A 72,089-nucleotide genomic window follows, 5' to 3' on the forward strand; every position below is an offset into this window, starting at 1 on the left:
AGCTTTAATAAATCCAGTTTGGTCTTGTGATATTACCGAAGCCCTTTCTCAATCCTTCTAGCTAGGACTTTGGAGAGTATTTTAACATCATTACTTGGAAGTGAAATTGGTCTGTATGATGCACAGTGTAATAAGTTCTTATTTTGCTTTGGAAAGATGGTAATTAATGCTTGGCGAAAAGTTTGAGGTAGAATTTTATTGTCTCTAGCTTCTGTAAATGTTGCTAATAAAAAGGGAGCAAGCTTAATTGAGAATTTTTTTATAAAATACGGCATGGTAGCCATCAGTGCCTGCTGCTTTCCCATTCTGAAGTGAGTTTATAGCATCTAGTAATTCTGATAGTGCTAGAGCAGGGGTAGGCAATGTCGGTCCTGGAGTGCCACAGTATGTGCAGGTTTTTGTTCCAACCCAGTTCCTTAACGAGAACTCAATTATTGCTGATGAAGCACATATTGCTTAAGTGACATTTTAATGCTTCATTTTAGTGGTCTCGCTTGTTAAGGTTCTCCAACCTTAATTGCTTATTTCAATCTTAAACTGCTGCATTCAGTGTTTTAATTGCTCCTTATTAGCAATAAGATGTAAAACAGAGGTAGGCAATGTCGGTCCTGGTGAGCCGCAGTGGCTACAGGTTGTTATTCCAACCCAATTGCTTAATTAGAAACCAATCATTGCCAATCTCAGACCTTATTTAATTTTATGGCTTGTTAGTCTGTGCAATGTAAGGCTTTTATATCGTAGATTTTTTTCCTTTCCAAGGATATCATCCAAATGATTTGAAGCCTAAAACAGATCATTTTCAGTCTGTCACATTTTTCTATTAAGTGTTTTATTAAATCAAACCGTGCATGATGAACACACACAGATGTAATTGGAAAAAAGCTAGCTGGAGAACTGCTGGCTGCTTTGTCTTTTACATCTTATTGCTAATAAGGAGCAATTAAAACACTGAATGCAGCAGTTTAAGATTGAAATAAGCAATTAAGGTTGGAGAACCTTAACAAGCGAGACCACTAAAATGAAGCATTAAAATGTCACTTAAGCAATATGTGCTTCATCAGCAATAACTGAGTTCTCGTTAAGGAACTGGGTTGGAACAAATACCTGCACATACTGTGGCACTCCAGGACCGACATTGCCTACCCCTGTGCTAGAGGTTTATCCAATTCCTCTGCACTATGAATATCTATTTGTGGTGTCTGTAATGCATCCAGAAATGCATCAGATTGTGTCTTGTTGTCTTTAAAGTCAGTAGAATATAAGGACTTATAGTAGTCTCTAAATGTGTGCATTATATTTTTATGATAATTGATTTTGTCTGTCTGTGTTGGTGATTGCTGGGATTACATTGTGAACTTCCGGTTTGTGGATTTGTTGAGCTAAGATCTTAATAGCTTTCTCTCCATGTTCATAGTAATGATTTCTTGATTTAAAAATGAGTTGTTCTGTTTCTTTAGTTTTCAAGAGGTTGAGTTCTGAATTCAGAGCCTGTCTTTTCCTATGAAGTGCCTCATTGGGACACATGGCATGTTCTTGATCTATTCTAGTAATTTCACTAGTTAGCTAGTAAAGTTCTTACAAATAGAAAATCAAAATGTAAAAAAATATACAACATAATGACAATAGTAACAGTAATCACCAAATGCCCTCAAACAACAAAAACATAGACCTAACCAATAAATTAGGGTTTTTTTTATTTCAGTATGCATAAGCCAAGCAAATCCATACCTGTGAGGTAGTGACTAATGGTTTTAATGGTACACAACTTTTTGTAGTTGCTTAGTTTTCTCAGCAGAGAGACTGGCATACCAAACAGTGATGGATAAATTTAAATTACTTTGTGTAATGGACAAGGAGAAAATTGTTATTGTTTCCTGTTCTTTTTTTTAATATTTCCAAAGGGGAAAAAAAGTGTCTAAAGCATAAGAGGCCCAAAGTTACAAATGTTAGACAATCCACACATAATGAACGTAGACTTTTTTGCACATGACTTTTGATAATATACTGATTCCCCAGGTGTTAGAGTAGTGTTTTGACACATGGTAGATTTCACCTAAAATGAAAACTACAACACAAATTCTTTTTGCTTGCCTTCTCATCTTTGTAAATGAAATAAAATGTTTAGAAGCAATAATATCTACAACAAATATTTATATATATATATATATATATATATATATATATATATATATATATATATATATTTTAGCCATAAGTCCTTAATTTTCTTCAATTAGACAAATGGCTTACTCTTTCTTTTGATGAATCAGCATATAATATTGTTGTTTTGGGAATTCTGTCATGCAAAAACAGGTCTTTTTAACAAGGTATCCACAGCATGGTGCTGATCAAATTGTCCCAGTGCGTTGCATTGACGAGAAATGTATGAACGATGTCATTCATGTGTAGCCTGTTTTAGCACTTGCTGTGCCAGCACCAATCAGTACAAGAATCCCACTGTGTGAGAAAACATACTTCCCCTAAAAAAATCTAAACCAGTCAAAAGGGTAGTGTTTGCTCTGTTATTAGATCTTAATTAGCCATGTGTAATATTGTTGATGTTTCATATTACACTAATTTTAATCTCATGCAAGTATCTACCATAATAATGCAGCCACAGACATCTGTGTACAGATTTGGAAAATACTGCTTTGAATCACAAAATGAATTACTATATAATATTAAGCAGACTTTTTATACAGTGCTCAAAACTTGGAGTATATTATAAACCAGAGTAATTTTTGAAATCTCACTTTTGTAGCAGTGGTGTAAATACAGGTAAAACAATGTCGTAAATGAAAGCACATCAAAAGGAACAAAACATTTTTTTGCAAGCAAGTTGCTTGTATTTTGGGTGTGAATAGCAGATTTTGCAAACAATAGGAAAGAATAATAATTTAGGATTTAAACCATAAGATCTTATAGGCTGTAGCTTCCATAACACCTAACTGTATCAAGCAGGTTTGATAATGCATAGATGGAGGGTAGTAGATATTTTGTTTCTCTCTTGCGCTGAAGACTTAGCCTAATGCCAATACTGAAATGCTTTTGTGATTATGTGATATACTGTGTTTCCCCAAAAATAAGACCGGGTCTTATATTAATTTTTGCTCCAAAAGATGCACCAGGGCTTATTTTCAGGGGATATCTTATATTTATTCATGTACAACAATATACATTTATCCAAATACAGTCATGTCATCTTCTTCTGGTACATCGTCATAACTCTCCATATTCAAACCCTGAATTCCAGCCTGAATTTCCTGCTACTCCAGCTGCTTTTAGGATCTTCCAGGATCAATGTGCGTGCTTCGATGTTTCATGAATGGTTCGATGTGATGAAGCAAAATGCCAACATACAAATGTATTTATGTTGCTTTGTATTCAAACGTCGCATATTCCCCAAAGTAATGACATGATATATTTTAAAAGTCTCACATACCATCTTCTGTGCTGTCATTTTTTTTTTTTTTTTTTTTTTTGCACCTTGTACCATCAGACAGAATGTACGGCAATTTATTTGAGCCACAAAGAAAAAAAAAGGACATAATGAAAATGTCTATTTTGTGATTAAAGTGGAAATTTTGGCTTTAAACTCGAAATGTCCACTTTAACCTCGCAGTTTACTTTATCATTAAAGCAAACCGTCTTAAATGTCATCTTAAAATCGACCCAGTTGTTAAATCGCTACGTGCTTTTGGGGCTTCCTCCTGACCTGACAGCAGCGGCAAGCAGCATCACCACACACAACACGTTAAATTCATGATATTCCAGCTCTCCGCACATTAAATCTATTAAGAATTCTTAGATTTATACTTGATATCACTTTCATGATGAAATGCATTAAAATATGTATGTTACATTTTACAAATAAATCATTAACTTTGTTTAAATAATGAATACTATTAATAGATACATATAAGGGATGGCACGGTGGCAGAGCGGTAGCGCTACTGTCTCGCAGGGAGTCATGTCCCTTGTGATCCCTGCCTGGAGTTTGCATGTTTTCCTGGTGGGTTTCCACAGTATGCTCAGTTTTCCATCCAAAGACATGAAGGTTTGGGGATTTGGTGAAGCTACAATGACTCCAGTGTATGTGTGTGCTTGTGTTCACCTTGCAATGAGTTGATGCCCCATCCAGAGATCTTGTTTCTGTCTTGCGACGATGCTGCTGGAATAGGTGCATCCCCGAATTGATAGATGTAATCATTAAACATCCATTTCAGAGATATTGTGGCAAGGTATCCTCGGAATTTAATGGATGCACATGCGTCACATCGTGTGAAGTATAAACCTGGCCTTAGGCGCCTTACTTTTCAGCTGACAATCTTGACTAGGGCTTATTTTTGGGGTAGGGCTTATATTACAGAGCAGCCTGAAAATTATGCTAGGGCTTATTTTTGGAGTAGGTCTTATTTTCAGGGAAACACTGTATATATCTAATATATAACATTCTCAAGCAAAATAATCCAATTCAGGGCCGTGGTGATCCCCTCCAGCAGCAGCCTTGGATACAATACATTAAACTGTTCATGAGTTCAAATCAGTGGTCACTTACACACACACACACACACACGCACGCACACACACACACGCACACACACACACACACACAAAACAATGCATTCAGGAGTTAATTAACCCTAACCTGCATGTTTTGGGAAGGCGTGAGGATAGCTCAGGCAGACATGGAGAGAACATGTAAACTCCACTCTGACAATGACACAGGATTCTTGAAACAGGACTAAGCACCATACTACCATATGATATACATTAAACCTTGAATTTCTCTCAATCAACACTTGTTGCTGTGTTGTTTGCAATGCTATTAGAATAGACTCTATCTCTCCAGAGCCCTGTAATGGAATTGGATGGATGGACTTTATGTATATAATGCAAGTTTTGGTTTGTATAGTTTTGCAAAATAAATCAGAAACTGCACGGAATGGCATTGTAAATGCAAGCAAAGTGAAATATCAGAATATGTGATAAATATTTATTCCAATATACTGTATGAGATTAATTCATTTTCAAGTAAATGAAATGTCTACAACTAACCTAAATTAGCACTTCTCTAATGTAAATAACAGGTGTAGTGTATAAAATCTCATTCATTTCAAAGCCAACATTGGTTTTATGTTTAGGGTAAATGTAAAGAGAAAGCACAGAAAATAATTAATAAAACAATTTTGTTAAAAGCAGGGGTTTCAGTTTACAAAAATCAACACCAGTTTCAACATCATAATTTGGTTTTGTTTGTAAAACTGCATACAAGAATGTACTCATTGCAAGCTTGTTTCTCCAGCTCCCCTACATCACTGTCAAATTCCAAAATAAATTTATACTGCTGCCCACATATGCTTGTTTCGAGCAAAGTAGCCGGACTGAATCACATTAAGGAAGAAAACAAGTAACCTTAAAAATACAACTTTCAAATTTATCAAAGGAAAATATCCACTTTTAAATCTGTACGGATCAGTACACATATGACTTCAGCCTACAGTGTTAATTTAACACCCACACAAAAGGACTACCAGTACCAAGGGATGAAAGTCTGCATTATCCTGCATATCCCACACTCTGTGCACGTTAATTTAACACTGTACAGATTGGAGCCATATGTATGTTGACCTGTGTTGATTTAACACTGGACATTGTGACAGGATGACATTCGTGAAAGAGAGTCCACTGTAAAATCAACATTTTTTTTGACTCTGCACCATTTTCCCTGAAGTTCTTTTTGCTGTTTTACTGGAAATAGTGACCAGTAAAATATGTTAGCTGCCAAGCACTTCACACAAACCCTTGTAACAATCACCCATCCCTTAGTAGAGTTAATAGATTTACAATGGTATTTGCTGCTCATGTTAAAGGTTTACTTTTACTCAGGGCTGCAATTAAAATTTTTAATAAAAAGTTCTTTATAAATGTTATCTAATGTAAAAAATATCACAGAATTGATATAGCATCAAAACATAATTTAGTTACACAAAATACTCTGGTCTTCCATTTGACAATTTTTTTAAATAGCATCTTAACACTGAAATTAATTTTCGCCACAGCTTCTTAAAAATATTAAATTATTATAATTATTTTAAATAGTCCATGAAAATCAATACCAAAAAAGTATTCGTTTGTATTGTGGATGGCTCTATTTTCAAATTATTAAGAATGTTAATTGGAAAGAAGCACAAAGAAGTAAAGCACATGAATTTGTGTTAAACAACAAATCAAACTTGGAACGCATATTCTATAAATAAATAGTTAAAGCTATTTTGTTGAAAATACTTGCAAAAATTACTTTAATAAACAGCAAGAATCCTAAGGGAGATTTCCAATAAATATTTAATATGGTTTCAACTGCAATGTACAGTGACAACTCTGCCTGTTGGAATCATTTTTTCTTGTCTCGAGGCAGCTCATTTTAGGTTTTCATTTTCTTGTAGATGAGCTGGCTGCTTGAACCTCAGAAACCTCCACATTCTATAATCATGATTAGCTTTTTATGAGCTCTCCATCGCTTTATTTTCCCCTCACCCGTATGAGCGTTAATGATGCTTTTGCATTTTTAACATGAAGTAAGGGCATTTAGATCCTTAAAGAGCCTTTTCTGCTGGGCATAAAACTATAAAGAAAAGCATTAGTAGATTTCAGTACTTTCAATCCAAGAGTTCATTCTTTGAATTCAGGGGTCCGAATCCAGAGCATTAGTAACTTTTTACTGGTCCCTGCTTTGCATTTTCATACCTCAAGGGTATAATTCCTATAAAAAATTTACTCAATTAGTAGTAATTTACAGAGAAACTTTCCTATTCTTTACATTCCCAACTGCATTTTCATGGCAAGCATTCTGCCTTCTCTCAAATTAAGATTTTGGGCCATTAAAATAACATGTTACTAGGAAACTTATCACAAATTGGCACAATGTAAAAAATAAAGTAAAATATAATAAATGAGAGGCATTTTTATTGCGACACGTTTAATTGGCCATATCATTTTCTTTCGTTTTTCATTATGCATCATATACAGAATCCAGTTGTTAGTCAGTTCCATCCTGGTTTGCACATTTCTGACTTTTCAATAAAAATGAATTATTCATTTTTCATGTTGTGCCAGTCATGTTGAAGTGAAGGCATAAATCTATAAAGGCGATGTAATATTTTCCATGTTTTTAGGCATTAATGCTATTGTTTTACAGAGTCACAACTTGTTAAGGGCTTCAAACATCACCCACACTTGAATCTGACATTCCTCAGTCCAAACTCTCATTAAGCTATAATGTGTAAAAAGTCTGTTTTGTTTAAAAAAAAAAAAAAAAAAAGTTCAGTTTAAAGGCACATCTAAACTTTCCAGACTCCTTTAAAATGCTGATGGCATTCCCTATACACATTCCACTACTATAAAGGCAGCAGCCATGTCTAAAAATACTTAAAATCTAATGTTAGACAAGAGGGTATTGTAGAGGTCAGCAAATATTTATATTGGAAAATATATTGTTTACACAAAAATAATAGTCAATGTGTAAATACTTTGAAAGAGTTGTTTTAGAAAGCAGAATACACCATTTGAGTCAGCAGGCTTTACAAGACAAAATGTGCTAAGAAAAATACAGGTTTAATAATACACTAATTATTTAACAAATGAAGATCATTATCAAGTTTTGATAACAAAAAATACTCAATATAATAATCAAATGTTTTATAGTTTAATGTTATGACTTAAAAAAATACATTCACCTTTTTACTCTTCTCCTTGTTGGCAAACTTTTGTTTTACCCTGGAAATCTGAACACTCATTGCTTATACTTAGTGTCTCACTTAACAATTAGTGGGCAACAATCTTTTTCAGTTATCCAGTCAGGATTTCAACTCAATTCCAGTAGTAAGAGAGTTCTTGCATTGTGATGCTGATGTAGCATCTACTTCTGCACTGGTTAACCTTGGTTTACTATGACCTCTCTGGACACGTTATGTTTGGCAGTGAATCAAGCAGTCATCAGCCTCTCTACTCTGGTGTACCTCAAGGTTCAGTGCTAGAAAGTCATTTTTGTTCAATATTTGCATGCTACCACTTGGATACTTGACTCACAAGTGCAATACCATATTTTGCTTGCATATAAATGATACCTAAAGTTATGTGAACTTCTATTTGTATATCAGTTATTGGCAAACTCACTGCTGCTTAATTTCCTGCGGGAAAATACAAACACAACCAAACAACATCTAGTGGAACTTCTAAATGAACTCAAATGTTTGATTCCTAGTCATTAGGTCAAAGGTCTTATTGTTCTTTATCACAATTCTTTGAGTAATGCTCAATAGCAATTCCTTGCAGGAAATCTCAAAAACCACTTGTTGAATAAATATTGCTAGGGGCTATCCCTTCCATTCCAGTTTAAAATGAAATCACTGAAATGTATTTTAATTTTAATCCACTCAATTGACAGCATATCATCTAAAATTAAAGGTACTCTTTATTTGATTTTATTGTAAATAGTATTGTTCATAGCTTTCAAAAGAGCTAGCATTTGTGTCAGAAAATCTATTAAGTTGAGAAGTAATTTAGGAACCAGTTATTAATTTTAGTCATTATTTGGCAAACATTTTGCATAATCATCCTGGCTCAGGGTCGCATAGTGCATCAGAGGTGGCAATTTTAGGTTACAATAATATTTGCTATTTTCTTCTCAGCCCCTAAAGAAATGTTCGCCCCTTCATCCATTTTTAAATCCAATTTCATCTCAGGATTAGGAGGACTGAAGCCCGTGAATAATTCTGTTAATAAAAAGTACACTGCTTGAGGAATAATATGTGAATAATTATGTGAATTTCCCATTGGGATTAATAAAGTATCTATCTATCTATCTATCTATCTATCTATCTATCTATCTATCTATCTATCTATCTATCTATCTATCTATCTAATAAGAATTACAAAAAAATTAAATTTAAAATCACATTGGTCACTGTTGAATTAACACTTTAAACTCGGCTCCATTGTTTTGGACCTGCCAGTCGAACCAAACAATAATGCAATATTTTTAAACTGCATAAAATCATTCATTTACTCGCGGCTATAATTAAAATACATTGTTTTGCCATTAAAGTGCATTATTACATACCCCAATACCATGTTGCAATTTTTTTCTTTAATCCCTCAAAGAAGGTCAATTTGCTGCTTCACAGCAACAATTGCCCTTCACCCCATGGCTTTTCTGAACATCCTAATTCATTTCTATACAATCTGTTGGACAGACTATTACCTACTAAATGAGAGATGTATTTTAGTTTTCAAATAACACCAGCCCAATTTCTAGGTTTTCCACTTTATATATTTTTGATTTTTTTTTGTAAAGACATTTTTGTGTCTTGCAACTTATTGATATTGTAATCTGGATACACATATTGTACAACATATTGTAAAGAATTTTTTTCTGGGTGTTCCTGACACATTTGTTGACACTTATATAGTGTTTGTTATTTTTATTACCGAAAGAGTTGGAATGAGCTTCCAAAGTGTGTTTTTTGATAAAAGCATAACTGAATTTTGCAACTCATACTGAGGTAAAATAACCAGCTATCCAACTGTCAAAATTCTGAAAGAGAAATGGGTGACCTTTATTTTTTTAAGCATACCGATATTTTCTACCTGTTTTCTAATTGACTCAAATTATACATTGAATATTTGTGCAGGGCACGGTGGCGCAGTGGGTAGCGCTGCTGCTTCGCAGTTAGGAGACCCGGGTTTGCTTCCCAGGTCCTCCCTGTGTGGAGTTTGCATGTTCTCTCCGTTTCTGTTTGGGTTTCCTCTGGGTGTGCCGGTTTCCTCCCACAGTCCAAAGACATGCAGGTTAGGTGCATTGGCGATTCTAAATTGTCCCTAATGTGTGCTTAATGTGTGTGTGTGTGTGTGTGTGCACCCTGCGGTGGGCTGGCACTCTGCCCGGGGTTTGTTTCCTGCCTTGCGCCCTGGGATTAGCTCCAGCAGACCCCCGTGACCCTGTAGTTAAGATATGGCGGTTTGGATAATGGATGGATGGATATTTGTGCAAATGAATAAAAGAAACAATAATTATATCTGCTCCTTTGACTTTTTTGCAAATGAGGCTTACTTTATTTTCTTAGTGGCCATGCACTCCAAAGGCTTACATTCTTGGAAATCTATTTAGATCAAAATTATACTGTATTTCTCATCTCAGTTTTCTGATGGACTTGGTTATAAAGCTTAACAGGAATATATTACTCTATTATAAACCTAAATATGCTGTAAAACTAATCCATAATTTATATATATAAAAAGTGAAAAAATTCTTAAAAACATATTTAACATACTGTACAGTACTTCAATGTATATTTATGTACTGTATATGCACATACAGAATGCATATATATACAGTACATTTATAGTTAGATATTAATTAATTTTATGTATGTTGTCAAGAGTGGATGAAAAACCAATTAAGTCTGGAATTTCAAAGTGAATTAAATATAATAAGAAAAGATGTCTTATTTTAACTAAATATGTGCATGCAGCACGCCATCAGTAGAGTAAAAGTTCAGGATAAATTGTGTGCGTATGGGTGAATTATAGGGAGTTTTTTCATTTTACAGCTTCAATGACTGAAACATATATACAGTATATTTTATTTATTGTTCCATAATATCAGCAGTTGCAGCTTTTGTTTTTATTTTTATTTGTGCTATATTATGCATTCTGTCAGTATTAATGTTGTCAATTACATTAGATTTTGCATATTTAAGTAGCCAATGAACTCACAATTGAATTTGATAAATCTAGCGAACCTTATAGTAAAGCACACATTTTCCCAGGTCAGTTTATTGTCAAAATGCTGTGAATGTTAGCACTGACATAAAATGTTTTGCTTACTACAAAAGAATGTAATAGTGTATTGCAGAAGCTCTTGGAGAACTAACGAGCCCCAGTGAAAGGAAAGAAAAAAAATCCTATGTTTTTCTTCATTTTCACAGCAATGTAATGGTTTCCACTTGATGGGAACCATTCCCTTGTCTGCACTTAACTTATGAAAAAGCTCATTGGAGATAGGAGATATGGATAAAATTAACATGTCACACTTACTGTAGGGCCATTTAGTCTGTTGAAAGGTTTCATGTTCAGTGTTTACACAAGATCTGTCACTGACTATTAAACAAGAACTTTGATTTATATGGGAGGTTTAGAATGCTTTTAAGTACTCGCACAAGGCTTCAGGTTTGTGCAAGTTGTGATTGTGAAATGAAAGCCCTTCAGAAAGCTGTACTGTGCTTAAAATTATTTAGTCAAGAAATCACAGAAGCATCTTTTTAAATATGTGTAAGGTGAATGGGTGGGAAATTGGTAAAAGATTAGCATCCTGCTTTTTTGTGTATTTAAAGAAAGCTATTTAGGGAAGAATTCAACATTATCTCTTATAATTTACTCTTTAAATCCATTCACACCACCCTTCCACCTATCTTGAGAGTCATTTATTTACTTTTTATTTACACTGTGATTACCCATTCATCTACTTTGTAACACACTACAGTGTAGGGTCATGGCAAGTCAAAATATATCCCCACAGCACAGGGTACAAAGCAGGACCCAATCTTACAATACCACATTTGTGTCTTAAATTATGCTGATGATCTAAATAATTGAACAGTTGTATGCTGTGTTATAGTCTATTGCAAGATATGTAATTATATTGTACTTCTAATAAATGATTAAACCCTTCTCAATATGTGTTTAATGTATTTAGAGACCACATATCCTTCAAAACCAATTACAGGACATTTCTTTCCATTTATACCATTATTTGTACAGTATATCATGCAACCTTTTTATTACTAACATTTGTTGAGGGTGAAAGGTGTGGTGGGCATTAGAGGCTTGTTAATTCTTTTTGTCCACACCAAAGCAGAGCATGTGACTTAAAACTAATTAAAGTGTTGAGTATATGCTATGTAAAGAAAATAAGACCATGTCAAATTGTCAGCTTTAATATAAGTTGTCTAAATTGCCATTTCGCTTTTAGTGTATAGAACTGTGTGTGTCATGGGGTTTGCTGTACAATAAACCGGGCTAAAGGCCAAAAATGCCATTTAAGCTACAGTGTTATAAAAGCAAAAGTATCCAATAGAGAACTGAATTTATTCCTTCCTGTCTCAGAAAATGGTATATTTAATATGTGGCAGGGGTTTCTCCTGGAGTTGACAATATACAGTAGTATAGTCCAGTAGAAGGTACTGATTTGAAGGTTTCATAATACTTGTATTATTAGTCCAGTTTATATTAATTGAGACCTAAAACTCAAAGCTTTGGATGGAATAAGCTGTGTTAGTAGAAAGTTTGAGTCCTTCCTAATTATTAGACCGGGCCAGCAATTCAAGTTTACTGTTAAGAGGAGTGATGGAACAGAAGTTCTTGACTGTTGAAAAAAATCATCATCCTGTTAGAGAGTAGTGGATATGTTCATTTCTCTACAAAAGTATATTGCTTGCTCAAAGTCATTTGTTGAGGATATTAGACTGACTGGATATATAGTCTCACCATCCAATAGTGTCCTAGGTGGTATATCAGTTATATGAGCTCCTATTAAGTAATATGAGGCACAGACCTTCAGCACCATATTTGGTGTTCTATAAAACAATTTATAAGCCATCTGCTTCTCCTTTGTCTAGTTAGCTGTATGCGGGACTGTAAAGTGTCTTCTGTTTCAATATGTTGTTTGACAATGTAGTCTTGTAGCTAAAACATTAGACTGTAAAGATCAAGCAATGCTGGCCCGTAATTTAGTTGATACCAAGTCTCTAGTGAAAATACAGTTGCCTATGGTGATAGTGATTGGGAACCTCAGTTTTGCCACTGTGTTACCCTTTGTGAGTTACTTAATCTTAATCTATATAACTATGAAAATATAGAAACCTAGAACTAATCTGTACTCAGAGGGATAAGAAATAATTATAATATTCCATTTCAGTTTAGCTTGTAAGGGATACAGTATAATAGAATCTCCCAGAGACTATGCATTAACACAGTATATAGCAAACATTTGAACAAAACTAAGAAAATACCTCTATTAATTTAACATTACCTTACTAAATAACAAATGACTCTTAGAGTCTATATTCATTCTGGTTTTTCAAAACAGGCAGGGTTTGACAGAGCTTTAGTTTTGTTTGACATTAATTTACTCAATCTGAACATTTATTCATTCATTTAAAAAAAAAAATTCTTCTATTATACTTTCATGGACTGCCAGCTTCAAGTCAGGAATTAGTCTTGAGCAGGACACTAGTCTGTAACCCATCACTAGAACATTTGCATTCTGTCAATAAAAATACTTTATAAAGAATCTCATTTTGGACTATCTTTACAAGCTAAAGTTTTTTACAGCTTTTTCTTTGTAAATAATTGTTGTATATTTTAGGACATTCAAGTATATTAGGCTTGTGTAGGCCAAAACTGGCTAGTACAGTTGGTGCTCAGGCAGCCTTGGAGTGTTGCCTTATTTGGGCAGGCTGGTGAGGATTCTGGTCAGCTTTATGGCTCAGTTTTTGATGCCTCACACTGTTTTCATCATTCTGGGACTTTGTATCATGAAAGTAGGATTAGACACAAAGAAATGTCTTGAAGATGTGCCACTACTTGTAATCACCAAATTTATTTTGATAGATTGGGATACATTTATAGAATGAGGGTGAGTTACTTAAAATATGTAAATTATTTGCACTCTTACATATGTGGTAAACATTTCTATACATAAAAAAACTTAACTTCCCAGTGTAAGGATCAGTCCTTCTGCTGTGTAAAGTTAATATACAGATGCCAGGGGGTATCAGAATATAAGTCGGAGGTGAAATGTGACTAGCATCAGTACCCATTAATTTTTTAAATATTTGATGCAATTTTTAAAACAAATGTTTCAATAGATTTAGAAAGGCTAAAAAAAAACATTTATATATTTAGCTCTCTTTCCATACATGAAGTTTAAAGTGCTTTTCAATAATACCTAACCAGGCAGCTAGATGCTTGAGAAAATAAGGCCTAAAGACAATCCTGCAGATTCTTCCAGTACATAAATGTGTAACCATTATAAAAACAAAATGCCACCTTGGCAGTTTATTTTGAATAAACCAGTGTAAGAGGATCATCAGTTGCAGTAAGGAATGTAGTGGTACAGACACTCAAGTATATGAAGGCAGCTTGTGTAATGACTGGTAAGATATGCTTAGATTCTTTTTTTTAGCTAAAGGTCTCTTACATTTTGAACAAACAGTAGCCAAATTATATATTTTATAAATACTCCACATAAGACTGAACTACAGTAACCCATCCAGCTAAAGAGAAGTGTGTGCAGGTAACCTTTCAGCCACTTTCAATGTTACATACAATATCTAACTTTTGCTGTATTTGTTAAGGGAAAGAACATTTTCTTATTAAGATGTTTAATGTGTGATTTGAAGTTTATGTCAGAATCTAAAATGTCACCTAGCGTCTTCAATTCTGATTTTATTTGTAAAGCTAGATGACCTAGTTTATTTCCAAGGTCTTCACTTCATTGCTGCCAAGGATAAAAATGTTTTATTTTCTTTTAGATTAGAGGAATTGACTAATCATTAATTCTGTGATGGTAGTAAGATGCTGGATCAGAGGAATTAAAGCATCAGGATCATGTGGCACTATCAATAAATAAATCTGTATGCTATGTGAATAGCTGTGGTTGTTCATCTTATGTTTTGAAATGATCAGGCCTCTACTGGATGTATGTAGATTAAGAATAATAAAGGACCCAAGAAATATGCCTGAGGCACACCAGATTTAATATCATGTATCTCTGTTACTTAAGTGTCACAATTGACATAGAATTTCCTCTCTGTTCTATAGGATTAGTGATGGACAAACATTGGGAAGTTCACTGTGAGTTTGGCGAAATCACAGAATGTTTGATATTTGCCAAACTCTGTGAAATGAAGTCAGCGGGGAAGAAGGAACTGAACTAGTTTAGTGTAGGTTATAATGGTCTTTTAAATGTATCTGGAAACTAGTGAAACATCTCCTGTTGCACCCTAAGCAACTGTGTTTGATCTTGTTCAGGAAAAGATCCCAGTCGCCTCATGGGAGAAAGACTTTCTGAGACTAAGGTCATAAAGCTTATGAAACCATTTCTGGACAAAGGCTGAACTATAACAACAGTTGCGTGGAGCTTCCACCTGCAGCTGAAGTCACTTCAGTACACATGTACTTTGTGAACATGCCTGTCTTGATCAAACAGAGGAAGCTCTGCAGTCTACTAGTGACTTTACGCTGTAGGAAGATAAATAAATAAATCAAGGTAAATAACATTCAATCTACCTTTTACATAAGTAACATATAAGTGTTTTATACATATAAAGACCATCACAAAACATAATCACAAACAGAACTTTGCACAATACCTTGGTGAGCTCTGTAAGCCCTGCTTTTTCTTTGAAGGACATGTGTGTGGCAGACTGACTAGCAGGAAGACACCCAACCTGTTGCTGCATCCAAATGGTGCCATCTTTCGCCTTTATGCCTGATGCTGCTGCGTTGTTCTTATATGTGAGTGAACATTTCTTGTGGGGAGGGCTTCTGTTCTCTTTCTCTGATGTAGAACCATCGTCCTCATCTGAGTTCACCTTTGCTATAGTACGTCTTTATTTGAAAACAGCATTGTCAGATTTGGGGGAGCGTGAACATGACTGGGAGAATAAAAGTGAATAAAAAGAAAAAAAACACTTACCTGTACAAGTACCATACATTTACACCGACTGTTACAGACTCAAATCAAATGTATGTTTTTATTGCATAATAGTAACAATAAAAGCACCTCACTACTCAAATGTTTATTTTGGGGAGGGCAAGGCTTGAACCCGTGACCTCTTGATTATGAGTCAGCAGTTCTTACTGCTGTACTACCAAAGCAGTCATGGCAATGAAGTACACTAACTTGATTTCATTTTCTTCAGATATAGTCTTAAATAAAAGCGCACTTGTTTTGTTATACTTGTACTTTTGTGAAAGTACTTATTTGATATTTGCACTTCATTCTTCACATATTACTAGGGGGCGCCGCCCCCTTGTTTGGTTTACCGGATATACAATTTAAAGAGATTGTTATTTTCATGGGAATTGTTACATATGCATTATTTTCACTGTTACTTTAGAAACTTTTGTAAAAACAATACTTGTCCTTTATTTCTGGCCCCGTGCATGGTTACATCTCTTTCTCGCAAGACGTATAACGCTGCTCACATTGTGAGGGGGTGGGAGGGGGGGGCGGCTGAACGCATGCTAAGGATATGCCGTCGGATCATCTGCTGTCTTTCTGCTGCTGGAGAGCTGCCTGTTTTGCTTGTCACATGTCGTTGTTTTAAGAGCTGGGAGCTCATGATGCGTGTCTGCCAAAAGCAATCCAACAACTGCTAGGTTAGATGTCTGTGGACTTGTTTTAAATGTGGCTCACTGCCTTGTCTCGCGTGACATTGTAAAAACAATAATTGTCCTTTATTTCCGGCCCCGGGCGTGGTTAAATCTCTTTCTTGCAGGACGTATAACGCTGCTCGCATTGGGTTTAGCTGCTGTCGCGCTGCCCAACGATCATTTTAAAGCCTGTACAGCCGCTGTCCTTTTTGCCACTTTGTGTCTCTCCTGCTGACGTTGTGATCACTTCTCCGTGATCATAAATATACACCTGACTGAATTGTGTTTTCTTTGAAATTAAACTTGTCGTTGCTTTAACTGTGGCGGGACTACAGATTCTCATAGTGTATGGTCCATTATTGTGTAAATCTACATTTTTTTTTGTGCATTGCTACAAAGGCGAAAAGACTTTGTTTTCTGCTCTTTGCCTTTTATTTCTGACCTCGCTTTGTCCTGCTATTTTTTCAGTTACACCTGGTCCTGATGATTAATTTCCTTTTGTTTGCGCTAATGCAATCTTTTAGTCGTCGACGTTTCATTTATAACGTATTGTCCTTTATACGCTTTATATGCACTGAGACCCCTGGATGTGTGCCTTTACACTACTGATTTTTTTACTGGCTGTGCTCTGATATTGCTTGTAAGTAGGGTGTGTCTTGCAAGAATCTCATGTTCTATATCGCCGCGAGACACTCCGTGGCCATTCTCTTTCGTCTCACGGGTCTTTTATTTTTCCTCCGTGATCTTAACATGAAGATCACATATTGTCTCCTAGTCATTCCCTCCCACAGGATTTTTTTTTATAATAGAGAGATACACTTCATGGCAAAATTTTGTTGTTAGTACTGAAACATGAAAAAAGTTTGTCTCTTAGGTATGTGTTGCCGAAGAGGCAACGTGGGTCCCCCTTCCCATGGGCTCACCACCTATGGGAGGGGCCAGGAGGTCGGGTGCAGTGTGAGTTGGATGGTGGCCGAAGGCAGAAACCTTGGCGGTCTGATCCTCGGCTACAGAAGCAGGCTCTTGGGATGTGGAATGCCACCTCTCTGAAGGAGAAGGAGCCTGAGCTTGTGCGTGAGGTTGAGAGGTTCCGGCTAGATATAGTCGGGCTCACCTCGACGCACAGCTTGGACTCTGGAACCAATCTCCTTGAGAGGGGCTGGATTCTGTACCACTCTGGAGTTGCCCCCGGTGAGAGGTGCCGAGCGGGTGTGGGCAAACTTATTGCCCCCCGACTTGGAGCCTGTACAGTGGGGTTTACCCCAGTGGACGAGAGGGTAGCCTCCCTCTGCCATGCTTGTCAAAGCTGTTGAAGAATGTTGTGAGCAATGGTATCAAATGTTGCATTTGGTTCTAATAGAACAAAAGCTGATATGTTATTTTCTTTCGCATTAAGCCATAAGTTATCAGCTAATAATAATACATTTTATTTATATAGCACCTTTCCCATGTTCAAAGCACTTCACAGAAATTCAGAAAGATCAGGACATACACTCACCTTACTAGTAACAGGTTGGACCCCCTTTTGCCCAGAACTACTGTCCTTCTTCGTGGCATAGATTCAGTAAGGTGCTGGAAACATTCCTCAGGGAATTTTGTCCAAATTGACATGACAACATCACTCAGTTGCAGCAGATTTGTCAGCTGCACATGCATGATGTAAATCTCCTATTCCACCACATCCCAAAGGTGTTTTAATGGATTGAGATCTGGTGACTGAGGAGGCTATTTGAGTACAGTGAACTCAGTGTCATGTTCAAGAAACCAGTTTGAGATGATTTGAGCTTTGTGACATGGTGGGTTATCCTGCTGAAAGTAGCCATCAGAAGACTGGTACACTGCAGTCATAAAGGGATGGATATGGTCAGCAACATACTCAATTTATACTAAGGGCTCAAAGTGTACCAGGAAAATATCCCCCACACCATTACACCACTACCACCAGCCTGAGCTGCTGTTACAAGGCAGGATAGAATCATGTTGTTGACACGAAATTCTGACCCTACTATTCGAATGTTGCAGCAGAAATCAAGACTTATCAGACCAGGAAACATTTTTCTACTTCTATTGTCTAATTTTGGTCAGCCCATGTGAGTTGTGGCCTCAGTTGCCTGTTCTTAGCTGACAGGAGTAGCACCTGGTGTGGTCTCGTATTGCTGTAGTTCATCTGCTTCAAGGTTCGACGTGTTGTGCATTCAGAGATGATCTTCTGTGTACTTCAGTTGTAATGAGTGGTTATTTGAGTTACTTTGCCTTTCTATCAGCTCAAACCAGTCTGGCCATTCTCCTCTGACCTCAACATGGCATTTTAGTCCAGACAACTGCCACTCCCTGGATATTTCCTCTTTTTCAGACCATTTGAGTGAGGTCAGGATGATAAGAAATTATTATATAAACTGATTTTTGGCCTGTTCGGGGCTCAGCTCAATTTGGCTGTATTGAGTTGAGTCCGTGTTGTTGTTTTATTGCAATACAACCATATACTCTGTTTGCCTATCCTATGTCTCCTAATAGCCTTCATTTCAGGTGAAAACCTCTTGGTGCGTCTTTTGCTCCGAAATTTTCGCCACAACAGTAATTACAGTATTACAATGGTTACAGTATATTACATGGGATGGTGGCTTTGAGGCTTGGAATCTGCACCAGCAATTGGAAGGTTTGAATCCTGTAAATGCAAGAAGTGACTCTATTCTGTTGAGCCCTTGTGCAAGACCCTTAGCCTGCAATTGTTCCATCCTGGGTATGACATTAATCTGCATCCAGCCCTGCAAGCAGGTCCTCCAACTTACAGGGGGTTGGTGGCAGGATTGGCACTCCAGCTACCGTAAAAAAAAAAAACTCATACTGAAGTCTGGTGTTGAAGTGTTACCTGCTGCACTTGGGTCTCAATCCAGGTGGTCCATCATGTGGTGGGTGCAGCACTGCGCTATTAGCGCATGCTCCCATTCTCTAATAAAAGCATGGGCAAGTTTCTCAACATTAAAAGAGGAATTAGTAAATGTGTAATATGTTGCAGAAGTGGAAATAAAGTTTCTTAAAGTAGTTTATGTGGGTGTGATGAAAAAGGGAGGAATGAAAATTACACCAAAATGCCTTGCAGTAGAAGGAGGTCTGATAAGATTATAACTAAGTGTGATTGAGAAGGAGCTCATGTTCATAAGCTCTGCTTTATTGCCAATTAGCATTACTTTAGCTTTGTTGCAGTTTAATTTATTAAACTTATATTCCTCTCAGGATTTAATTTCACTGAGGCAAATTGCAAGCTGAGCAAACTCTAATGAACTTTTACTTTTAACAATTAATTAGATAGGAGTATAATCTGCAATAAGGATAACCCAGTCCTTAACTACAAATAAAATGTTCAAGAGGAAACCTGTAGATACAAAACAGCACTGGGCCGAACAGGGCCTTGAAAAACTCTTTTCTTTGATAGGCTCTGAGGTGGACCTGCTGTTTGCAAGACTAACAAACTTGTGCCTATCAATTGGATAGGACATAAAGCACTGGAGGGCAGTGCCAGAGATACCCAGTAAAATATCATGCATGACAGCATGGTTTCATACTGGTTTGCCCACTGCCTTCTGCCCTAAACAAATCATTACCGTAGTTACCCGATGTAGAGCAGTTTCACAGCTTTCAACTACTTTAATCAAAATACTTTTTGTACCAAAGTTTGGTTTAAAACCTTATTGGTAATTGTCCAGAAAAAAATTTTTGTTTGTTGAAAAAAATACTTTTACTAGAATAAAAAAAAAAGTCAGGTATAAATTTAAAAATTTTAATTTACCAAGAAAAAACAGTCAAGATTATTTTTCTTAAGCAGTGGCATAGCTACTGCAGTTTTGTGAGAATCCTAAAAAAAAAAAAAAAATGCCAGTGTCCCAAAAACAGTTTACTGTATCTACTACACTGTCAGCACAGTGCAGAGGCAGAACAGTGGCAGTGCTTCAGCCTGGCAAAAAGGAGACTGGGGTTCAAGTCCTGGTTTTCCCTGTGTCTAGTTTGCATGATTTCCTTGTGTCCAAGTCTGTTTCCTCTCACAGTCTAAAGCAGCAATTTTGAACTGGTTTGCCATGAGAGGTCCACAGATATGACACAAATTTTTCTTTAAAGAAGTCTGATGCAAATTTTATATTATTTTAAATAATTTATATAATATGATTTAATATACATATATGTGAAATATAAAGCAGTACATGTATAATTTCATGCATTTATAACCAGCTTACATGCCTCAACTTGTTAAAGTTTTACACTAAAAAATTATTTCATATGATCAATTTGAATATTTACTTCAATAATATACTGTATATGTTTATATTTCGTGTGCACTGTGCTCTGTAATTATTCCAGTGAAAACAGCTTATTGTCGAGCACATCTAGTGTCCGTATTTATCCACCAATACATCACAGCTGAATTTTATCATGCATACACATTATTATACTGTTATTATTATTATTATAACTATTTACATTTATATAGCACTTTTCTCACTACTCAAAGTGCTTTGCAAATAGCATGTATGGAGGACTCAGGATGCCAATCACTGATCACCCTACTGCGAGGCAGCAATATTACCACTGTGCCACCTGCTCATAATACAAGTAAAGGCACCTGATAGTTTTGAGTATTTTTTTAGATAAGATTCAACTTTATTATCACTGTACATGAACAATGAAATGCAGTTTAGCATCTAACCAGAAAATGCAAATAGTACAATAAGGTGCAATAGACAGTAGGAGCAAATAGTAAATTAAAGTGCAATAGACCAGGGGTCCCCAACTCATATCCTGGAGGACCACAGTGGTTTCAGGTTTTCATTCTAACCCTTTTCTTAATTAGTGACCTGTTTTTGCTGCTAATTAACTTCTTCAGTCCTATTACTGTGTTGTCATCTGCAAACTTTTTGATGGAGATGGAGCCTAATAAATGGATGCAGACATGGATGAAGAGGAAGTAGCGGAGTGGGCTGAGTACACAGCTGTGCAGAATACTAGTATTCAGAGTCAGAGTAGAGGATGCGTGGTTATTTAAACTGACAAACTGGGGTCTATTGGTTAGAAAGTCCAATTACAAAGAGAGGTGCTGATGTTGAAGTTACTGAGTTTGGAGGAGGAGATGATGTTCAATGCGGAACAAAAATCAACAAAAACATTCTGACGTAGGAGTTGTTATTGTTCAGCTGTGTCAGGGCAGAGTGAAGAGCTGGGGATATGGCATTCTCCATTGACCTATTGGGACAATAGGCAAACTGGTAGGGATCTAGTGTGGGAGGTAGACTAGTTCTGGCCCACCTCCAATCTCCCAAACCATGTGGTGATGATGGAGAGTGCAACAGGGTGGTAGTCATTTATTGTCATTTATTACAAAGTATAATATATAAGCAGTTTCAAAAATATTTTTAAAAAGACACTTTGGAGCAAAAAAGGAAGGTAATTGCTATCATTTTTTTGTAAATCAATCAAATTATATCTATTTTTTTGTCAGATCTGTAAAAAAATCTTTTTGGTGTGCCGTAGAATTTTAGTAATTAGTTTGCCATGAGATGAAAAAGATTGAAATTTGCTGGTCTAAAGACATGTAGGTTAGGTGGATTGGCAAGATAAATTGGCCTTGGATGTGCTGTATCTGTGGCTGCTCTACAATGGGCTGGTGCCCTCTCTAGGCATTGTTCTTACCTTGTGCCTGATGGATGAATAGTATATTTTCCCTTAGCAAGTCCAAGGCTTCTTTAAAAAAGCCTGTATGGACTGGAACATGAGACACATTGGCAGTGTTAATTGAATAATGTTACAAAAATCAGTTAGACTTATTTTAGTAAAAGGACTGAATTCACTGTATTATGCTCACGTTTATTTGTTCTTGAGGTCTGTGGCCTACTACATCCATCCACCCACCCACCCACGCATTGTTCAAACCTGCCTATCCAGAGCAGGGTCACAGGGAAGCTGAAGTCTGTTCCAGCAATTGATGAGCACAATGCAGGAACATTCCCTGGACGGAGTTAGTCCATCTTAGGGCAAACACACACTAGGACCAATTTTTAGCAATCTATATATATAATTCACTAAGCCGCCGACAAGTAGACACCCATGGAAAGCACGCAAGACAGCCACCCCGACCAACTCTAAGACCATTGGATATGACGACAACTCGCAGAGCCACGCCCACCAACTCGGACGCGACACCTCGGAAAACACGCCGTCATTTATGTTCGTCTGTGCTACAGTCCACATGCACCTCTGAGCCACGTTGACTTTTCGGTTACGACGCACGACCGCGTGCACCATCGCAAACTGTTTTACACGCTACATACAGCAATTCGCATCCACGACAAACATGCGTCTTCTTAGATGGTCCTGCAGGAACACGGAAAACATTTCCCCGCCCACCAACACTCCTTTTTCCCCAGCCCGCGTCCACCGCATCCGCGACAAACATGCGTCTTCTTAGATGGTCCTGCAGGAACACGGAAAACGTTTCCCCGCCCATCAACACTCCTTATTCCGCGGCCCGCGTCCACCCTCGCTCTCTAGGCATTCACACTGCCTGCTCATGTGCCCGGACGCAACAACTCATCGACCACCCCGTAAGTCGCTTTCGTCTGTGCTAGGGGTCCACATGCACCTCTGAGCCACGTTGACTTTTCATTATTCTTTTCGGTTATGACACCCGACTGCGTCCACCATCGAAAACCATGGGAAAGGAACAACAAAGCCCCGCCCAGAAACTCTACCCCTCCTCCCACGTGATAGGGAACGCACCTCAGAGCACTGCCCACCAACTCGAACAGCTCATCAAACACATACTCACTCGCTTTGGTCTGTGCTGCGGTCATAATCCAGCTGTGAGCCACGTTGACTGTTCATTTGCCCTCCATGGCTAGCGCTTCAAATGTATTTCATGGAAACAACACTTCTTTCAATGTTATAGAAATTCCTGCATCAGGTAACTGTTTGTTTCTATTAGTTGGGTTTTTCTGGAAAAATCTCATTGACGAAACTGTTGCTCTTAAACTTCGCAACATGGCTGTTGGCTTTGTTTGCCAACATTGGGATAACTTCGGCGACGTGGTGTCCATTGTTGTTAGTCACAGAGGCATTGTTATACAGTCTGCTCAACAACCACAATTCACGTCCAAGAACATAACATTGGCCTACCTACCGCACTATGTGCTTCTTGCAATGCTCTTCATTGGCCAGCAGAGGTCAACAAATCCGGACATTACACTAAGTGTTGTCATGCCGGCAAGGTGTCTTTGCCACCGCTATCCAAACCCCCTCTTTTTTTAGAAGACCTCTTGACTGGCAAGAACCCGCTGTCCCGAAATTACTGTGATCATATCAGGGAATACAACTCTGCTTTAGCTTTCGCATCAATGGGCGCACACATCGCTCAACCATCTGGACAAGGACCGTATGCTTTCAGAATCCACGGTCAAATTTATCACCAGGTCTCTCCTTTATATACCAATCCTGACACGTCACCACAATACGGTCAGCTATATATCTTCGATTCTGCTGAGGCTACCATAAACGTTTGCAAAAGGAATGTAATAGCGCTTGCAGTGACATTTTGTTGCTTCAACTAGACAACATGATACGATAGGTTAATCCCTTCACAAAGTCTTACATGCAAATGCATGACATTATCACTCACGGTAACCCTGTTACTGCTGTACGAATGGTGTTCATGGAAAATCCAAGTCTGGTTATGAGAAGGTATAACGCCCCGTCCTGTCAAACTGATGTTGCTGCTATCTTTGTAGGTGAAGACGGGGAACCTCCTGCACAACGCGACATTTGCATATATCCAAGGGAAGATGCCTGCAAGCGTATCTCTGTTCTCAATATGAACTGTGACCCCATGGTTTAACCACTGCTGTTCCCTTACGGAGATCCAGGCTGGCACGTACAATTGAGGAAAAGCGAACCGTGAAAAGAACGCGAGTCACACAGCTCCAATTTTATGCTTTCAGGCTTGCCATGAGATCTTCATTTACTGCACACGCGCTACACTGAATGGATCAATGTGTGTCTACCCAGCGCAGAGAGGCGTGGGTAAGCCGTTGAACCCCATTTGTGCTGGAAACCGGGGCTTGCAATTGTTCCCCACGAACGAGGAATTCCCAGTAAGTGTGGGTCATACGCTCGCACTGATTACGTCCTTGCCCTTTGTACACACACCCCCCCCCCCCCCTCCCTCGCTACTACCATGGTCGGGTGACTTGGTGGATTATATATAGAAAAGCAGACACAACCGCAAAGAACAATGAAAAGTCTACGTGACTCACAGGTCAGTGAGGGAAGAGAAAGCACATGTCTAGATGTCTGGTTGGAACCGTCTTAAGCTATATTTCAGGGGTTCAAACCTGAAATCCACCCCCAGCCTATACTTATGTAGTCACAGCATCAAAACACTTTCTTTTTTAGTTCTAGTAACAGATATTATTACTTTAAATAAAATTTGGTACTGATCGGATATTCCAACATCTAGTTTCTGAGTCACATCAGTGTTAAGCCTCTTACCTTTGCATTATTTGCAGATAGGACCCTTGTGGTGAATCTCCTGTAGCGCAGCCCATTCAGTCTATACAGGAGAAATGTGGTCTCTCCCAGTAAAGATCCCATTTGCCAATGAAGCTGACATTGTGTTTCTTCACAGGCACATCTTAGCCACTTGTTCAGTAACAGAAGTCTGCTGGATAAAGACTTTAAGATCCTTGCCTTACCAGCTTTAATCTTAAAAGTTAATTAACAGAACTGTAAATTTACAAATTCTCTCTTGCTTTAATTTTTAGAGGAGAGCATGACTCTAAAATTCACAGAAGGTGCAACTGTGGTTATGCAAAGTCAGTTTCAAATCAAAATCTAGTTGTACAAAACAGAAGATAAAACTGAGATATGGGAGAGTTAGCCTTTGACCTTTCATAAGTGCTGAGTGAGTCCAAATGCAAACATATCTTCTTTATGAAAATTAATGTTAGATTATTGTGTGTTTAGAAATTAATCAAGAATTTAGAGTATCAAACCATCACTGCCATTAAATGAAGATGTACAAACCCCAAATCACAGTGGATAATACTCATAAGAATAAAATCTTTCATTTGTCATTTAGCTTATACAGGTGGTAAGCACTGAAGTGAATATCCTTTTTTGTTTATGACTGTTGCTCAGTTTCCATTTGTCAGTGGCATGATAAATTTGTCCTTTCGATTTAAATAAATGTTAATTTGTAATAAAGGGACAGGGTGCAGAGATATATTTCATTGCCACCACCATTAGCATAAAGGGACAGGTAATCTGTAGTACAGTGCAGTGCTATTTTAGCGAGCCCTTCTCCATGTAAGTGTTAGGGTCATAACACCATAAACCTCACTGTCAAACCGTTGACAGATGCACTAGCTATGCAGTTTGTGCCATTTATCTTATCTGTTAGATTGCTTCTCAACACCCACAACCAACATTGACAATTCAGATGAGGTTCCAACTGCTATTACTATGCTGATGTACAGTATATATTTTCAGTTATGTAAAATAATACCTTGATTCAGCTACATTTACTTATATGAGGATAATGGGGGGGGGGGGTATTCTGTGCATAATTGCTAAATTCAGTGATGAATTTTGAAATCATGGCCGATGGAGGGTATAACAGCATGCAGTGTTGTGCAATGTGCTCAAGACTTTTGATGCCTACATAAATCATGAGGGTGAACCTAGATTTTTACCTCAACACTGCTGTGCTGTTATTGTTGCGATTATTACAAAAACATCCAGTTAAAAAAAAAACTTCTGGGAAAAAAATCAGCACACATCATAAACAGGAAATACAATTCGCATGTGATTGAGCTTTTTTGAAGATCCACCTCTCATGACTCTTGACCAAAGATTTAGGAGGAGAGGAAGATCTTCAGTTAAAAAGTTCAGTCCCATGAGATTTGTTGGTCCTTTTTATGATGTGCTCTGCTTTTTATGGAAGTATCTATTTAGCAATAATTTAGCAAAAATTTATGTTTTTCATGTAGAGTAAATGATGGTATAAGTGACATCCTGCACCATTATTATGGATTATGCAAAACAAGTGACATAATTCCATTCTCCATAAAAACATTAGATTAAAAATGTTGCTGTGTTATCATTACAAAAATCATGGGGTATGTAAAATATATTAAAAAAAAAAATTTGGTGGAGTATTCCTTTAAGTTACCAGGGAGAGGAGACAATGAGTTCATTAGGTGCGTGTGGATGCTATAATGAATATTGCAAAGTGTTTTCACTTGATGTGTGCACAAATTATGGTTGTAATATTTGTATTGCCTAATATTTTCCTGTCAAAGACCTAAGCGTGAGGTTTACCGCAGTATTACCCTAACCAGGGAGTCCATGAAGTTTCTTGTTCCATGACAAGTGGCCTCTGGCTTTTGTGGGCAGAACTACAGATAAAATAAAAGGATTGCTCAATTTATGAACATGTGTACACACTAGTTTAGTCAAGCAGGGTTTTGAGAAACAGTCATTAATTAACAATCTAGTAATTATAATTATAATATAATTATAATTATATTATTTCTGACAAGCACAAAGCAGTATGTCTGGTACAAAATAAAGTGGAATCATTGATCTGGTGAGAGGACTGGTTACTTGATATGTTACTTCATTAAATATACTGTACACTGTTTATTGAATCATCAATTCAGACTTAATGAATGTACTATTGATGGTTTTATGATACTTGAATTTAACATTTATTGTAATCAATAATTTAGTTTTTGAATGGCAATGGTTTTCCCCATGTCTATACAGAGTAGGAACTGTAAACTGCATTCTTTTGGGAAATGGCTGCAAAAGTGGAAAATACTGAAATATCGATGTCCTTCTTCAGATTGTTCGTTTTCGGAAGTATGCGTTTTCAGGAAACCAACCCCAGACTAGTAGAGTATTTTGTTTCTAAAAGTTGTCAATGTTTCTACAATAGAATATATTAGACATTATACATTGTGAAGTTTACTGGCTTCTGCCCCATCCAGGATTAGCTCCTGTCTTTTCAGCAATGATGTTGGTAGAGATTTAGACCCCAGTGAACTCCTATCTTGGATGAATGGACATTTTCTACTTCTGTTCATATATTGACCAAAGAGTAGAGATTTATTGTATTGTCCATTTCCTATTCAAACTGGGGTATGTATGCCGTATTAACTTAACAGACTATTCTTAAAACAGCTTAATCCAATTCAGGTCCTCTCAACTGAAGTGCTGGTAAAACTTACGTTCATGTTTTTGCGAGAAATTTGAATTTTCTTCTGGTCTGTCCTTTTACTCTCAAATACCAGTGACCAGGATTTTTTTTTTTTTTTTGTTCTTTATTTCGCTTTATACAATTTCTTGTATTAGGAATTTGGTAGTTTTCGCATACCCCTTGGGGTCAGAGCACAGGGTCAGCGATTGTACAGTGCCCCTGGAGCAATTACAGGTTAAGGGCCTTGCTCAAGAGCCCAGCAGAGCAGTGGCCTTTTTGGCAGTGATGGGGATTCGAACCGGCAACCTTTGGGATACCAGCGCAGATCCTTAGCTACAGAGCCACCACTCCGTCCTATTTGAACCAAAGATGCTGGATTCAGGTGGCAGCAGTGCTAGGCATTGGGCTATTGTGCTGTCAATGGGTGTTTTAGTTGGGGGTAAAAAGGGTAATGATTACCCAGGGCCCACCTGGGGGCCTTGAAGCATGGAATGAATAGTTTGTTTTTAAGAGGAAGGGGCCCACAGAGACTATACACATATAGGGCCCAGAGTTCTGTGCTACACCCCTGGTGCTGCCCTAGGCCAAATTGGTATCACCTTAGAAACTTATAGACTACAAATATGTTTACAGCAGTCACACAAGGGCATAATCTGTTTAATAACAAGACTTTTTCATAAAAGAATTGTAAATGGGAATTATACTACTTATTTGCAATCTGACAGAAAGGAGCTGCTTAAGGGGTTGTGCTTGACAGGGCAAAATTATGAACTGCCATTTATTCCCTTCTAAAATAATGCAAATTTAATGCAGCACATATGTGACTGTTTTGTAAATGAATCAGCTGAAATGTTCTTCTTTCATGTTTTTCTTTACACTCCACATTTTAGTACAGATCAGCATACTTAGTCAAGCTTATCTAGCTAAACCATCTGTTAACTACAAAAGTAATATTTTTAAAAGCTTCTTGTTGCCATTAGGGAATTATTCTAATATGGAAGCTGTAGACATTCTGTAAAGTAATATACTTCAAGCCACATGAATGATTATATCTTTGGTGTAAGCATAAGAAACTGGAGCTTGCATATTTTATTCCTACAAAGAACTACTCATTTATAACCTTTCTTTGACCTGTAAGCCACACAACTTGCTCATACTCAGCTATATCTGCCATGTAGTACATAGTTCTTATGAGGTGCTTTTAGAGCACATGGCTAATACAACTATCTACATTTATTTTCCAGGAACCTGACCAAACGCTCATCAGCCAGATAATACAGAAGTACTCTAGTAATAGTTACTGTTTATCAGTTGGACATGGCAGATATTTTCAAAGAAACGTGTTGGATCACATGGATCACAAGAGGCAATAAAAGAGAAAAATGTAAAGCAGATTTTGCCATTCATCTCAGAACAGATGGGACTTGTTTCCATGCAAACCTGTGAAACAGTAGGGATCCCATAAAAGCGGATTTTATTTGTCATGCTGTATACTATTGCTTTTTGAGAAGATGTGTGCTGGTTTCTTCCTTAACTACATCTTGAAAATGTGAATGCCAGGTTATAAATCCAGCATGTCATAACTTTGATATGATTAATTAAGGTTTCTTAAGGTTCACACATAGTACTTGAGGCATTTTTCATTCTAAACACAAGCTCAAAATATTAAAATATAGTATTTCCCTAAAACATTTAAAGATCCCAACAAAACTAATTTATTACTATTTGATTAATGGTAGTAGATAATTATATAACAGGAAGTGATTGAAGTAAATTGAGTGCACACTAGTCCAGTGGATAGCTGAATTAATTTGTGGCTCCAGTGAGTAGGGTTCAGTCTGTTCAGCATGTGTGTGAAGTTTGCACATTCTCAAATATTTTGTAATTCAGTTTCTTTACACCTCTCAAATGTACATGTTGGGTTGATGGACAACTGTAAATTGACTTTGTTTAGCTGTTGGTGTGGTCACAATTGTACCATACATTTTACAGATTGGCTCTTTCCTTGAGACTAATGCTTCCAGACCTGCAGCTTTGTGTAAGCACATATTGAAATTTTGCCTTAACAGAAAGTTGTTTATAGATTTTAAAATGATGAAATTAAACATCAGTACATTAAGGAGAACAGTAATCATAATTTGATTTATATTGTGAATGCCATGGAAGACAGACGGGCATCTCAGCTGGATGACAGCATGGCCTCCTACCAAGATGAAAGGTGCCAAGGGATGGATGAGCAGAAGCAGGAGACCAGGAGCAATGCAATTCCCTATATGTTAGGTGACAGTGGTCTGCTGGAGGCATTCCTACTAGGACACCTACAGGGGTTTATGGACTGTGAAGTCTGGAAGTGTAGCCCTGTTGTCATCCCTTTGTGCTGCAAGGGAGAGCTGTCAGGGGAGGATTGCCCTGGTTTGCAAACAACCCAGTAGTGCTCCAGCATAAAAGAAGCCAAATGCTTTTCCTCGGGGATTGGACAGAGGGTGACACTTAAGTGGAGGTGAGTGGATAAGTGGATAAGAAAGAGGTTCCAATATTTGAAATGCGACTCTGTGTGTGTGTGTGTGTATATATATATATATATATATATATATATATATATATATAGATAGATATATATAGATATAGATATATATATTGTGACAGACGACCGGCTATGGACTCCGGTCATCACCCCCAGGCCGCTAGGAGGAGCCCTCCGGACAGCATATTTGTGCCCCGAGTGCCAGCAGGGCCTCATGGACTTTGTAGTGTTTTGACACAGCCCTGCTGGATACCTTGGGGGCCGCTAGGAGTCGCTGTAGGGGGGCTAGTTGGCTCTGGCATGCCCTATAACCCGGGAGTGCATCCCAGTCACGTGACTGGAAGAAGCGATGTGTTCCCAGGATGAAGAAAAGGACTTTGCCCTGACCCGGAAGGAAAACGGACTTGTGGGTTTGGCTTGGAGCCACTTCCGGGTCAGGGGCTATAAAAGGACTCTGGGTAAGCCCAGACATTGAGCTGAGCTGGGAGGTAGGGTGGCGACGTGTCTGGGAGAGGAGGTATTGGTTATAGAGAAGAGTATTGTGTTTATGAGTGTGTGGAGGAGAGTGCTTGGTGCACAGTATTATAATAACAAAATAAAAAGTTATTATACTTTCACCTGGTCATTCGAGTGGTACCTGAGGGTTCGAGAGGTGGACACGAGCATCAACCGCTACACTGGCGTAGTCGGCAGGATACTCTGGCCGTCTGGAGGCAGAGGATCTGCAATTCAAATTAAATTGGTTGTGGCAGAGAATCCTAAGAAGGTCCCTCTAGTAACCGCGGAGGTGAATACTCCACCCGCGACCAAGAGCGCTGCAGCTGAGAGCCGTCCTCTACAGCAGGCAAGCATGGGGAAGAAGACTGGGAAGAAGGCTGGAGTTGTCCAGAAGACTTCGGTCCCAGATCCGATGGAGACGCTGTGGACTTACCTGACGGGCAGTGAGGAAGATCGGGAGCAGTTTAAGGCCACGCAAACCCGAGCAGGGCAGCAGTCGGAACGTTGCCGGATGGCGACTCCCGAAGATTACTACAGGGAGTTGGAGCGTGATCGCCAACGTTCCGAGGTATGTGCTGGGGCAATGCCCGAAACGCCAGGAGTATTTGTTTCCTGTTTTGCAGGGGCCTGTCTGCACGAAACGGACAAAGAACGCGCCCGCCTCACACCTAGACAAGATGGCCGCGAAGAAAAGAAAGCAAGCCAGTCTAGGCGTCCGCAGAAAGGGAGTCCATTGGCGGAGAATGTCCACATGACCTTGCGCGCCGGCAACCAGGAAGAAGAGCAGTTGGGAGCCGTCGGCGAGGCAAATAATTCCCCAACGCGTCTGCGCTCCCTGAAGGGGAAGGGGGCGGCGAGCGAAGCAGCGCCACCATTTAACACAGGTAAAGAGGGACGGGACGTGACTGTAGTGTCTGCCGGCAATATTAAAAAGGCAGACCGCAGCCAGCCGCAGGAGGCTACCCGTTCCTCTAAAGACTCCATACCCCAGGAGCCCTTGCGCTCATCAGCAGAGCACGTGCCAGGAGTGGACGTGCTCATTGGTTCCCGGTCGGCAGGTGACCAAAATAAGGAAATAGCCTTACTGCCGGCCGAGACAAATAACTTAATAAACTTGCAGGAGCTCGAGAAATGTCTCGCGCCCCTTTACGCTTTCTTCCAGGGACTACAGGAGGTGAAGGAGCGTGTGGAGGAGCTGGGAGCTGCAGCCGAAGCGCCGTTGAAGGGACTGATGACGTACCTTCGGCGGTTAGGCCGTGAAGCCCCGGCCTCGATTAATGCGGCGGTGCAGGTAGGTGCTCTCTGTACCGTATATCATAAGGGGACGCAGTGTGAATCGGCACTGCGTTTAATAAGTAGCGGTTGCCAAAGCACTGTGAACCCGACAAGGGAATGTGGCACCATGACGGAGTGGTCGGGTAATTGTCCGTTAGAACCGGAGCAGCGGTATCAGACGCTGCTCGGGACTAAGGCGGACGTTAAAAGCCCAACCCGCGTGATAAGGGGGTTGCCGTTGGTTAATGAAGGGGCGGGGGAAGCACCGATCGTCCCGGGACAGCTGAATAGTGCTGTTACCCGGAGCGATACGGTACTAATGACACCGCCTCCGAGTTTACATAGGACAACGGGCGTGCAAACAGCAAAGAGGCTCTCTCTCTTCCATAGAGAGCCTCACGTTGTGCACAAGCCCCAGAGAAAGCAGGAGATCCCCACACAGAAATGCGGGTCTCCTAACAGGGAAAAGAAACGGGCAAAGAGCAGCAAAGCGGCTGTTAACCCCTCCTTGGCGGAGGACAGGGTGGAGCTGACAGAATTCCCGAGGTGCTTTAGGTCTCGGGAAGAGAGGCCACCAGGAGGACGTCGGCGGTGCTACAACTGCCGGCAACCGGGCCATGTGTGGAGGAGTTGTCCCCGGAGGACAGGGGAACGGTGGGATTGCAGATACACCGTTCCCCCAAGGTTCGCTGGGGGATCTAGACAGCAGAACCACGGCCTGGATCTCGCGTCCTCCTGGAGGAGGACGTCCCTCGCGGGAATCAACGCTCCGCCCCACTGGTCGTCGCTAAGGGGGAGGGACTGTGACAGACGACCGGCTATGGACTCCAGTCATCACCCCCAGGCCGCTAGGAGGAGCCCTCCGGACAGCATATTTGTGCCCCGAGTGCCAGCAGGGCCTCATGGACTTTGTAGTGTTTTGACACAGCCCTGCTGGATACCTTGGGGGCCGCTAGGAGTCGCTGTAGGGGGGCTAGTTGGCTCTGGCATGCCCTATAACCCGGGAGTGCATCCCAGTCACGTGACTGGAAGAAGCGATGTGCTCCCGGGATGAAGAAAAGGACTTTGCCCTGACCCGGAAGGAAAACGGACTTGTGGGTTTGGCTTGGAGCCACTTCCGGGTCAGGGGCTATAAAAGGACTCTGGGTAACCCCAGACATTGAGCTGAGCTGGGAGGTAGGGTGGCGACGTGTCTGGGAGAGGAGGTATTGGTTATAGAGAAGAGTATTGTGTTTATGAGTGTGTGGAGGAGAGTGCTTGGTGCACAGTATTATAATAACAAAATAAAAAGTTATTATACTTTCACCTGGTCATTCGAGTGGTACCTGAGGGTTTGAGAGGTGGACACGAGCATCTACCGCTACAATATATATAGATAGATATATATATATATATATATATATATATATATATATATATATATATATATATAGAGAGAGAGAGAGAGAGAGAGAATTTTAAAACCTTAAGGTTATTTTATCATCTTTAATAAGCTGAAAAGTTATTGTTACAATTATCATCAAAATAATAAAAGCAAATTGACAGCACCTTTAAATCCACCCACCCATTTATTATGTAATTATTTTTCTTCTACTTTATGAACTGTTGCTGGTGTCAGTCTGTCTTGCAGTACAAATTAAATTTCATGCTAGTGCATGACAGGGTGTTTACCGTATTCACATATGAATGGATCAGTCTAGTCAGACATTATGGTCCACTTAGGATCTTATCTGCCTAATAACAAGGGACTTGGGTTGAGGAAATTAGAGACTGTAGATTTTCCCTTAAGATCCATAACTCTGGCCACCTGATCTTCTCCACTGTCATCATTAACTATATTTGACATGCTTTATAAATTAGAATGTCTGTAAATGCAAATGATATTTATTCTGAAGAATGAAATTTCAATTGGTACTGTAACAGAATAATACTTTAATTTATTATTGTATATTCCATTAACATTTTTGAGTGGAAATTTGTTTTAAAATCCTCATGACTTGCTAACCCTTAACAGTGTAAATAACAGAACAACAAGTCCCATTCAGTAATTTGGATATGACAACACATTTTTTTTTCCCATAAATTCAATATATATATATATATATATATATATATATATATATATATATATATATATATATATATATATATATATATATATATATATATATATATATATATATATATATATATATATATACATATATATATATATATATATATATATATATATATATATATATATATATATATATATACACACTCACACACAGTCATATGAAAAAGTTTGGGAATCCCTCTCTGCCTACATAATAATTTACTCTACTTTCAACAAAAACAATAACAGTGGTATGTGTTTCATTTCCAAGGAACATCTGAGTACTGGGGTGTTTTGCAAACAAAGATTTTTAGTGAAGCAGTATTTAGTTGTATGAAATTAAATAAATTGTGAAAAGCTGGCTATGCAAAATTTGGGTACCCTTGTAATTTTGCTGATTTGAATGCATGTAACTGCTCAATACTGATTACTTGCAACACCAAATTGGTTGGATTAGCTTGTTAAGCCTTGAACTTCATAAACAGGTGTGTCCAATCATGAGAAAAGGTATTTAAGGTGGTCAATTGCAAGTTGTGCTTCCCTTTGACTCTCCTCTGAAGAGTGACAAAATGGGATCCTCAAAGCAACTCTCAAAAGATCTGAAAACAAAGATTGTTCAGTATTATGGTTTAGAGGAAGGCTACAAAAAGCTATCTCAGAGGTTTAAACTGTCAGTTTCAACTGTAAGTAATATAATCAGGAAATGGAAGGCCACAGGCACAGTTGCTGTTAAACCGAGGTCTGGCAGGCCAAGAAAAATACAGGAGCGGCATATGCACAGGATTATGAGAATGGTTACAGACAACCCACAGATCACCTCCAAAGACCTGCAAGAACATCTTGCTTCAGATGGTGTATCTGTACATCGTTCTACAATTCAGCGCAATTTGCACAAAGAACATCTGTATGGCAGGGTGATGAGAAAGAAGCACTTTCTGCACTCATGCCACAAACAGAGTCACTTGTATGCAAATGTTCATTTAGACAAGCCAAATTCATTTCGGAACAAAGTGCTTTGGACTGATGAGACAACAATTTAGTTATTTGGTCATAACAAAAAGCGCTTTGCATGGCGGAAGAACAACACTGCATTCCAAGAAAAACACCTGCTACCTACTGTCAAATTTGGTGAACGTTCCATCATGCTGTGGGGCTGTGTGGCTAGTTTAGGGACTGGGGCCCTTGTTAAAGTCGAGGGTCAGATGAATTCAACCCAATATCAACAAATTCTTCGGGATAATGTTCAAGCATCAGTCACAAAGTTGAAGTTACACAGGGGTTGTATATTCCAACAAGACAGTGACCCAAAACATAGTTTGAAATCTACAAATGAGGGAGAAGTACAATGTTCTGGAATGGTCATCACAGTTCCCTGACTTGAATATCATCACAAATCTATGGGATGATTTGAAGCAGGCTGTCCATGCTCGGCAGCCATCAAATTTAACTGAACTGGAGAGATTTTGTATGGAAGAAGAAGAATCAAGAAACTCATCAAAGGCTATAGGAGGCGTCTAGAGGCTGTTATATTTGCAACAGGAGGCTCAACTAAGTATTGATGTAATATCTCTGTTGGGGTGCCCAAATGTGTGCACCTGTGTAAGTTTGTTATGATGCATATTGCATATTTTCAGTTAATCCAATAAATTTAATGTCACTGCTGAAATACTACTGTTTCCATGAGGCATATAACATATTAAAAGGAAGTTGCTACTTTGAAAGCTCAGCCAATGATAAACAAAAATCCAAAGAATATATATATGCGTGTATATATATATATATATATATATATATATATATATATATATATATATATATATATATATATATATATATGTATATGTAGTGACCGCTGCATATGTATGTATGTGTATATGCATATGTATCTATCACAAGTATATGCTTTATGCATGCATCATCTTCAAAAAGTTTTATTAACAAATAAACACATGTAAATCATGATTTTAAAACCAGAAGAGACATTTCATATAATAGTTATATATAACTATTAATATTCTTTAGTTTTGCTGAAAGAGCAATGACTGCTGTTTATTTCAGAAGCTCTACATGTTGCACTTTTATATTCAAAAGGTGAAAGAGAGAAAGCTATCATTTTTTTAGTATAAACATGTCACAAAACATTACCAGCAAGCCTTTTTAAATTAATTAGGCCCTGTTAACTTTAAGGGCTAAAAATGGAATTTTGGAAATGAATATTGCTAAGATTTTCCTCAGTTGCAATGACTCACTTGTTCTGTAAGAATTACGTATTTCTGTAACCATACCCCGCTTTCAGCTCCTTTGAGATACCATGACTGTGATTTCACCATATTGATTTGACACATTGCTCTTTGGTAACATAGTTTTGTATGAAAATAACAATCATGAGAAGCAGTTAACGGTTTTATTCTCTACCAAATTATATGGGATGACTAACTTTGAACAGAACAGTTTTATGTTTTCATTTAATGAGTGTTTATGGTTGAGTCATTTAAATGAAGAAAGTTTTAACAGGATGGACCTCCTGTGTAAATTCAGTGATATGCAGTAGCTGCATCAGTCTAATCATTTGTTAACCCAGGTTACCTGATCAGTGTTATGAGAATAGTGTCAAAAAATTAAGCATATGAAGTTAAACATATGAAGGTATTTCTTCATATTTTCTTTTCCAAATATTTTCTTTTTCTTATACTGGCTATAAATTATATGCACTGCAATCTAACATTTATGTAATTATTGAATATACATACATTGCCAGGACACATTAGTTTATGTTGGATTTAAGAATTTTATCATTATTTATTTTTTTCTTTTTTGTAACATAATGATGGCAAAATTATGCTATTCCATATTCACAGTTCCTATAACTATTATGAAATCCTCTGTAAATGGTCAGTGTGAAAAATAGAATTTTAGATTGTATTTCCTTTAAAATAAAATTTGCTTGCAATACATTTCTAAACTTTTCTGAAAACATCATTTTTCCAGATTAATGTCACAATTTAATAACAACTGTTAGCCTACCTTTTCAGTTTACGTGAAACTGTAACAGGTGACATGTCTCTTTTATTGAAAGAGATACTTTAGTGCTAGCAATTCCACTTTTGAAAAGTGAGACCCGAGGGTGCAATAAAATTTACTTCCTTTTCCTTTTGAAAGATTTAAATGATAATGGTTTGTTAAAAAAATAGTGTTTTGTGCAATAAATAATCCCATGTAATGTGACAGGCAGTTCAGCAGCTATATTGAGAATTATAATCATTATACAAGCTTTAATTATTTATGCATTTATTTTCTTTTAAAGTTATTTAATGGATATAGACAAGTAATGTTAAAATATCTTTGTAAATAATTCACATTATACCAAGATATATAGTTTCTCATATTTAATAATGACTTTGAGCTTCACAAGGGAATAGAATTTGAATAGGTTAATATATTACTGCATATCAAAGTCAGTCAATGTCATTTTTACAGTGTATAATGTATGATGTATTTTAGTGTTGCATCTACAGTTAGTCCCCATGCTGCACCCCATAACTATATATTTGGCTGAGTGGTGCAGAAAATGAATGGATATGTTAAATAAAATATATTCTTTAAGGTCAATTTCAGAGCATAACAGTATTTTATCTTAAAACATATGAATGTTGTATTTCTTCATATTTATGTATTTAAGACTGGAATGTGAATTAACTATATAACATATTTTAGGTAAAAATAAGTTGGCAGTAAGGTCTGAATAAAACTCATCTGCATGCAGGAAGGCATAATTGTTAAATCATTTAAACAAGGTCAAGCAAATCAAGCCACCAAAACACCAGGCTTCACTGTGTTTTGTCGAGACAAAATGAAATCAAAGGAGATTACTTAAAGAGTACATCTGCTGTATTCTCCCTAGCTATTCACCATGTCATTGACTTTCTGTATAAACACAGATGCTTGCATTCCTTTAACAAATTACAATTGTTTAGATGTAGAACAGACACAAGTGAGTGCATTTCATTTTCAGAGCCTGAAATTCCCTTTTCCATGCACAGGGTGTGAATTTTGCCTCATAAAATGCTATGTAAAAATCATCAAGTAAAGCATGATTGAGACTCGAAGTTTATCCAGGGTAGGTGCTAGCAGATGTTGTTTTCCTGGCAGAAAAAAATGTGTAATACAGCTGAACCGGATCTTTCTAATTGTTACCCAAGATAATTATTTTTTTTTCTGAATTGGTGAGAAAATAGCAAGCTTATACTATAAAAAAGAGGGTCTAAGACTAAATGATTTCATTTTTTTTTCAAAACAGCAGAAATTACTTTTACCCTAAATTTTTAAAATGACTTCAATCCTCTAAAACTTTAAATAAGCAAGAGAGACATTTGTAACCAGTAAAGTGTACATAAGGATCATGGCCAAAGAGGGACAGCTTGAGTTTGAGGTGAGGGTTCCCCTAATAAGGCACTTCCATAACTTCTACTTTATTTTAGGTTGGCACTTATTTGTTTTTTTCACATGATAATTAATTAAGGATAAGAAACAGTACAAGCTCCAAAAAAACATACCCAGAAGAAGCATACACTGTTGCCAATGTATTTTTAATAAGTTTTCCATTTATACTGTATGTATGTGAAGCGTAATTCATTTTAAAAGTTGTGTAAACTAACAACCAGTTGAACATGTAATTCCAAGATTTACATTATTTTAATGAGGCATTCCACATTTAAAAGCGTTTTGAGTACTACATGAGTAGGTGCTTACCATTACCTATTTTGAAAATGTGACTGGTAGTGAAGTGTTACACCCCAACACCCTAGTAGGAAATGTACTGTTACAAGGGGCAGCAAGATTATTCTGAGATGAATAAGGGAAACCAATTTGATCAAGAATTAAAGAAAAATAGTAATGTCACACCCTAGCAGATCCTTATTTTCTCCTACAAAAACACAAACCCAGTCTGTAACCTTTAGATGAGCTTACAAGAACTTGCTTTACTTAGCCAGCTCTATGAAAGATGGATTTAGACATCTGCAGTCTGGTTCTTGTGAGCACAAAAAAATAGATGACTTGAACAAAACAGATTAACACTAAAAATAAGGCTAGAGCAAAAGCTTAAGTAACTCAGTAGTCTGGTACATAGTTGCAAGAAACAATACAGTCTTTCTTTCTTCTGTTACATAAGTGTTCTTTGTGAAAAGATCCAATTAATCCAAAAGCTCTTCTGCTGCAAAACACAACATCCTCTGTGCACTCTGGGAAGCACATGGAAGTGTGAACAGCAAGGGGCACCAAGAAAATGGTCACCACCTGCAGTACTACAAAATCTGCAATACCTACACAAGTAATTAATTTATACAACCACCAGGAGAGACAAGAAAAGGGATAACTAAGAGAACCAATTAATGGAGGGAAAAATAACACTACTGTGGAACCTGGAGTGGATGTTCAAGTCAAAGATGATACATTTGGGGAAAAGAATGTGATGGACTATTGAGACACGAAGATGGAAGAGTTGCTTGTTTAGATACTTTAACATGGCCTGAGTATTACCCTTAGTGAGCCTCTAGACCTAAAATAAAGACAAAAAGTTTTAAATTTATCATATAGGTATGCATTTATTTCTGCATAAAACATACAGTATGTGGAATCTTGAAATGTATCCGAACAATGAGACTATTAAATATGCACTCTGTGTGTTCTGGACATGGTTAGAAAGTTTCTCTCAACTCAAAGAAACTGTAATAGTTCTCTGCCTTTAAATCCAACTGGAGTTCTTTTTTGAGCCAAGAGTCAGTCACCATTGCATGATCAATGTTATGTATAAAGATTAATTTAGTAATGATTCACAGTATTCCTAGGCAGCAGTGTGGTTTTGGGGGATATCTTTGTACTAATTTTTAGGCTGTCTCTCAGTAAAGACTACAATTAAGTTATAAACACAGTTTCTGGCCTCAGTGTCTATTATTGAATGTCTGCCTGCCATCGGCCTCATACTACTGGATATAACAATCAAGTGGCAATGCCCACTTTACTTTAACACAGAGTTCTGTTTCTGGGTGTTTTCTGATGAGACTGATAAATGATGCCCAGCACTCCTAATATGGTAAAATATATTACATTTGCCCAGTGAACAAAAATTATCACACAACCATTGGCAACCTTGATGGTCATAACTTTATACTAGTTATCAGCTACAACATAGGGCTTATGTGCACCAAGACAGCAATGGCAAATTGTCCATTTCTTGCTTGATTAAAATTCATTAACCTAATATGACTCTTTTCAATAATTTAATCTATGTCTGGCTTTAATATTTGGTTGGTAGCAGGACCTGTACTGTCTGCAGAGTGGTCGTAGAAAAGAGGAGAGTGACCTACTCCAGAGGTTACTAGTGCTAAACCAAATGAGCAAAGGACTTTCCATAACGTATATGGATATGGGTGCTGCATTGAGTCAAGCCTTGCTAAGTGACAGCATGCTGTACAAGCAAGAGAGACCTATGTAACCAATGCTTTAATTTTGCTCAAAGACTGAATTAACCAATTAAATACACAGCACACATAATTTTTATGGTAGGAAAAGAGGACCTATGTATGTGAAACCTTATGATTGTAAACTGCAGTAATGGCTGCACAGACAAGGAGCAACCAAACTTGAAGAAAAGAGCACACAAACACACACAAAAAATGCTCTCTGGCATTTTCCCATGTGTGCCACTGAAACTTTCCACGTATCCTGTTAAAATTCTGGACAAAGCATTACCGCCACTTGAGATGCCAAGAATCAGACTGACAAGTATACTTTATACTTTTGATACTGAAAACGACATTGTTTGAAACTTTGTAATCAGACTAAAGCCAGCAAATGTAAAAGCACATATTTTTGTGGTTGTTAGTGTTGTATTAACTGAAAATAATAATGCAAAGGTTATGTCTTAAGCTGTGATAAGTTTCTCCTCCTAAATTAAATTGAAAACAAACTTACATTAGTTCAGAGCAACAACAGTGACACCGCCTGCCTTATTCATTGCAGCACCCATATCCAGCTCCATCTTGACAGAGGATCTGTATGTTTGAGGAGGTAAGGGAGTGCAAGGGAGCTAAGATTAAATCAATGCAGCTGAGAAACTTTATTACTATTAGGACTTAACTATTAGGACATCCATCTAACTGATGGAACTGTGGAAGAAACATTTAAAAGTTGGCCCTAAAGTAATTAGATATGTTGAAGGAATTGTTCAGAAAAGAATAAAGGAAGCAGAATTGTGTTTTGCCTTTTTCAATAAGAGAAAAATATCAGATCAACCTAATGTAAATTTATATTTTGTGCCAATTGTTGACTTCAGGTATGAATAAACTGTATGTTGTTTATTGCAGCAAGTGTGTTTGTGTTATTAGCTAAAAAAAAAAAAATCTATTGCTATGTCCGAACAACATACAGAAAGTGACAATTGATTTGCATAGACTTTAGCCAATTTATGAGCTTCATAGTTCTGGCATCACAAATTCAGTTTGAAAACAGATCTCTCACATCTTTGCTGAAATTGTCACATGGGGTAGCACATAATCACAAATTGTCTGAATCCTTTTGTCTAAGTCATAAGTAAAATGTGTAAGGTTTCAATGGGATTTCTTAGGCTACCTGTTCTCTTAAAGAGGTAACAGAGGTTTGTCTGTCCCAGTCAGAAACCATTGCTTGTAAAGCTAACTTTTTTTTTTCTCCTCCACTCATCAGTATGCTCTCCTAGAAGCAGTGCCAAGATATAAAAAGCTGCAAGACTCAACCCTATGAAAAATGCAATTTTGGAAAAACAACTGTTTATAGAGCTACAAAGTGCTCATATCGAGGCTTATTAGGGTATAACATTAAAATGTAAGGGTTTCAGTACTGAACTGAAAACTTTTTAATATGTGGAAAAAAAATGTTTTTTAACAGACATTTACCTTGAGAATGCAAGGAGTATCTGAGAATTAAGTCTTCTGCCACTTAAAAATGTAACTAGCAAATCATGCTTGTGAAAATTTCACAAGAATAAAAGTGTTACTAAAATGATGTTACAGTAAGAAAGGTGATAATTTTAATAAGTAGTGACTTGTGAGAGGAGTCAATATTAGGATAGTCACATGATTAGTATGGGGTGTTATAGTCACAAAAACATGAATATTTACAATACAAAGTGTAACCTGAACAGGTTAACAGAATATATTGGATAAGAAAGGAAATTTATGGCACATGTAAGTCAGTATATGCGAAGTGTGGTCGTCAGGTAATGTAGTATACTGACGTCTATAATGATTGTCAGAAAACGCAATTTGTTGCATAAACGTTATTGTCAGTGAAATTATCCCGTGTGTAACCTGCAAGTACCTGTACGTTTAACCCGGGTTTCAGTGTAACTTTGGAAAATGTAGTGTACAACTGACCATGGGTAAAAACAGGGTCTGGCAAATAAACTACGATGTTATTAAAGGTTTGTTGTTGCGTCTTGGTGATAGTCATACAATATGTTAAACAAATGGAGAATTGCCTACGCCGTAATATAAAGGGAATTTCTTGTTTTGAGTTGTCGGTGTTATGGAGTCCCTGTAGTTTCTCCAACATAATGTTTCTTGTTGTCTGGCAGTTTGCCACTTCTCTTCAGAAAGGTTGTGTGTGTAATTAGTTTTTCGTTCATTATCTAGGTGCAAGACTTACTGCCGCTGATCTTCGGATAATGCCGATCTGTGGTTTGTCATATGTTGCCTTTGTTGTCCTAAAGCATCTTGTCTGTGCTGGTTGGTTTGGTGTGATGTAGCTGTTTCTGCTTCTGTGCATTGGTGTGCGTATGTAGGCCAGCAAGACCATTTCTGTTGGTTGCAGCTAGGCTCTTTGTGCCTTTTGATTTTATCAGGAGGCTTACGTTTAAGTGAAGGAAAAAGAAGGTGTAAAATGGTATTGTCATAATGCAGTTTTGGTCAGTAACAAAGTATGCACAGAATTAACAGTCGAATACCACAGTCAATAACTGGTCACATTAAAGAACTGAAGACTTGAAGATAAGCCTAAGACCAAAACTCGGTCAGGAACACAGATTCCCTGCTATTGTTATGGAAGGATATAGTAGTGAGACTTTAGGAGTATTATATATTTTTTTAAATACAAAAAATGATTGTCTTTGGTTTTTGGTTGGTACTGCTGTATTTTTTACCTTATGTTAAAGGTATAACCCTCTTATATAAAGGTATATACCCTCTTTTGAGTAGATTTTTTTCTGTAATATTTGAATCGGCAAATAAAACTAAATTTAAAGATGTGAAATTGATACATTTCCTTTAAAAATGGGATTATCTTTGTATTTTATAGTGAAGGAAAAAAAATTGTTAAATTGCAGTTCAATACAGTTTTTTTACAAGAAGATATGTTATTTGGAATAACATGAAAATACTGTAAAATTGGACTTTTCTCTAAAAATGTGTGTATCTTTATATATGAATAGATGGATATATGATAGCATTAGAGTTTAAGTAATTCAAAAATATTTTATGAAACTGTAATTACCAAAATGACAAATTTTTTTTACCAACCCAAATTTGTCCAGAATGTCTGTAATCTACCAGTGAAACATATTAATATTTCTGAGATTCTCTAAACAGTAATGAGGTGTATTAAGAGTAAATAGAAGAGGAAAAAAGGCTTTTTATCTAACTTCATTACACAAGGCAACACAATTTTTTTTTGGTAATCATCAGAGATCAAAACACTTTTCTAAGTGAGTTTTTCAAGCTGATTTCAGATCCGCTTTCAGTCTTTTCTAATCATGTAAACTTTTTGAGTTGGTCTATTTTTAATGACATGTGACACCCCAGTTTCTGGTATGACTCAAGATAGAATTAGGATCTGATCGAATCAGATGATTCTGGATTGTAACCAATTGCACCTTCACCGTATTCCTCATTCACCTTCTACACAAGCAAGTCCATCATCATGTTGGCAATACAAGAGCAGGCAATGAATCATCATGAGGAACTGGCCTGATTGCAGAATTCAAATTGGGATATATATATTTTTTTATACAATTTTGTGCTTAGTTTTAGCTGAAAATCCACTTGTGTTCACGCAGCAAAAGTAGCAATCGTTGAGATGGTCTCGCGGTTCCCTCCACACCATTCGGATTGCAAAGGGTATTGCTGCCTTTGACTGATTTAGCCAGTCCATTGGAACAACTAGTACAGATGACTTGTGTGCCCAAGATTTATCCTGGTCACCAAGTAAACAGCTGAAGTACAATTTGTACATATTATCTTAAGATCTGTCATAATTGGGCAACATTGTGCTTTCATCAAGAATTAACCACACACATAACAGAAACTGTCTGAATGAATAATACAATTTCAACTGAAATTAATCGTAATTAAGGCCATCTGCAACAAAAAAATACAAACAACTCTTGTTAAATTTTGTAATACGCTTAGGCTAATTAAAACAAATATTATCACAAAAGCTAGACGTGCTAGCGAAAAAGTAAACACAGACTTGAAATCAGCATGAAAAACACTACAGAACCCACATAAAAATATCTCTGATGAAACTGGCCTGTTGACCTGTGTTGTCATTGCCTGGGTCATGGATACTGGGGAACTACCTTGGAACCCTCATGGGTTCTCAGAAGAAAAAATGTTAGTGGGTACCAGCCTATTGCAGGGCACACACTGACACAGAGAAAATTAAGTCATCTATAAACTTAAACTGCACATCTTTACAAGGAGATTTCACACAGCTATTAGGAGAATGGGCAAACTCTGAATTTGCATGGCATGGGCAATATATAAAACAAAGGTCTCTGGAGTGATGATGCAGTACTACTAACTACTGCCCAACCAACATTGAAATTTTTATTTTTACCAGTTATAAACATTGTATGAATAAATATACTGTGTTAATCATTGAATCCTGGATCTTGTGTGCATGTAACAAGACTAGAAGTAAGACATTACAAAAGGTTGAGGTACCAAGAAGTAACCCCACTTATTGCCATTTGGAAAAATGAAAATGCAGACCTTTATTGTAGTGCAGATGTTAAACATATCTGGGCCTAGCCATTTCTTGGACTTAGCAGGAAAGATTTGGTTGCTGCTTGAAGACGTGTTGGTGAGGCCATTGGGTGCGCTTACCTTGTGGTTTGTTTGTGAATCCCAATGCCCCACTGCAGCGGTGGGGACACTGTACTTTAAAATGGGTCAGTCTTTCAGATTAGACATAAAACAGAGGTCCTGATTTTCTCTGGTTATAAAAGATCTCTGGGCATCCTTTGAAAAGAGTAGAGTTTACCCCGATATCCTGGCTAAATCATCCACCTTGGCCTCTATTCTGGTCCGCTAATCATCTCTAATTGGCTGTCTCTCTCAGCACTTCACTACCTAAACGGTAAATGTGTGGTGAGTGTACTAGAGCAATAATAGCATAATTTGTATGATCCAGGTAGATGCTACATATTGGTGAAGTGGCTCTCCACTTTCTATCTGTCTTCAGTGCTCATTGGTACAGGCAATAACTGTCAAAGCAGGTAGATATGTATGGTTTTGTCACAGACTGATTCCATTGTGCTGATTATTGTGTTTGAGACCTGGAAGTAGGAAAAGTCAGATGGGATGGAGGCAAATTCAGTTTTTACAAGTCAAGATTTGCCTTGATGGAGATGGAAGAGGAAAAAAAAACAGATAAGCTGCTATGTCACATCAAAATCTCACCACCAACCACATGCCAACTTTAAATTAAGACCCTGTAAATTTCATTCTATACTCTCACATCTGGCAGGAAAGACATTTTTGAAAGAACTGTCTGTATCATGATTATTCAATTAGTTCTAATATAGTCTTAATGTTTTTCATATTAACACTCTAATAGAACTTTCCTGCCAAAATAAATTTTTAAAGTGTGGGTTATTTGCAATGACGAAAATATTTAGTGGTGTTTACAGGTTTGAGATGATAAAGGTGCAGCAGTATTTATCAAAGTAAATTCTTTGCACAGTCAAGAATATTAAATTAGACAGACACCTATCCATAGTACAATATGTGTGCAACTAAGAGTGAAAATATTAAAGATTTTAGTGGTTTTGAATAAGGTGGTTAGTGTTAGATAAAATAATACAAAAAAGTGAGAAATTTGCTCTCTGTTCTTTCAACTTATATAATACATTTTATTGAAATGAAGTCTCTAGAGTAAGTTGCAACTTATAGGCCCTTAGTAAGCAATACATAGGTCATGCTCCAGCACAATGTGTAAAACACCAAAAATAGCAAATTTCCCCATTTTGCCTCTTTCATTAGGAGATAAATAAGCATCACCCACAGTAAACTATTTCAACTACAATGTCCTCTTTCATTTTTTTATTTATTTGTATCTTGCATCACAGGCAACAAATGTACCATGAGTGAAATTGGAACAGTAGGTCACGTATCAGTGTCACAGGCAAATCAACACAATGATGTAACACAAAATATCCAACCAATGGCAGTCCTGTGGTCAGAACTAAATAGGACATTGGAGGGTGACTCACTTTGTACAGAGAACCAATCAGTCAACTAACAGTTTAGTACTAAAGTGCTGTCAAAAGAACCTTTGTACAGTATCACAAATGGGTTATGGGAATGACCCAACCCCATGCTGTAACAGAAGGCTAAAGAAACAAAACGCTGAAAAACTCATAGTGCATAGTACTCGACCTTTCTCCATGGTTCTATATGAGATCAGGAAAAAACAGAAAACATTTGTTTGCAATACCTAAAGGTTGACTAAGGTTAAAACATTATTACCCATGAAAAAAGGACCTTGAGTTAGGAAGGCACAAATATAATGGACAACAATGGATTGTCAGGGAACAACAACTGCTACCTTGAGATGCAGTGAAGATAGAGGGCAGAAAAGACTTGTTCAGAAACCAACCAATCTTATGAATACCTCTCCTTCATTAGTAAAAGCTGTAGCTCAGACAAAATTAAGCTATGAAAATCTACTGGGTACTCAGCCTTTAATTACATGCAAAAAAACAAGGGTCCTCTCTAATTTTGATATGTAGGTTTCAAGAATTTGAAGACTTTATAGCTAAAAGTATATTTTCCCCAGTAGGAGACACTGTGTTGGGAGTGCACAAATATGTTGTGAACTACTTGCAGATGTAATATTGTTCTTTCACCACTGTTTCTAAAACCATTCATTCCTTTTCACAGTAGTCCCAGAGGTCAAAGACTATCAAGGCATCCATTGGCAGAAGAAAGGATGCAAGCCTGTGCAGGATGCCAGTGTATTGCAGAACTTGCTCATACCCATACCCAAACAAATCTAAGTTAGTAATCTTAAATACTATAATTCCCTAGTCTCTGTCCCTAGTCCCTAGAAGATGGAGGCCATGGCTAATGAGAATTTTTATACCAGTCATTCTGAGCAATATTTTTAAAAAAAAGATATCTTGTTTTAATTTTGAGGATTAATTAGAGTTCAGGTCATTGCAGAAACTGGAACATATGATGTTAGGATTGATCACCAATATTCAAAGGGATACATCAAATTTAAAGTCAAAGAATAAGCTAAGCCAACACCAGATTCTACATCTAATTTTATTTGTTGCTTAAGCCATATGAAGAACACAAAAGTGGTGCAATGACAGTGTAGGAGAACTACAGGAGTGGTTCTCCTATACTGAATAGGCTGTGCTGTAACCCTCACAGTGACAAGGTGAGGCCACTTACACTGTCATTGAATAGATGCACTTTTGTGAATTTAAGATCATAATAGAAAGAATTGTGGAAGTAATAAGTAGTAAGCCATGAATCACTAAAAAAAATGAAAGAACTACTGTGATTTGTGACCTACATGTTATTTACAGCAAAGGATTAGCACAGTAATTAAACAAAACAAAAATGAGGAAAAAAATCAAGAGATGATTTATTAATAATAATCCAAAGCAGTTTTGGAAAGACCCTAAAGCAATCACAGGACTAGATTTTAAAAAAGGTGTGAACTTTCCAATTCAGAAGGACCACAAGATTTTAGCAGATGAACAATAATGACAATAGTGACAAGTAAGGGAGATGCTTTAGAAAAATACCAGAAATACTGTGGAAATGGAGGTCAGTGTAATTGAAGTGGAGAAATCTTTGCCACAGGTAAAAGCCAACAGGGCATTGGGGCCAGATGTCATATCAAGTCATCTCCTAAAGTTCTGTTTCAAACAGCTCTTTCCAGTTTTTTCATCTGCTGGTCCCTGAGCTATGGAAACAGTAAATCATTATACCAGTTCCTAGGGTTTCCAGGCTAAGCAGTCAGAATGACTACAGGCCAGTGTCACTCACTTCCATTCTAATGAAAAGATTTTAATACTTGGTGGAAGCATTTTAATGACAAAGTTAAAGCCATTGAAAGATAGCTACCAATTTGTTTACTATGCAAACAGAAGTGCTCTTCTGGTTAGCTTGCATCAAATCAACACTTTTTTCAATGCGCCTAGTTCATATGACGAAAACACTGTTTCTGCATTTTTCCTCAGTATTCAATGTCACTGAGCCTCACATACGGATTGAGAAAGTGAACAGTATGAAAACTAACACATTTATTACATTATGGATTCAGGACTTTCTTTTAAATCATTTACAGATGGTTAAAGTCAGTGATACTTTTCAAAAGTTATTCACTCAAATATAAAGACACTGCAAGGATGTGTTTTGCCACCATTACTATTTTTACAAGTGACCTGAGACAGAACAGTGACCGCTGTTTCATTATCAAGTATGCTGCTGATACCATGCTTATAGTATACATATCTGAAAGTCATTATTTAAATAAAGTGATCAGTTTGACAAACTGGTGTAATAAGAACTATCTAACTCTGAATGTCAAAATGAACAAAGAAATGTTATTTGACTTTAGGAGACAGAAATCTGCATGTTCACCCATCATTGTTCTGGGGGAGGAGGAATGTAAATGCTTAGGAACTCACTTAGGTAATAATCTTAATTAGACTATGAAAACAAAAACATATCTAAATGTAATCAGTATTTATTTATCCTCTGTAAATCTACTAATTAAAATGAAATAGGATCTCATTTTGTCCTTTTATCACAGTATAAACCAGTCTATCAACCTTAATTGTCTGGTTTAGTAGTCTGACAAAAACCCAGTTTTATCACTATAATTACCAAATCCTATGAAAAAACTCATAATCCCAGCCCACCTTAAATCCCTTCGCACCTCTCCATCAGCATCTTTTGTGTTGTAAATGTGTCGATCAGCAAAAGCAGCAAGCCATAAATTTACACCGGTTGTTACAGACTCAAATCAAATGTATGTTTTTATTCTATAATAGTAAGAATAAGAGCAGCTCACTACTTAAAACGGAGGCATCCGGTATTGAACCACGAACGTCTTAATTATGAGTCAGCAGTTCTTACTACTGCACTACCAAAGTGGTTGTATTTAAGGTGTGTCAATTTCGCACCTTAACAGAAGTTCTTTTTCTGCAGTTATATTCTTGAATAAAAGTGTTCTTCTCTTGTTATTTGAACCTTTTGTGAAGTGTTTGATATTTGGACTTCAGGCTTCACACATTATACACTTCATGTCTACATTTTGTCAATTATTACAAAAACATTAAATAGCGTAAAGTCACAAGTAGACTGCAGAGCTTCCCGTGTACATATACAAAGCACAGCGATGGCAAAAGTGCAACGTGCATTATTGCTCCAATGTAGAACTGTCGTTATCAGCACATTTACAGGACAAAAGACACTGATGGAGAGGTGTGAAGAGATTTAAGGTGGGATGGATCTACGAGTTTTTTCATAGGCTCTGGTAATTCTAGTGTTAAAGGCAATCCATAAATGCAATAAACGTTTCTCATTTGATTCCAGTAGTAATTTCCTGGGAATATAAAAGAATTCACAGGCATCTTCAGCAGTGCAATCAAGCTCTGTCAGTCAACCTGCAGGATAGGAAACTGTACCTGATAGTCAACAGAGTATACAATAAATTGCTGAGCCTACAATGCTTCTGTTAGAGAGACATGCAACTTTGCTTTGCATGCCAGCCTGCTGATCCCACACTGTCAAAGTGTTGCATGTCTGAAAGAGTTTTCTCTGTAATTGAATTGGGTCTATAAAATGAAAGTGCAGCCCTATCATTCATAATATGTAAAAAAGAAAAATGAAGTGTTCGTAAAACAATGGAAAAGAGTAATGTGATAAATTAGATGCAGAATGAATATGGTGGACTGTGATTTGAAAAGACTGGGAATTCCATTACAGCAGCTAAATTTCTTGAGGTCTTAGAGCATTGAGATATTAGGATATCACCATTATCTGTACATCAACATACAACAGACTCTCATTTTATGAGATGCAATTCCAGTTATGGTGATAACCTCAAATAGGAGTCTTAACTGCCTCAGTTCAAAACTGTTTCTCATTTCATTAGGAGTGAACAGAGGTAAATCAAATTCACTTACAGTAGTTGTAATGATGAACCTACTGGTCAACACACCAGTATTTTAAATTAAAATGTATTTTATATGGGGTTTGGCCATTATGAGTATTTCTGCAGCAGATAGAGAGAACTGGGACCTGTAACCAAGGAATCTTAACATTTTTGCCAAGAGCATATATTCTTATTAATCCCCACAGGTGCAAGAAGATCTGGCAAAGAAATGTGCTTGTAAGAATATTAACAAAGCCTCTCTATCATTGTTTTTACCTTTCAGCTGTGTCTTCTTTGAAAAGTAATCTAATCATTATATAAGATGCTGGCATGGTGTTAAAGGCAGAAAGGACTTCTGATATATGGTGATGGTGCCATGCATGTGCAGCTACTGACTTTTCAAAAGATTTCTCATCACTGGTACCTTGTGGATGGGCATGTATGTTCAGCTTCAAAGCAAGCCTTTGGAGATTAAAACAGACAGTAATCCATACCCATTTTGCATGCTTATAAGTAGGTAGGCATACTGTGGGCAATGGGCTCTATGTAGTTTTCCAAGTAAAAGATAAATGCATTCAGACTCTGACTGGACTGTCCCAAATATCCTGTCCAGCTTTGTATCAGCCACTAATTTCAGGACTTCAGTTTCTGTCAACAGGTATCGGACATCAAGATGTGTCACCATTTATGTTTGGCATTGAAGATGGACCTCTTCTCAATTTACAAATTTCTAAGCCTTAGTGGCCTAAAGGTTTAACTCTGGTGGTGTTGTGTGTAAAGAGTGGATGGGACATTACTAAATGCTGAAGCCAGAAATAACCAGCAATAAAGGGAACCTGTAACCCAAACGGTGAGCATCCACTGTAGAACTTGAAAGGAAACCTCTAGGTAACAGCTTGCTGCTGGGCAGTGGCAGTTTGTAATGCAGATATAATAAAAACTCCACTTAAACTAATTAAATAATTTGAAATAGTAATGAAACAAATTAGTTTATTTGCAAAATGTGCCTGGTGTCAGTGCACATCAAAATCCATTAAAAATTGTTTTCAACTAATATTTGTTTGCTTAAAACCCCATACAATCAAGTCTAACTTATACAACAAAGAAGATAACATGTCATGCATAATTTACTGTATACTCTGACTACCCAATGGAGTTTAATCATTATTTATATGCCAATCATCATTATGATGTTGCCATATCATTACCATTTTGGATTTCCGTTGGTTTCCTCATCACCACCAGTTTTTGGCTTCAGTTGTTAGAACATTGTGTTAGGCATGTAATGCCTGATGTTTTCACAGTCAAACTGTAAGTAAACAGTTATAAAAATCAATCAATGACTTAACATTGGTAAAACATAGGGAAGTCTTTGCAAAAGACTTCAAGGTTTTTATTTATTTTTGTTTACACAACAAAACATGAAATTTGCATTCATGGTTGCAGCCAATAACAGACAGAACTAATAAAACAAACAAATAGAAAAGACAGTTGAAAACTTGCATAGATTTTTTAACAAAATTCCATTGGTTAGTCATCAGGGCCTGCTGCTTTCCCACTTGATAACTAAATGTTGCCAATAAGAGGGGAGCTAACTGAGTGGAGAATTTCTTATAAAATTCTACGGGGTAACCATCAGGGCCTGCTGATTTCCCGCTTTGAAGTGAGTTTACAGCATCCAGTAATTCTGTGAGTGTCAGAGGTTTGTCCAGTTCCCCTGCACTAAGAGTATCTAGCTGTGGTGTCTGTGATGTATGCAGAAATGCATTAGATTGTATGATGTCTTATTTGAGCTCAGTAGAATATAAGGATTTATAATAATCTCTAAATGCGTGCATTATATTTTTATGCTCAATAATTTCTTCTCCATTCGTGTTGGTGATTACTGGTATTGCATTGCAAACTTCTTGTTTGTGAATTTGTTGAGCTAAAAGCTTATTAGGTTTCTTTCCGTGTTCATAGTAATGATGTCTAGACTTATAAATAAATTGTTCAGTTTCTTTAGTAGTTAAGATGTTAAGATCTGTATGCAGGGCCTGCCTTTTCCTGTGGAGACCTTCACTTGGACGCCTGGCTTGTTCTTCATCTATTCTAGTAATTTCACTTCTTAGCTCTGACACTTTCTTGGTTTCTAATTTATTTCTGTGGGAAAGAAATGAAATAATCTGTCCTCTTAAGAAGGCTTTTTGAGTTTCCCAGAGTGTTCCTGCAGAAACCTCTGTGGGCGTGTTTGTCTCTAGGATGAAGCTGATTTGTTTGGATATAGCTCCCCTCTTATTGGCAACATTTACAGAAGCTAGAGACAACCAAATACTACCTCAAACATTTCGTCAAGCATTAATCACCGTCTTTCTTAAACAAAATAAGGACTTGTTACAATGTGCATCATACAGACCAATTTCACTCCTGAATAATGATGTTAAGATACTCTCAAATATTCTAGCTAGAAGGATGGAGAAAGTGCTGCCCTCGGTAATATCACAGGATCAAACTGGATTTATTAAAGGCCGACATCTATCTTCCAATCTCCGACGCTTGTTTAATGTTAGATATCCATCCATCCATCCATTTTCCAACCCGCTGAATCCGAACACAGGGTCACGGGGGTCTGCTGGAGCCAATCCCAGCCAGCACAGGGTACAAGGCAGGGAACCAATCCTGGGCAGGGTGCCAACCCACTGCAGGACACACACAAACACAACCACACACCAAGCACACACTAGGGACAATTTAGAATCACCAATCCACCTAACCTGCATGTCTTTGGACTGTGGGAGGAAACCGGAGCGCCCGGAGGAAACCCATGCAGACACGGGGAGAACATGCAAACTCCACGCAGGGAGAACCTGGGAAGCGAACCCGGGTCTCCTAACTGTGAGGCAGCAGCGCTACCCACTGCGCCACCGTGCCGCCCTTAATGTTATATATTCACCAGCAAAATCAAACACCCCAGAGATATTACTATCATTAGACGCAGAAAAAGCATTTGATATGATTGAATGGAACTACCTTTTCACTGCATTGGAGAAATTTGGGTTTGGCCCGAATATTTGTGCATGGATCAAACTACTGTATACCAATCCAGAAGCCTCAGTTTGTATTAATAACATTTGCTCAGACTACTTTAAGCTAGAACGTGGTACCAGACAAGGATGTCCCTTGTCACCACTGCTGTTTGCAATCGCCATTGAACCACTGGTGGTTCACTGCCGAAATTCTTATCAGATAAAGGGGATTGTCAGAGAAGGACTGGAACAGAAAATTTCTCTATATGCAGATGATATGGTTTTATATATATCAGACCCAGAAAACACTGTCCCTGCAGTTTTAACAGCACTAACAGAATTTCAAAAGATATCTGGTCTTAAAATTAATCTGAATAAAAGTATACTCTTTCCAGTGAATTCACAAGCATATAATATTAGATTGGACACCCTACCTTTTACCATAGCAGATCAGTTTAAATACCTAGGGGTAAATATCACAAGTAAACATAAAGCTCTTTATCAACAAAATTTTGCCATCTGTATGGAAAAAAATTAAGCAAGACTTGCATAGATGGTCAAGCCTTCATCTCACTCTAGCCGGAAGAATTAACATTGTTAAGATGAATATCCTTCCTAAACTTCTTTTTTTATTTCAAAACATTCCAATATATATCAATAAATATCAATATATATCAATAAATCATTTTTTAAACAATAACCTCATTCATTTGGAACTCAAAACACCCACGTATCCGAAGAGCAACCCTACAAAGACCTCAGGCAGAAGGTGGCATGGCTTTACCTAATCTTCAGTTTTATTACTGGGCAGCAAACATACAAGCCATAAAAACCTGGACACAAATAAATGAACATACACAAGCTTGGTCCGCAATAGAAGTAAAATCCTGTAAGTACTTCTTTATACTCCCTGCTCTGCTCTCCAATAAATGCAAGTTATCGCAAATATACTAATAACCCAATTGTGCTTTACTCACTCAGAATATGGAAGCAACTTAGAAAGCATTTTCAGATGGAAAATCTTTTATCTGTGGCACCTCTGCAAGAGAACCACCTCTTTCAACCCTCGCAAACACCTAGTTTTTAATACCTGGAAAAGTTTTGGGATTAAAATGCTCAGAAATCTTTATATAGACAACATATTTGCATCTTTTGAACAATTACGTTCAAAATTCAACCTCCCAGCTACACATTTTTTTCCCTATCTTCAAATTAGAAATTTTGTTAAACAGAAATTGCCCGATTTCCCCCACCTTGCACCCTCCACAATGCTGGAGAAAATACTGCTCAATTGCGAGGAATTAAACACCATTTCCGCATTATATGAAATCCTGTTAGAGTCCCTACCTTTCAAAGATCCAAGAGGACATTGCGAAGAAGATCTCTTAATCAATATATCAGAAAAGGAGTGGGAGGTAGCAAAGCAGAGAATTCACTCGAGCTCCATATGCGCAAAGCATAGAATTATTCAACTAAAAATTATATATCGAGCCCATCTGTCTCGCTTAAAACTGTCCAAAATGTTTCCAGGGCAAGATCCAACCTGCAAACGCTGCAACCAAGCTCCTGCCTCACTGGGTCACTTGTTCTGGGCCTGCACCAAACTATCATCATTTTGGACCAAAATTTTTAAGTGCCTTTCAGACAGCCTTGGTATCACAATTCCTCCTAACCCATTAACAGCTGTGTTCGGTGTTCTTCCAGACAAACTTGAAGTGGAGAAGGACAAGCAAACAGTGATTGCATTCACTACACTTTTGGCACGCAGACTTATTTTGTTAAATTGGAAGAATCCTAACTCTCCTCTGATAAGTCAGTGAGAAACCAGTATTTTATATTATTTGAAATTGGAAAAAATCAAATTCTCAGTTAGAGGATCTGTACAAAATTTTTTTCAAAACCTGGGCAGGATCTAATCAATATTATTTTAGAATAAGAGAAATAACTATTACCGCATTTAATTCCCTTCTCCATCTCTTATTTACCTATACATTTATTTCTCCCTTTCTTCTATTTATTGTTGCCTTATTAAAAAGCCCTAAGCAATTCTCCTTTGGCTTAGCTCTCCTTCTCAGGGGTGGGGTTTGATTTTGTCTTCAAATTTGTTTGGTTATAAATTGATCTATTTATATGGAATGATTACAATAAAAATTAATAAATAAAATATAAAAAAAAAAGAATTCAGCTCATTTGGCATCTCTTGAAGGAGAGAAATCTGGTAAAATACGAATGTAGTTATCTCCAAATACAATCTTTTTGTCTGAGAATCTGCAAATTTTCTTTACCCCATAGTTTTTAGAATCGGACGATCAGGCTCAGGCATTCGATTCACTTGTCTGATAAGCTGCTGAGATCTCAGTGTTTGATTTACATTCCTCCAATTATTTCAGAAAATAGTTCCACTATGAATTTCACTGGGTTTTGACTTTCAGTTTATGGAGACCTTCAATTCTGATGTTGCTCCTTCTATATCCATCTTCCAGTGCAGCTAAATTATCACAAAGGACTTTGCATTCATATTCTGCAGCAGTTGCTTTTTTGTCTGTGGTGAATGCCAATTGTTCAAATTCAATATGAGTCGTGTTTGGTTAGTTTCTTCCAGGTGAGCATCAAGTACTCTTATTTTATTCTCAATTTTGCTCATATTTTCTGGTATTTTTTCATTGATCCTAGCAAGCTTAAATGAACCTTGTGGTCTTTTATATCCTGAGGCAGGTTGTCTACAAGGGGGGACAAAAAAATTGAATTTGTTTATTAAAAGAAAATGTGTATTTTTTCACTTTCAAACTTCAATCACCTTGAAAGTACTCCGTTTGATGCAATGCACTTATGAAGACCTTTTTTTCCACTGCTCAGAACAGTTTTGAAACTCCTTGATTTTTGATCCCTTTTAAGGTTTCTGCCTCTTTTTGTTTCACCTCTTCAGCAAAATGTTTGCCTTTGAGGACTTTTTTCATCTGGAGAAACAAATATAAGTCATACGGGGTGAGATCCGGTGAATAGGGAGGGTGACTAAAGGTCATGTTGTTTTTGGTCAATAACTGCTGAACACTCGTGCAGTGTGGGCAGCTGCGTTGTCATGATGGAAGCGAGGAACAACCAGTCACCTTTTAGCCATAACTGGGAATGTTTCTTCTGTAAATCCTGATGTAGCCTTTTAAAAAATTTCAGATGAAAGGTTTGGTTGACCGTTTGACAGGCTATAGCATAACAGCCATTTTCACTGCATCTTTCCCTAACAGGAAACAAAATTTCACTGCCACACATTGTTCATGTAAATCTGTCATCACAAAATAGGCAAATGCATTCAATGTCTGAAACTGAACACAGCACCTCACAACAATTCCAATTCCAGTTGGCACACTGATGCAGAATTGTTTCTAGAATATTCACCAATCAGGGGAAACCTCTTCTAAAAGGGCCTGCCCTCCAGAAGGTAATTCCATTTTTTTTTTGGGGTCCCCCCCCCCCCCCGTTTTCTGTTCTCTATTCTCATGTCCATTTTGTCGATTCTCTTGTGTGTTTTCTGCTTTATAGCCTCGTTTGCATCATTCCAGTAATTTTAAACAGCTTACACACAAGCCCCTCTGTTTGTTTCCTCTAACACTTTTGTTTATATCATTTTGTAAGTGAAAGATACTAATGGGAAAATGATTATAAGAGTGTGGAAATTAATGAGTAATGGTTGAGCTTTGGCGTTACATGCCTGTTGCAGGAGAAAATGACTGCAGAGATGCATTTGTGTCTGCAGAGATGCATTTGTGTAATACCAAGTTTGTTTCAATTGTCGTGGAAAGGGAATGGTCAGAAAATTGACATGCAGTGTAAATACTCAGTTTGGATAGAAGGCTCCATCCTGGCTTCATTGTCTACTTTACAGCATATATGGATTATGCTTCTAAAAGATTGCTGCCACTCAACACCCTGACTGCAAATGAAAACAGAAACCAGAAGTTACAAATTGGCATGGCTTTATGTAAGTTGTGCAGAAGTGCTCTAAGTGATATTAATGCTCTGTAATAATGCTAAGTATCCCATAATGCTCTATAATGTTCACACAGTGATCGACTGGAAGGTCAACCTGAAATTTTAATTTTAACTTTAAATTTAAAAACTTTTATATTTTCCTGAATCTTTCACTGCTTGTTGGATTATGAAATACAGTACAAACTTGTGCTATTTTGGTCAAGTGTTTTTACTATTACTAAAAGAATATGTGGAAAATTCAAGAGCTGTGATAAAAAACTTAATTTTTTTCCTTGATTACTTTCACACTTATGATTATATAAAATAATGATTATGTGAATGAAAAGTACATGCTTATTTCGCTAAGGGTTCAGCTTTTACTATACTGTATTTCAGTTGAACTCTGCAATGTTTGTCTTTGAAGTATTACTCATTTTGTAAAAGGAAAAAAGAAAGGTTTCTAAAATGAAAATACCTGCTTTCATTGATATTCAGTAAATTTGTTAATCATTAAGTAAAACAAATGACAGCACAGTGTTAAGCAATTAATTATTTAAACTGTGACAGTACCCAATGAGTTGATGGCATTTTCTTCCTCTTTATTCTGCACACTCTGCTCTCTGTAGCTTATTTTGCCAAAAGCAGCTTGTGACCTCTGAAATGATGGCATCTTAAGGCACTCATTTTGACTAATTAAAATCTGTAATGCAATATATTGGAGGATTTTTTTTTTACTTAAAGAATTAGAATTGCAGAACATCCCTGCATAACGTCACATGTCATTTAAAAGTGTTGGTTCCTGCAGCTGTTGAGACTTATCTCACAGGAAATCAGGTACTCTCCCTAAATTTAATTTTCACACTTCCTAAGATTTTTTTTCTTCTTTAAATAGTTTTTCCATATGTTTTAAAAATGTTAATGAAAAAATTTCAGGGCTTAGCTATCATTGGTTTTAAGCAGCACAAGAAATGAATTTTTTTTTGTGGCTTCTAAACATCTCAACTTTTCATTAATTAACAAAGTAATGAACAAGAGAAGTAAAGTAATGAAACCTGTTTTATTACTATGACTTGTGAAGAGTTTCTTTAGTATTCTGGGTGGTAGAAAAACAACCGCTCAGTAAATACATTGATCTAAAGCTCATTAAATGCATAATAAATCAAATAATAAGTGAGTTAAATGGGCAGCATACATGAATAAATACACTATTTTGTTTTATTAAATTCAAGGTTTCTTTGTGATTCATATTAGAATAAGGCATAAAGTATATCTTACTTACGTTAGACACTTTGTTCATTACCCATCTACACAGTAAGGAATGTCAAGTAAAAAGACAGATCTATGGGTTAGCATGTTGAAAAATGCCTGCCAGATTCTCAACATAATTGTGAATTGGCTGTTGTGTAATGCCAATGACATGTTTTTCGGAAGTAAAGCGTCATATTGTGTAGACACAGAATGCCACAGTTGATATTGCTACTACTGTGTCACAGCTCCTTTGGACTTGAGCATACTGTATATCCCAAGACTTTCAATTTTTTTGTATACCTTCTTGTTAATGTGAGGATTCTCAGTTTCTTCCCTCACCTTGCTGACACCCTTGGTCCTGTCATCCAGTTAACTGGATATTCTATATTTGCCCAGCTTGAGTCAGTGAGTGTGTATTCTAGAAAGGACTGACATCTCATGCAGGACTCATTCCTGCTTTGCTCCTTACAGTGTCATTTCCTTGTGAACTTATAAGAAAAAAAAACAGACAGATGCATGCTGAATAGACTGAGCTATATTATCAAGGATTTGTGATTGATGAATGGAAATTAATTGGTGGTGGCTGCCAGATCTTGTAGTGTTAAAGTTGAACAGCAATCTCCAAATCTGGCTAGGGAAAACCTAGAGTTTCTGACATAGGCCACTACAGGAAGAACTGTTTGTATGTCGTGTTCATTGGCTTTTGCTGAATAAAAGATTTTTTTAATAACAACTGTATTTTTTTGTGGTTTCTTTATTGTTGGTCTGGGACTAAAACATCTGGCTGAAGTGCTTAGAAACAAAACAACAATAAAAAGGCCAATATAAAAGGGAGAAAAAACACTCATACAGCAGAATTTTTTCAATGTTACAGATGTGTAGAAAAGTATCAGTTCTCAGACCAGTTTTGAATAGAATTCTCATGTGGTTTCTACCAACAGTGCTGTAGATTGTTACTACTTGACAGGTGTCAGATAGCATCTAGGTTGCAAAGTAAGTATGTACTGGACTCTTGTTTGTTGGTCTCTTGGATACAGTAGGTCTAACTAGTGTGTGAGCAGCATAAGAATATTTGGATCCTAGAGGATTACGGTCACCATTCAGTAGTTATTTTCTTTACACAAAGATCATAATATATAACACAGTTCAAAACAAAGTTAAAAATGTCCTTAAAAGACTTATTTTACAAATAAATGTATAATTAAGTATTGCAGTTGCATTTTTTGGTGCAGAGGCTTATTTTTCTGTCTTTGCTTTTTAAATACTATTTCCTACTTTTTTTTTTTTTTAATAAACATTAAGGTTTCCATTTCGATAACTTCAGATGTAGCAATGTAATGTCATGCTGCTTCCCAGACAGAAAAATGTACATATTTAAGTTAAACCAACATCTCAACAGCATCAAAGGGAGACAGTGAACCTGGACAGGCAGCAATCTATCAAAAAAAAACTCAACATGCATTTGCACTTGGCCAATTCAAAATTGTCAAATAATGTAGAATGATAATTTTCACATATAAAGGAAAGCAGGTGGATGGATATCCCAGTCTGGATGGTTACTGTTCACTTTAATGGTCATGATCCTAATAATAATAATAATAATAAAAAATAATAATAGTAATAAAATAATAATAAAAATAATAATAAAAAATACATTGTAGTTTCCCAATACCAATGTTTTCTGCATAGAACAATAAACAAAAAATACAGGATATACGAAGCATTAAATTGACTAAAAGGAAGAATAAACCAGAGTATAATACTGTATTCTATCCTAAAAGAAATGCATAATTTGCATTACATAGTTTGTATTAAAACACACAAAAATTATCCTGAGAATCTGGACAGAGGTTACTTGAAAGAAGGGGCAGAGTGTTAGGTTAAGATAAAAGCCTTCCTGAACAGATGAGTTTTAAGTCGTTTTTAAAAGAATGAATTAATTTTGGGAGGTCATTCCAAAGTCTGGGGTAGTATAGCTGAAAGCCCTATAGAGTGCAGGTTAGGCCAGGTTTATACTTCACCCGACGCATGCTCCAGTGGACGCTCCTGCTACTCAAGCGTTTTACTGTTTATACTTGCGCGCGTACTTTACGTAAATCTGGAAGAATCCACCAGGTGGCAGTGCGAGATATTATCACGGTGAGAACATGTTCGGCTTTGCTGTGTTGTGAATTGCTTGGAACACCCATTAAATTCCGATGACATCTTACCGCAATATCCCTGAAAAGGATATTTAATGATTAAATCCATCAATCCAGGAATGTGTCCATTTCAGAAAGCATTGGGCACGAGGCAGAAACAATCCCTGGACGGGGCATCAGCTTATCGCAAGGTGAATACAAGCACTCACATACACTAATGTCATTTTAGTGTCACCCAATCTGCATATCTTTGGAAGGAAACCGGAGCACACTGTGGAAACCCAGGAGGAAAACAGCTGGTGAACTCCAGGCAGGGAATACCAGCGACGTGACTCCATGCGAGACAGCAGTGTTACCGCTCCGCCACCGTGTCACCCCCATGTGTGTAATTATTAACAATATTCGTTATTTAAATTAAATTAACGATTTATCTGTAAAATGTAACATACATACTTTAATTCATTTTATCATGAAAGTGATATCAATTATAAATCTAAGGATTCTAAATGTGCAGAGAGTTGGAATATCATACATTTAATGTGTTCTGTGTGGTGATCTATTGCTGTTTGTCGCTGCTGTCAGGTCAGGAGGAAGCCCCAGAAAAAAAAAAACGGCACAAAAGATGGTATGTGAGACTTTTAAAATGTATCGTGTCATTATGATCAGGAATGCTTGACAATAAAAGCACCCCAAATGCATCTGTATGTCAGCATTTTGCTTCAGCACATCAAACCATTCATCAAACATTGAAGTGCGCACATCGATCCTACTAGGATCCGCATAGAGGCTTTCTGTCACATGTAGATAGTAAACAGAGACTCTGACATCACATTCCAACATTTATTGCACTGTGCCCCACGACTTTTTGCTGGTACTGCAACTCGCTCATGCGCTGCCTTAATTTCTGAGGACCTGCTCAGAGGACACTTCAAATGAACGCTGGGAACGCATGACAGCCATGATGCATGCACATACGTGTACGTGTTCTGAGCGTGATGTATAAACAAGCCCTTAGTGTGGGGCCCAAAAAGATTGCCATAATTGGAGAACTTTAGTGGGCAAACAGGAGCAGAGTGATTGAGAAAGTCACTGCAGTCTGGTGCAAGGCCATTTAAAGCTTTGTAGATTATTAATAGAATTTTATATTCAATCTTATAAGACACAGAGAGCAAATGAAGGCGAAGCAAGTGATGGATGTGATGTGCTTACTGTTGCTGGTTCGTGTAAGGACTCTTGCAGTAGAGTTTTCAATTAACTGGAAATGTGATATAAGATTTGAAGGGGCACCTATCAGTAGTGTGTTACAATAATTCACATGGGACATAATAAAAGCATGGACAGCTTTTTCAGCATTAGAAAAAGAGAGGAAGAGCAAACATAGGATATATTAGAAGTGGAAGTAAAGTTTCTTACTGTGGTTTATGTGGGTGGAGTAAGAAAAGGAGGAATCAAAAATGATACCAAGATTCTTTGCATTAGAAGAAGGTCTAATGAGATCACCATCAAGAGTGACAGAAAAGGAGATGATTTTCTCAAGTTGTGCTTTAGTGCCAATTTTCAGGAAGTCATTTTTGTTGCAATTTAATTTTAAAGAGTTATGCCCCATCCAGGTTTTAATTTCACTGTGGCAAGTTGTGAGCTGATAAAGCCGTGAAGTTTTCCTTTTAACGTTGAAACAGAGTTGAGTATCATCTGCATAAAAATGATAACCCAGTCCCAAGCTACGAACAATATGGCCAAGGGGAAGCATTTAGATACAGAAGAGTAGAGGGCCAAGGAAAAAGCCCTGAGGAACTCCTTGTGTGACTGGCACTGAGCTGGCTAGAGGTGAAAGAGAATAAAAGGAGGACACTGCTTCATGGTACCATATGTTCCCCCAGCACACTAGATAACAACATCCCTCGATTAACTTCTGTTTGGACACCCACAGGGCTGCAAAGGAACTGAACCTCTGTATGTTAGCTCTGTTACCAATGGAGGGAGTTGTTGGGAGTAGGGTCCCCTATCAGGTGGGTGTTTCAGCCTTACCCAGCAGGGTTTTCTGGTTCTGGCGCTGATGTGTTGAAAGTGCTCCTAGGAAAGGGTTAAAAGTGGGTCCTCCATCTAACCAAGGTGAGATGTAGTTGGTAGAGGAGCTAACCTGGAGAGGAGTAAAAGGAAGAACATATTGGGTGAAGGATCATATGATTTGTCTACATATTGGTTCCCTATGGTGTAGAGGTACAGCTGCTGCCTTGCTATAAGGGGATCATGGGTTTTCTAGATTCAAAGCGGGCAAAAATGTGTTGAGATCATTGGGGAGAGGCAGTAATAGCCCTGTTTTTCCTCGTGCCCCTGGTATCCATGCAATAAAAGTGATCTTCCACACAGAAGTTTCAACAACTGTGCTGTTCAAGCAATTTCAGAAAGAATGAACATCAATAAATCAAGACGCATAATCTATGGCAGGGGTGGCAAACTCCAGGCCTCGAGTGCCGCAGTGGCTGCAGGTTTTCATTCTTACCATCTTCTTAATTAGTGACCAGTTTTTGCTGTTGATTACTTCTTTTAATTAACTTGACTCAGGCCCCATAGTCATTTCTTTTTCTTTAACTAGCAGCCAAACAATAATGAAACACAAAACAAGCCACCACATGACCAGCTCCCCTGTGCACATTACACAATATCTGAAATTAAAGAGAGGTGATGGTCTTGGTAAGGTTGATCTCTCAGGTCACCAAAACATTTTGATGGTGCTCTTAGAAAGAACAGAAAAACAAGTTTTCAAAATGAGTGCTGTGGCAAAATGAGAGCAGCAACAAGCCATGGAATTAAATAACAGGTTTAATTAACAGCAAGAATTGGCTTCTCATTAAAGTGATTGGAGTGAAATTGGTTGGAGTTTGAAGCCCCAGTTTAGCTGGTCAGCTGTTAGCTCGTTTCACATCTAATTTCTGCTTGGCTGTCATTTAATGAAGAAAGGAATCGATTCAGAGAGCTGAACTCTTCCAACAGAGCTATTAAAGTGAAGGAGAAAAAGTTAATTAGCAGTGAAAACTGGTCACTGATTAGGAAAAGGGTTAGAATGAAAACCTGTAGCCACTGTGGCACTCCAGGCCTGGAGTTCACCACCCCTGATCTATGGCTACTAAAGATCTGTTTGAGGACCCAGTAATGTACAAATCACGGCATGAAATACCTGACTAATTACCAGGGGTTCCTAAAGCTCAGCAACCAAGGAACAATTATCAGGAATATTTTATGTTTGTCTCTCTTGTTTCTTGGTGCACACAAAGGCAGTGAGTCATTTTGAGCTCCAGGGGCCTCATGTATAAATGGTGCATACGCCCAAAAATGTTGCGTACACCCATTTCCACACTCACATCGCAATGTATAAAAACTAAACTTGGCGTAAAGCCATGCATATTTTCATGCCAGCTCAATCCCTGTCATACTCAAGTTCTCCACTCTGTTTTACAAACTGGCGGCACCCAGCGTCAAAGCAGTGCTATTGCTCCCTTACTTGGCTTTATCAAATACACTGAAATTAACATATCATTTATTAGTTTAAGGCATCTGATTGTAATTAACCTGCAACAATATAATGGTCCACAGAATGGCCAAACTATTCCTAATACCATAGCTGCTTTAGCGTTGTTACTCTCACTGCACCACTCGGAGTATTTATCCCACTGTATCTGAGTGTGGAATCACAGCTCTACAGCAGCTGATCAGAAAGAGAATTATCGGTATACAGCATCAAGCACACACAGCCATGCGCACAGTCTATTTGAATTGTACCCATACAGCAAATGCTTCAGAGCCTTTCCTGCAGGGACCTTGCGGTTCAGAAACAGTTTCATCCCAATAACTATAAACTCACTCAATCAGTCCATCAAGTGCTCCTGGTAGAACTCATTGTACTTAGAAGTACAATTACCTCACTGTAAACTTGCAATACAGTTATAATATTGCACAACCTGAGACACTTTATGAACTGCGTATTTACATATGATGATGACTGGCATTTAAGTCGATTTAGATTTCCAAGCACTATCTTCTTGGAGCTCTTGATTTCATTTTTAAGATGATATGCAGCAAAGTACATTTATTACATTATACAGATAAAATTTTAACATCATTTAAGTCTGTATTGCTAATAATTAAACATGTGAGGACATGGTGTTGCAGCGCTAGCGACGAGCTGGCTCTCTTTTCAGGGATTGTTCTTGCCTCGCGATGGGATTGCCGCAACCCCAGATAGATAGATAGATGGATAGACTAATTAAACATGTACTACAAAGATATTTCAATGTTCCTTAAAAGTTTTGAAGAATCAGCATTTTCAGCTTACAGATGGCTTTACATCTATTACAGAGCTGATTGTGTGGTGATTAGTTACTTGGAGAAAGAAAAGTAACGACAGGAATTGGGGGTTAGTACGTTTGAAAGAGACAGTCCTGCTGCAATGAACAGGCTGGAACAATCTCTGAACGGTGCACCAGTTCATCACTATCACCACGCCATCGTGTTCCCATGTTTAATACATGCTTTAATTCCTATCATCATGAAAATTATATCAAGTATACATCTTAGTATTTAAATTGTTCAGTGAGCTGTGATATCATGAATGTAATGTATTCTGTGTCCTGTCGGAGGAAGACAAAGCCCATTTAAGAAGCACAAAGTGATTCACACACACAGAGCACATAGAAGAACACATACAAAACAAAGCATTTAACATGCAACTTTAGTTACGATGGGATTTGAGAAACTAGTAAATTAAACGATTTTAAGATGAAGTTTATGATGTTCTACTTTAATGACAAAATTATGGTGACCAACACTGGACAATAACAAACAAAAAGGAAGCCTCCTAACACAGGGTCATGCTTTGAATTGAAAACCGGACTCTTGACCAATGAATGAGGGGGGAGAGATGGGTCTTCACTTCAAAAGCCCAACCCCATGTGAAGAACTGTACTGTTTGTAGAATACTTTCATTTTCCAGAGTTATTCATTTAACATTCTTTTTTTTTTGTGAAAAATACATGCGTTTTCCATGTTCTGAGTATACGAATGGATTGCCTGATGTGAATTACGCAACATGAGTAACAATTTTGATAGACATTTTATATTGGTTGCTGGGTCCCTTCTATCAGAAAGTTTATGTCCTTTCTCCAAGAAAACACAAGACTAAAATGTTTCACACCACTCAACATAACTTTGTGGTTCCGGGAATTTTTGCATGAAGGTGTTTAGCTTGCTGGATAATTGAAACTGGGAGATTTAGTGAGGCCAGTACAGTGAAAAGTGAAACCTACAAGCAAGATAGCTGAGTGGATTTGACTCCATTGTCTTGTATGACACCTTAAGGGAAAAATGACAGCTGCAGTAATTTGCTCTAGGATTGCTAGAGGAGTTAGTTACTACAGTGTCAGTTTGTCTGTGTAAAATGGAATTTCAAGAATCAGAAGTTAGATGTGTTGTTTATCATTTCACTAAATCTTCCACTATTTCAAATGTCAGTATGGTGGCAGCCAAATCTCATGCTAAAGCTGAAGCTGCCTTTTCAAAGAAGGAGATTGAAATTAGAATAGGAAAGGCCCCTCTAGAAGCCACATTAGATGCTCTGGAGAAATAGTGAAACAGAGGCTGCGGTGGCTGAAGCAGCTGTGATGGAGCCTGCAGCTACAAACCTAGAGGCCACAGAAATTGAACTCAGATCCCAGTTACTACCAGTACAAAGCCCAGAGCAGCATACTGAACAGTATGTAAATGAGCATAATGGCAGGCATTCACTCAGGGAAGGATATATGAATAATGACCCCATGCTGGACATGCGTGTCCTCAACCTGGTAGTAGATGAAGATATAGCCCGAGAAGAAAGCTATCTGGCATAAGGTCATGCTGCAGATACTGCTGTATCCAATAATGAGTCTCCTTTAAAAACGTATGAAAATGTGCTATATAAATAAATGTTGTTGTTGTTGTTGTTTAAGGCAGAGGAGCCAACAGGCCTTTTTAAGAAATAAGCCAAGCAGTACCCGGATCCCACCTGTGCTAACACCTTGCCCTAGCTGTTATAAGCACCACATGGGAAACTGCTGGACTCTCTGGTTACCATACCTCATCAGATTTAGCAAGGTATGTGGCCCAAAGCCATCTAATATCGTCAGGACTAAATAAGTTTGATGACCGGCCCGAGAATTATTTGGCCTGGAAATGCACATTCCTTAATGCCATAGAGACATGGGCCTTAAAGCAGGAGAAGAGATAGATTTATTGATTAAATGGCTTGGGACAGAATCTGCAGAACATACGCGTCGCATCAAGTAAGTGAATGTGTGGAACTTGTCTATTGGGCTGCAGTGCATTTGGGAGAGATTGGAGGAGATTTATGGGTCACCAGAAGTTATAGAAAGTGCTCTGCTTGCAAAACTGGACAATTTTTCTAAAATAGTGCCAAAAGAGCACCAAAAGCTTAGAGAACTGAGTGATTTACTTTCTGAGGTTTAGGCTGCAAAACGAGATGGCTTTTTATCAGAGCTTTCCTACTTGGATACTGTTAGAGGTGTTAACCCAATAGTAGAAAAGCTCCCATATGCGCTTCAGGAGAAGTGGATGATTCAGAACTCACGCTATAAGCAAGAATGCCAGGTTGCCGTCCCCCATTTTCCTTCTTTTTGCAGTTTATATGCAGCGAAGCTAAGGCAAGTAATGACCCTAGCTTTACTCTCCCTTCCTACACTGTTAACCCAAACAAGTGAGAGAGATTCGTTGAGAGTCACAGTAATGCCTGTAAGCCAGTGTTTGTGCACAAAACAGATATTACTCCCTCTTCCAATCCCCCAGCCAATGATGATCCAGATAGACAATGTCCAGTTCAACACAATCCTCATCCCCTGAGAAATTGCAGAGGCTTGTGAGAGATGCCTCTCGATGAACAGAAAAGAATATTAAAAGCACATAACGTTTGTTTCAAATGCTGTGCATCAACCAAACATGTTGCCCGATGTTGTGAAGCAAGTGTCAGATGTTATGAATGTGAGAGTGACAGGCATTCAGCTGCCCTACATCCAGACTCAACTCCTTGGCTTTCCAAATCCCCTTCTCCCCTCACTGCATGGTGGGGAGAAGAAAGAAGCAGCAGATGAAGCCATTACATCCAAATGCCTTGTGAATGTTTATCCTGCCAGTGACCACAGCAAAAGCAGGAGGATGCACGCTATGCTGGATGACCAAAGCAATAGGTCTCTAGCTCAGCTAAACTTTTTTGACATGTTTAACATAGATGGACTTTCAGCTGCATATAAATTGAAAACCTGCTCTGGAGTAGCTGAAACTAAGGGACATTAGATGTGGCATATGACCAGAAGTTGGACTTGGGCTGGGTAATAGTTGGTGATGTGTGCCTGAGTGGTACACAAAGGCCTTCAGAGGACACTAGCATGAAAACTTACATCCTGGAGAATGGCAGACCAAGTCGCTTCCACCCGTGTGGGAGCCATGTGATGGTCAAAGAGAGGTTCAGCCCTTCTAAGCAGAACCAGCTCTTCTGCCGCATTCCCAAGAAAAGTCATCTGACCAGAGCAAATGGTGAGAAATTTGGCCAATCAGTGTTCTACCAAACAAAAAGTGATCACAAATGTGTACCTTCTATGGAGGACCTTTTATTTCTTTGAACTATGAATAATGAATTCTTCCAAGACTCCAGCAAAAGCTGGGTGGCCCCACTTCCTTTTCACAAATTTATGGAAGCAACTACCTAATAATCGCGTATATGCTCTGAATCATTTTAGATCCTTAAGCCTCACCCTTGAGAAACATCCAGAAATGAAACCTTATTTTCTGGAATTCATAAAAAGATGTTGGATAGTTGTCATGCATTGCTTACGCCTCTGGTTCAAGAAGGTAAGGAGTATTGGTATTTGCCCTTTTTTGGAGTGTACTACATGTAAAAGCCCAGCTAAATATGTGAGTTTTTTTATTCTAGGGCTTAATTTGAGGTGGTTCCCCTTAACAATGTGCTGCTCTCTGGGCTGGACTTGAACAATAGCCTATTGGGTATCCTTATAAGATTTACGAAGAACCCTGTTGTAGTTACTGCTGACATCCAGCAAATTTCACTGTTTTCTAGTGCAAGAAGATTGCGGGTATGTTTTGCGCTTCCTATGGTATCAGGATAGTGACCTGACCACAAAATGGCAGTGCATGTTTTTGGTAATAGTCCCTCACCTGCTGTGGCCATTCATGGTCTGAGGTGAGTTGCACAAGATGGAGAAAGAGAATGGCAGTGATGTGTGCCAATTTATTCAAAGAGACTTTGACATGGATGATGCTTTAAAGTCCGTCCCCATTGTGGAAGAAGTAATTGATCTTCTTAAGATAATGCAGGAAATGTTAGCAGTTTCAAATGTTTGGCTCCACAAAGTGGCCTCTAACAAATTTGAGGTGATCGATACATTCTTAATGGAAGATTGAGCCAAGATCTACAAAATCTTGACTTGTTTTTGGATGACCTACATGATCAGCGAAGTCTTGGTGTAAGGTAGAATATTATGTCAGACATTTTTACATTTTACACACCTGAAATTGAGAGACCGTATACTCGCAGAGGAGTGCTCAAAATGGTCAATAGTCATTTTGACCCGCTGGGTTTCCTGGCACCACTGACTATCGAGGGACTCTTACTTCCCAGAGAACTCTCAAGACATAGCAGTGATTGGGACACCAACCTTCCAGAGAGCATGTATGAATAATGGGTGCAATGGCAGAGTTTACTGCAGTGCCTCAGAAACATTCAAATACATTGTGTATATTTCGCTGTTCCTCCTTCCAATGCCCTGCACATTGAGCTGTACATTTTTTCAGATGCCTCTGTTAATGCCATTGCTGCTGTGGCTTATCTCAAAATCCTTGGCCATGACGAACAAATAGATGTGGGTTTTGTCCTTGGAAAAGCAAGACATCATCCCCATCCCAGCCTGGACTCGCATTGCCCAGGCTGGAACAATATCCTGCATTACTAGCTGTGGAGTTTGCATAAGTCGTCAGTGAGGAAATAGATCTCAAGCTAGACTTGACTAGTTTTTACACAGACAGTAAGGTGGTTTTGGGTTATTTTCAAAATCAATTCAGATGTTTCAGTGTCTATGTAAATAATTGGGTGCAACAGACCTGGCAGAATTCTAAACCTGAACAGTGGCATTATACAGATCAAAATCCTGCTGACCATGATTCACACTAAATTTCTGCTTCCAAGCACTTTAGCTAAACACGAATTACTGGATCTCCCTTCCTTTGCCATCCACTAAAGCAAATGGCAGAACAAACTAAATTCAACCCAGAAAGTGATAAAGATATCTGGCCTGAAGTGAAGTCTCTTTCCATTCATCCCTCTGAGAGTCACTTAAACACAAAATGGTGGGAACGTTTCTCCAGATGGACATCTCTAGTCAAGGCTGTGGCTGGTCTCTAACACGTTGCTGACTGCTTTGGTTATCAAAAACAAGCCTTAGCTGACATTTTTGTAAGAAAAGCATCTCAGATGGATCATTAGAAAAGGCTGAAAAATTAATCATCAGAAGTGTGCAGCATGAGGTATATTTAAAATAACTCAGATGCTTTAGGCCAAATTTGGACTTTCCCTCACAAAGCTCCCTCATCAAGCTGAATCTTATCATTTACAGCGGTGGCCGCCTCAGAGTTGGTGGGCGCATCAATAATTCAGGACCCAGGCAGCCACCATGTTGCAGCTCTTCTTGTGAGGCATCACCACAAAAGGTACAACGCAAGGGAAGACTTTTCACTGTGGGTGCTGTCAGAGGAAGCGTCCTATGGCTAGTTAGTGCCAAACAGTGCATTGGTAAAATTTTAAATCATTGTGTGACTTGCAGGAAGTTCAGAGACAAAGTAAATGAACAGCAAATGTGTGACCTGCCAGCTGAAAGGCTCCAAATGGATCCTCCATTCTCATACGTGGGTGTAGATGTGTTCGGTCCATGGGGAGTATCTACAAGGCGCACAAGAGGGAGGTCATGTGAACAGTAAAAGGTGGGCAGTAATCTTCACTTGTTTGTGTAGTCGAGCAGTCCACATAGAAGTTGTTGAAGTAATGAGTTCTTCCAGCTTCATTAATGCATTAAGGTGTTTCTTTGCACTGCATGGTCCAGCAAAACAATTGATCTCAGACTGTTGTTCCAATTTTGTTGGTGCCTGCAAAGAATTAGGAATAGAAGCTCCAAAACAAGAGAAGGTGCAAGAGTACCTACAAGATCAAGGATGTACTTGGGTTTTCAACCTACCTAGTTCATGGCATATGAGTAGAGTGTGGGAACACATGATCGGAGTGGCACGACACATTAGACTACATGCTGTTGCAGTCTAGTCATGTACGATGTAAAAGAAGCACAATAATACAAATATTAAGAGTTGGGAAATTCATCCCCATATACTGTAGATCAAAAGAATTGGAATTATAGTCAGTTCACAAAAGGTGCAACACAGACATTGAATGGGAGACAACATGGAGAATTTATGAGGTGGGAACAGAAATAGGATAGCCGGGAAAGGAGGCGTTGGGGATCTTGGGATGCGTGACATCATCAAGGAGGACTGCAGGAAATAAGGGAACCCGGAAGCGGCAGGGACTTCAAGTTACAGTGGTGTTTTCTTGTCTTTCCTGTTGAAACAAAAGAGAGATCAGTTAGTACATCGTTGTCGCCCCTTGCCTTGTGGTTTCGCGCTGCCCGTCGGGTTTTTTAGCTGCTCCCTACTCGCTTGTGCGTGACAACGACTTACTCATGAAGTGTTAATTACACTAATGGCAGAGGTCACAGCCATAATTAATGCACATCACCTGGTACCTGTTTCAACTGATCCTGAACATCCTAATGTCCTAAGCCCTTCCATGCTGCTCACCTAAAAAACAGGCACACCTTTTCAATCTTAGAGTAACTTTGACATGGATGAGATGTTGACACCAAAGGAAGTGTGTTCAATACCTCACTGAAGAATTATGGAGCAGGTGGACAAAGGAGTATCTCGGCACTCTGCAAACATGCCGGAAATGGCAAAATAAAAGACCTAGCATCAAAGAAAGTGATGAGATGTCCTTCTAAAGGAGAGGCAATTCAAGAGGAATGAATGGCCTATGGGAATAATAATGAAGGCTGTTCCCAGCAAAGATGCAACAAAAATCCTTTACAAGCCTATTTCAGAACTGGCTTTTCGTTTATCG

The sequence above is a fragment of the Erpetoichthys calabaricus genome, chromosome 5, assembly GCF_900747795.2.
Source record: "Erpetoichthys calabaricus chromosome 5, fErpCal1.3, whole genome shotgun sequence".
Lineage (NCBI taxonomy): Eukaryota > Metazoa > Chordata > Cladistia > Polypteriformes > Polypteridae > Erpetoichthys > Erpetoichthys calabaricus.